Source organism: Catharus ustulatus, chromosome 3 (genome assembly GCF_009819885.2).
Source record: "Catharus ustulatus isolate bCatUst1 chromosome 3, bCatUst1.pri.v2, whole genome shotgun sequence".
NCBI classification, from domain to species: domain Eukaryota; kingdom Metazoa; phylum Chordata; class Aves; order Passeriformes; family Turdidae; genus Catharus; species Catharus ustulatus.
Genome location: NC_046223.1, coordinates 12,304,141 through 12,374,944, shown reverse-complemented (window position 1 = coordinate 12,374,944; position 70,804 = coordinate 12,304,141). Strand labels below are relative to the sequence as shown.

General features: G+C 44.4%; 2 protein-coding genes across 4 annotated transcripts; one reads left to right on the top strand and one right to left on the bottom strand.

Annotated features, from left to right (window-relative positions):
* The first annotated feature begins 28,864 nt into the window (after positions 1–28,864).
* MRPS5 (mitochondrial ribosomal protein S5) lies at positions 28,865–62,095 on the top strand. Its single transcript, XM_033056012.1, has 11 exons — positions 28,865–28,946; positions 30,393–30,530; positions 46,325–46,450; positions 46,755–46,988; positions 49,413–49,447; positions 56,513–56,603; positions 57,318–57,364; positions 58,024–58,081; positions 58,864–58,926; positions 60,020–60,156; positions 61,534–62,095. The coding sequence occupies exons 1-11, from the start codon at positions 28,880–28,882 to the stop codon at positions 61,756–61,758; spliced, it is 1,221 nt and encodes a 406-aa protein (XP_032911903.1). The 5' UTR covers positions 28,865–28,879; the 3' UTR covers positions 61,759–62,095.
* A 3,811-nt stretch (positions 62,096–65,906) lies between these two features.
* MAL (mal, T cell differentiation protein) lies at positions 65,907–69,945 on the bottom strand. Of its 3 annotated transcripts, XM_033056419.1 has the most exons (4): positions 69,859–69,945; positions 66,471–66,641; positions 66,208–66,330; positions 65,907–65,981 (listed from the first exon to the last, which is right to left on the bottom strand). In XM_033056419.1, exons 1-4 carry the CDS (start codon positions 69,943–69,945, stop codon positions 65,907–65,909), a joined length of 456 nt encoding a protein of 151 aa, XP_032912310.1. The 3 variants fall into 3 exon arrangements, with proteins under 3 accessions (XP_032912310.1, XP_032912311.1, XP_032912312.1); XM_033056420.1 differs by lacking the exon at positions 66,208–66,330; XM_033056421.1 differs by lacking the exons at positions 66,208–66,330; positions 66,471–66,641.
* Between the last annotated feature and the right edge of the window lie 859 nt (positions 69,946–70,804).

Genomic DNA, 70,804 nt, shown 5'->3' with positions numbered 1-70,804 from the left:
TTCCTCCTTGGCTTTCCTAGAAGAATGGGGCTTGTGACCCTGGCATCATAGGATCATGGAAGGGTTTGAGTCAGAGGGGAACTTTTAAATGCCATTCAGTCCAACCCCTGCAATGTGCAGGAATGTCTTCAACTCCACGTTGCAGTGAGTGTTCCCAGGAGCTTGCTGCAGGAAATGCTCCAGCTTTGTCCTGCAATGCTTGAAATCACATTGAGAAAGGTTTTTCTCTCTCTTAATTTTTTTCAGAAATTAATTTGCCTAGAACCAAGGGAAATAGTAGCATCTAATATGGTGAGCCCCCAGGACATGGAGGGGCCTTGGGAAGTGGGCTCATATTGGGTTTAAATTTCAACACTTCCTTGTGATCCTCTTTAAATGTCAGCACTGCATTTCAGCCCTGCTCTCTTCTGCTTCCCACCTTGCAGTGCAGCCCTGCTGATGGCACAGTGTCCTGTCCTGGCATGTGCTGTGTGACCTGGGCCACCCCAAGGCACCCTGAGGACAGTTTGCCCATACTTGCCACCCCTCTCACACTGCCCCAGGAGCCTTGTCATGCTGGGAGAGTTCCATGAACCTTCTCTCTAGAGAAGGAAAAAGTTGTTTGGGACCACAATCAAAAATGCAGAGCTAAAACAGAGGAAGGAATCAGAGTTCCACATCTGTTCTGCTGTGAATACTAAATCAGTTTTAATGTACAGCATCAGTCACAGCCAAGCCCTGCTACATAGAACGTCTGCATACAGCCACAATTCTTCAATCTTAATGAAGTCTTGCACAGAAAAGCTGCTCCCCTTCTGCCCAGCCAAGAGCAGGGAGGTGGAGATGAACTTTAGATGGCAAGCCCCAGTAAACTGGATTTTTGTACAGTCATGCTGCATCAGGCAGGTACATGGCTGTAGCTAAGGGGCTTGCAGCAATCCCTGCAGATTTAGAAAGCCTGGAGAAAAGTCCATGGATCCCAACACAGATAGTACTTCTCCCCCTGAGTATATCCCTGAATAATATTCTTTCTTCAATATTATTACAGTTGTGCCAAAGATGCATAGTTAGGGGCTAAAATCCACTTTGTGCTTAGTGCTATCCAGATATAGCAGAGATGGACCTTGCCTCAAAGAGACTGGGTCATTTGAGGTACTTCTGTAGCAGGATACTGCCCAAGTAGAACCAGTTCAGAAAGGCTGTCATTCATGTTAAAACAAAATATTCAGGGTTTCCTAGAGGGCACTCATATTCTGGGGCTGAACGACTCAGGCACAGAATCCATAAAGAGGAAGCCAATGTTTTCCTACTTCTCCACTGCTCTTGCTTGTGACACCTGCTGCATCTCCATCCCTCTGTCAGGGATCTTCCAGGAGCAGTGCTGGGGAGTTAGTGCAGTGGGAAACTCTTTTCCACCAAGATGAAAGGGGCTGATGGGTCTTTATCACAATGAAATGGGGTTTTCAGCCTTCTTTATCATGGATAATGGTTGCACAGGAAAGTTCTGTGGCAGGAAAGAACCTTTTTTGATCAGCCAGCTAAACTTCTTGGAAATGGCACTCGGACACAAGGACTTCTCTGTGACTTTTTTTTTTTTTAAGGTCATCTCAGAATGGCACTGCTTTTATGAGAACATCTTTTTCCTCAATTGTAACATCTCTTTTCATCAGCCCTGAAGTACTAAGGCAGCTGGACTAAATGCTCATTGTAGATCCCTTCCCACTGAAATCTTCTCTTCTCTTTTCTCTTCTCTTCTCTTCTCTTCTCTTCTCTTCTCTTCTCTTCTCTTCTCTTCTCTTCTCTTCTCTTCTCTTCTCTTCTCTTCTCTTCTCTTCTCTTCTCTTCTCTTCTCTTCTCTTCTCTTTTCTCTTTACAGTGATAAGACTTTTCAGACAGGAGAAATATGTCTGCTGCAAACACCCAGCCATGGCTCCTAGTTAGCACTTCACAGGCATCTGCAAGAATGGTAATTTTTCTGTTGTGAAGAAACTGGTTAATATGACCTTTTCTGAGGAAAAAGTGAGCATTAAATAATCGTGATGAGGAATGTTTGCAGCATGGTCAGGTCTGAAATGAGCAGAGCAGTGTGGGAGTCATGGCAAGTGAGTCTCTTCCATCAGTTTGAAACAGAGAAAAGAAGAGGGAATAGGCAGCCTTGGATTCTCTCCGAGTTAAAGGAGTTATTGGTTCAGGTAGTGTGATGGCCTAAATTAAAGCGATTATTCACCCCTCGTAGTTGTTTTGAAGTATCATTGGGGACTTTGATGCTTTTTTAAAAACCAGATTACCAGCTGTGCATCTCAGGGAGCTGGGTGAGCTGGAAGATGAATGCTGCTGAGAGAGTCATGCACCAGCTGGAATGAACTCAGTGCAGAGAGAAGAAATAAAATCTCCAGCCATGAATACTGCACAGCAAACAGCATCACATCCCTTCAGGCACTCTCACACCTTCAATGGGCACATTTTGTAAAGCTCACTCAGGTGGAAAAAATTAATATATTTTTTGTTCTCCACCCAAAGTCACAGTGGCAAACTGAATTATCAGGCAGCAGGTGAAAAATCATCTTGATTCTTTTTCTGTCTTTGCTTTTGAAACCACCTGTTTCAAAACAATTGAAATTGTTTCCACTGGCCTGTGAGGAGCTTTAATGCTCCATCTGCCCTGAAGGAATGTGGCCTCTCTTCCTGTCAAAAGGAGCTGAGTGCATCTTCCCAAATGTAGCCCTTAACCACACTGCCATGGGGTAAAACAGAACTAGGAAATCGCTAGGGAAAAATTTTTAAAAAGATTGCTGTTTGAATACTGGTGAATCACTAAGGTTAATTATAATGCCTTTGTGCAGTGTTTTGGAAGGTACCAGAACACAACAAGCTATGACACTAAGCTGTTTACACAGCAATACCATGTAATTGTTCAGAAAAGACAAAGTGCCAGACTGTTCCACAAGAAGCTGCCCTTTTATTTAGCAATTGCTTTCAAAAGCAGTATTTTCTCTACTACTAAGATCAACAGCTAATTTCTCCTGGCCCTCTTTGTCAGGATTGACGGGGCCAAGAAATATTTCTGACAATCTTGTCTCACCAAGCATCTCACAAAGTCACTTCTTTTCTCCAGTAGTGATTTATTTAGAGGGTGATCAGTTAAAAAATAAAACAAAATTTTTAAAAAGAGACAAAAAATAGTAAAAAGCAGCCATAACCCCACTCCATACACCACCACCACCATCCCTCCCAAAAAAAAATTCAGGGGAAAGAAGGACTATCCAATTATTAACTATGATCCAAGACTGACCTTAGGTAAAGTGGACTGAGAGAGGAAAAAACACCAACCTGTTCCGTACCAGCAGGGCTTGCTATTAAGATAGTGTGGAAATCAGGTTTCATAGTCTGACTTTACAGTTTTATTTGCAGCCAACTTCAGACTAAAAGCTCAGATGCTGGACTGGAGGACATGAGGTTTGAGGCTGTGATTTTAGGCTGCTTTTAACGGAGTGTGGATGCTGAACTTGGGAGCAATGCAGCTGGACCATGCCTGTCTGTCAGGATCCTTTCTTCCCAGATACTGGCACTGCTCCTTGCTTGTGCTTCATCTTGCCCCAAAGGCAGGCAGCAGACAGCAGCTGCCACAGCAATCCTGGTCCCCTTCACCTGGGGAACAGCTCAGACTGGGCTAAGTGTGGCCACCCAGACAGGCTGCCCTTCCCCAGCAGAGAAGGAGGAATGTCACTGAAGTAGCCAGGAACTGGCAGTGCTGTTTTTATACCTGACCTTCCAACCAAGAAGGGCAAGTTGGGAGCAACATATTTCCATTAATTCTGGCAGCACTGAATATATTGAAGGAATTGCACAGTATTCATGCCTTCTGTCAGCTGGGAAAGGGGTTGAATTCATGCAACAAATTATTCAGAAGAAATTGTTTGCCAGACTCTCATTACGAGCTCTACAGAACAGAGGAGCTGATACATCAGATACAATTAACTTCATGTTATAAAACCCTTTTGGGATGTAGACACTAGACCCTGCCAGCCCTACTGTACTGTCAGGGCCTGGTAGCTCATGATTTTTACAGGAACCTGTATCTATTCCCTCTGTGTGTGTCTGCAGGGAGCAAAACCCTTTAAAACCTGGGAGGTATTGTCCACTCTGTGTCTGAGGAACAGAGCAACACCCCAGACCATTGCCAGCAGAATCCAAATGTGGCATTTGAGAATGACTAAGCATTCCTCAAAGCAGTCAGATATCAAGCTCCCAAGCATTACCACTGAAAAGGATTTTCAATTGTGTTGCAGCCAGCAGGATTTTGCCGAAGGCAAAGCTAGACCAGCATCTGTCTGCTTTTTGAATCAGATCCCCAACTACAAGGTCTTTGCTCAGTGCAGTTAATAAATCTCCTCAGGACAAGACACCTGCATTCTGCTCACCACAACACAGGTCTGTGGCCAGAGCAGCAGTCCAGCCTGTGGGGTGAGGAAAGTGCAATTGGTTCACAAAAATGGGAAAGCAGCAAAGCAGATTCAGCTGACACCAAAATGTCCTATAGAGTCTATGCTGTTTCACCAGATTGCTCACAGCAGCTCAGAAAATATTACTCTTGCCTTTTGTAATGCACTATGTTGGACTTTTAATGCTAATTTACATTCTTGTCAACTTCTATTTTTTAGTCATTTTCCAGCTAAACTTCATTGGCCAATGTGAAATGTATTTTTAACTTGCAGGGGCCTCAGTAAAAACAAAAATAGCAATGGAAATTGTTTCATTTTCTTAACAGCCAGGGAAATAAACATCAATTAGTTGCACCACTCTGCACAGAAGCAATGGGAGAATAAAGAGAAACGAGTCCTGCTGCTGAGTGGAAAGCATTTCTTGAAGCAATTTGAAGGTGAAGTTCATCCTAAGTGCTCAGAGGCCAACACTGTGTGTTCCTAAGGAAAATATATATTGGGCTTTTTCAATATCTATTGCTATCATTTATACAGAAAGAAGTTTTTTGTGCTTTTAGGGTAAATGCTGATTTTAGAGTCATTCCATTTAATTAACCGAACCCGAAATGATGTTTGCATTAACAAGTAGCAAAAGAGAGACTCAAATTACTGCCATCATTCCCTGAACTCTCACACAAAGGGCACTTAATAACATATCACTTCCTGAGACAGAAAAGAGTATTAAAGGCAAGAAAACTGAGAGACATCCTGCTGAGATAAGCATCATTCCTCCCAGACTCCCTTTCTTCTTTCTAGTTCGGCAGCTCTGATGGTGACCATTACAATAACCCACAGACGTGGTTTAGTTGCCCAGCCTGTTAACAGCAGGGATCAGATTTGCTTCACACCTACACACATGGCAAAGAGGGGCAAATGCTCTGTAAAACACTATTTCAAACTGCTGATAATACACAGCCATCATTTTGTGCTGCCAGTGCAAGAAATAGCTGAGATTTTGGCTGTAATGTACCTGCTCCCAACAGACTTAGGAAAAGGAAGGCTCCAAAAGGTATCACTGTGTTCTCTCAAATGTCAGAAGTGCCCAACATAAGCAGCCCACATCCAAATTAGAAGTGTAGGGCCAAGCTAAAATAAGGAGCAGGTCAGGGTGCATCCCCAAGCTCTAATGATTTTGAAACAACATTAAGAAGCGTCTAGTCATGCAGCTTTTACACATGCAAACTTGTGATCACAGAAGCAAAAAGACCACACAATTGTCAAATTTGAATTACTCACACCAAGTGAAAGCAAGGCAGGGAACAGTCTCCCTATATTGGGCAGGATGAATAAGCAACTGGGGTTTTAATTTTTCTCTGGGACCAAAGTTCTCTTGCAAAGGAGCTCCTGTGGTTGTGCATGTGGGCTGGTGCATGTTTGGGCAGACATTGAAAAGAAGGCAGAGGTGGAAGCACTGAAATCCACATCAAGAATTTTGGAGCAGGGTCAAAGTGAATGAAAAGGAAAAAGAGAAAAGCTCTGTGATTGCTGAAGAAGTTGAGAGCAGAGAATGTCAAGAATTAAGCTTTCCTCCTAAATCTCACTGAGATGCCCTTTTCCCTGAGGAAAGTCACTGTGATAATTTTGAACAGAGATGAGAGGGCAGGGCCATGGAAACTCAGTGACATGCAAGGAGATGCTTGGTGCTGGCAGCTGTTTCCTGGGCCTCCTCCTCTCATGATGGCTCAGCTAAATTTAAATTGAGTACAAGTCTGTACCAGGGTCAGGCAAATGTGCAAGGGAACAGATCCCACCATCCTCTCAGAGGTGCCTGGTGTCAGGCACACATTTGCTTTAACATCTGCAGAAGTCTTAACTGGCACTGCTAATTGAATCTGAAGGGTTTTGGTTTTTTTTAAATTCAACTAAGATTAGCACAGAGATTTGCAGGAGAAAGCTGTTGCTTAGCCTTAACAAGTGGGAGGTGCTGTGAGAGCTGGAGTGCAGGTGAAACAGTGACTGGTGAGTTAGTGGGTGTCCCAGGAACCTCACGGGTTCCCTTGCAGGATTTGAGGTCCAGAATTTGGCTCCTCAGATGTTTGTAATTCACTGTGTGGAGTCTCTATCCACATCTGCTTCAACCTGTCCATCAGGTTTGTGCCCTGCTACAATTAAAGTTGAAGTTTTAAACCATCATTCAAACAGGCTTTGCAGCCATGCCCAACCTGTCCTAGGGGAAATAACCACGGGAGATGGGATGTGTAGGGATTTTTGCTCAGGATGAATTGTGGCTCAATAAAATGCATAATAGGAAAAAACATTAAAGGAAAATGTTTGCCACTGTAAAAATCAAGTACCCATGATTTAGCAGGTAACAGATTTAATGCTGTCTGTGTGAACTTTATTGTACTCTCCCCCACCCCACAAGAGTGGTTGCAATGCCATAAACTGCTTTTTTTTCCTACAGTGCTTATGTCTCTCTTATGGAGGAAATTTGACTTTCTAACTGCATAATCTTTAGCTATAATATATTGTTAATGTGAATTCCTTCTAAGCAGCCTGGCTGGCAAATGCTGAGGATTTGAAAGTGACTGTGTAATGTCATTTGGGATGCTTGAACTGCAAAGGTTTGTGTGCTGCTTAATTTCCTCTGCATGTAGCAGAACACAGTAAGAAGTATTTGCAGTACAGAGTACAGAGTGTTATTAAGAGAGAGAGAGGGGACTCATTCTAGACTGGGGTCTGTTTAAATCAGTGCCCTCAGGAAGGGAATCTGCAAGGGGAAGCCAAAGCATGGCACTGCATCAGGATATTCCATGCACTTCATCCAGGGCCCTCTGCAGGATGGGTGAGGAGGGTCTGGCAGCTGGCAGAGGGGCAGTGCCAGTGCAGGCAGCTGCTTCCCTCTCCTGCTCCAAACCCTAAGAGCACCTGTGCTCCCAAGCCACCAGCACTGGGAGAGGTGGGGGATGTCCAGGTCAATATATTGAAGCACTGAGTACAGAGGAAATAGAAACTGTTTGAGGGTTACTAAAGCTGAAGCTAAAGAATGGCAGCAGAGGCAGCCACAGTTACGAATCTCTCTTTGGACTGGACCAAAGCTCTTAAATCCAAAGTAGTCCCTCCACATGGGGTGCACTATAAATATCCACTAATTGCCTTTAACATGAAAGAACGGGAACTTGTGGTGATCCACCTGCAAAAGCAAAGAATCCTGTTTGGCTCTGTGGAAAAAGCAGCTGGGAAATGCAGAGGAAGGGAAGCTGGTGCTGCTGCCAGTCCCTGCTGTGTGCCTTCCACCCAGCACTGTGAAGTTCCAGGCTGGACTGCCTCGTCAGGAGTAGGGCAGGTCCAAGGAGGGCAAATCCTTCAGGTCCTGCTTCTAACTGGAGCTGTTTGATGCTAAACTGAAAAGAAAAAAAATTGTGTTAAAAGGAAGACCAAATGACCCCACCACCCTTCTGCCAGAGGAGGCAGAGCTATGGAATATTTTTAGATTTTTGAAATTTAATGGTTTGCACTTCATGATTTCCTGTGGAGAAGACAGTGGAATGGGGAAAAAAATCTTCCTTAGGCTTTCATTCCCCTGTGTCATAGCAAGGCTCTTCCCATCCTTTGCATCACAGAATGCAGAATAATGTAGGTTGGCTTGGAGGAGTTCAAGTTTGACTCCCTGCTCTGAGCAGGTCCAATTACATGGGTTTGCTCAGGGCCATGTTCAGCTGAGGTTTGAGTATCTGCAGGGATGGCAATCCCACAGTCACTCTGGTCCCTGTTCCAGCATGTGTTGTGAAAAATCCATTGCCCTATTAAGTGGAGAGTCACAGAAATAAAGATTTTCGACCATGGCATTTTCCCATAAAATACTGAATCCATATTTTCTCCCATGATGTCAGAATATTAAAAACAAAATCAAGGAATAATAGCAGATGCAATAAAATATTCCAAAATTAAGTACAAAACATTTTCACGGTGTGTTTTTTGTCAGAACCATGCAGTTCTCACCAGGTTTTTCCCAGCTTTGACAGAAAGGCGTGTTCTTAGAGTTTGTTGCCTGGTCTAAATCTTTCCAGTCAGCTCTAACTAGGACTTTGGATAAAGTTACTGTGTGATGGGGTCCTGGCATACATCCCAGAGTCATCCTCCTGGACTGGGCTCTGGAATTAGAGCTGGTGATGACATCTTTGATTCTTTAACCCCTGTACTGGCTCCTCTGCCACTGGAAAGTCTCTGACCCAAACAGGCTGCTCTGGGAACCCCAGAACTGGGAGATTGCTCCATGCCCTGTGGTTTTCTTTGTTTTGGCGTGCACACTTTTATGTGCAGTGCTTTTATGTGCAATGCTCAATATGTTCGTCTGGCATTGCTCTCTTCTTGCATTGTTACACACTTTGATTTTAGTGACTGGATGAAGTTTTCTGTTTTGCTTCCATTGTTTCCAGGTCTTTCAAAGGGTCTGGGTATTCATTAAAAGATGGGTAAACTACTTCAAAGGCTTCTTAAAGACCTAAGCACAGGTTTTAAGCACTTATCTCACATCAGCACTGGTGGAAGGCTTGGGGGGGAAGGAAGATGCCTCCCCTGGACACTTTGCATGGAAACGTTTTTTTGACCACAGAAAGAGCAAATCATGATGTCAAGGACTCTGACCTTCCTTTGGTCGCTGATGTAAGCCAGCCCAAAGGTTCTCCAGTGCAGGGCATAAGTATAAAAACCATATAAATACCACCATAAAAGCAGCACCATACACATTGTACATCTCACTACTCATCTCCCTCTAATTTGGCAAGATTTAATGCAGCAAGATATCATCTGGAGGAACTCACAGGAAGGGCAGCCTGAGAACTGCTTTTAGAGGTAGGATAAATCTACCAGCCCTCTGCATTCAAAACTTCTGAGCCTTGCCCCTGAAAGCTGGGTTATTTAAAACCTTACAGAGATAGAGTCCTTCTGTTCTGCCTCCTGGCACTCATTTCACAGTTTCAAGCCTTTTCACTCCATTTCATAAAAGAAGAGGGGAAAGGAGGAGAAGGAGAAAGTGAAGGAGAAGTGAGAAGAATAGCACAAGCTGAGATCCTGGTCCTGCACAGAATCAATTTATTTCTGCATGTGAATATGTGTACATGCTTGTGTGTATATATGCACATCTATAAACAAATACAGATACATATTTGTACATAAATATAGGTACATAAATACATATTTATATAGACAAATAAATATAGGTAAGTATAAATAAAAACACACACAGATAAATATATATATATATATACACACATATGACTTATTTCCAAGAACAACTGTCCTTTTTAAATGCTAGTCTGTTTCCACAGAGCAGCTCCTGTGCAATTCCAGCACCTGACTTTCTGAGCACAGATGTCTGCTTTATAGATGAAGGAGCTGGCTCAACCACAGGTTTTGTCCTGAAGCTGAAAATAAACCTACTTTTTCCAAGTTGCCTCCCAGGGCATTTTTCTGCTACTCAGCTCTGCCTCCTGGTGTGCTCTTGCTCTGACTTGAATGAACACAATGATACCAAAATTCCTGTAGGTGGGAAATAGCCATGCTGAGGGCTATCAGCCCTAGGGCTCTTGTTTAGATAGAGACACAGCAGCAAATAGATCAAGTTTTCCCATCTTTTCTCCTTCCTGGCATTGGCTTTTGGTCAGGACACAGCATCCCAGACCATTCCTGTGTACAAGTGTAGTAGAAATATGATGCACACCTTTTACCCACGTGGATTTTTTTACCAACAATAAAAATAATGCACCACTCAGTGGCTTTACCACTTATTATTGCAGTTGTTGGGGGTTTTTTTCTAATAGATGAAAAATAAGTGATCTGTTCAGGTGAGTTGGTCTTTAATAGCTTTCAGCATTTGTTGGACACAAGGAGGGAAAGAGCTCACAACTGCCAGATTCAGCTGTTCATGCCACAGGTAACAGGGAAGCTGCAGGTCATCTCCTATTAAACATTTATGTGGCTACACAAATGAGAAGAGCACAAAGTAGCAGAAGTCCAGAGTATCTCTAGGAATACAGGTCATGCAGTAGCTATCCTGTATTATTAACATAATTTACACCTGAGGTTGAGCTGGTGAGGAAACCTGTGAGTGTAAGGTGTGGCTAAGAAGGGGCTTCTGTCCCAGCTCAGGAGGTGCAAGAGTGGCTTCAGAGAGGCTCCTAGAGGGTCTGCCAGGGAAGTTTCCTTAACATGAGAATGGCTCCATGGAGCCTCTGGCCCCTGACCCACAGCTGGGCTGGTGCCAACCCCAGATCATGCCTTTGCCTGTGTCTTGGCAGCCTCCATGGCTGGCAGTCCCCATCTCTGTGGAGATCTGGAGCTTGGCTACGCCACCCTCCCAGGAAGATGCCAAACTAATCATCCCAAATGTAAGAGCTGGCACCTTGGGCAGCTCCTGTTGTCAGAAGAGGCATTTCTCCCCAGGGGCTAAATGGGCAGAGACAGTGGAGAGCACACAGGACCCTGGCAAAAATCAGTTTGAGGCTGTGTAAAAAGGGAGGAAAAAGCTGATTTTAAACCAGACACATTTCTGTTGTTCTGTTTTTCTCCCATTCTTCAACACTCACAAGCATCTAGACATGGCTGTCCAGGGTTCCTTGTGGTGACACAGAAGATTAGAAACAACAGATTCCAAGTGTCCTGATAGCACCCATGACTCTGTGACTGTTACTTTTACAACCCAACCCAGACCTTAGTTGGCTTCAGCAGCCGAGGGAGAAGTCACAGCACTGGTGTTCGAGCACCAATGTGCACCCAGAGATCCTCAGCACTTGCTGCCAGCTCCCAGGAATGATCTGTGCTCCATTCTGGATGGCACAGCTGCTCTCTTGACTTGCTGCATATCTGCCATTCCTTGACTTGTGCCCTGCTGCTTCTTCTGAAACTTGACATATGTGCTCTTCTGCAAGAAGCTGTTCAGTTCCCTTTGCAAACCCCCTCAGGCTTGGAAGATTTTATTTACTTGGGCAAGACAGCTCTCCTCCTATTAAAAAATAAAAAAAAACAAACCCAAGAGAGTCAGTTAAATTAATGCATGAATCCAACTGACCTGAAGAAATTTGTATGAATGATGATTCTACAGACTGTCACCAGCCAGCTCCTCTCTTTGTTGGTGTCTGTTGCACACCTGGAGGCAAATTTCTGAGTCATAGGCAGAGCAAACAAGACTTCTGCACTGGGCATGAGGGATGAGAACAATTTATTGTTCCTTTGTGGAGCTGATGTGCTCTTTGTCACTTCAGGGTTGCCATGGACATCCAGCTCCTGGGTTTGTACAGGTCGCTGGCTCAGGGGACAATCCAGGCTTCTCTTGGTTTTTCTCTGCACTGTCGCCTGCTGTAGGAACAGTGCTGGGAGAAAGCAGAAGATGAAGAACTCCCAGATGAGATGAAGAACTCCCAGCATCACTCCCAAGGTGTCTGTTGAGAACTTTGAAGCCCTGCACTGTGCAGGGAGCTGCTGGCTCACACAGCACTAGGGGATGCACAGCCCCTCTGCCTGTCCTTGGCTCTTCTTCTCTCCATAGACCTGATTAGGGACATATTCTCATTCCTAATCTCCTTTCAGGTCCAAACATTAGATCTGCCCTGACAAAGATTTGATTGGCCTCAGTTTTTTGCTGATTTTTTTTCCTCCAATCTATCTCTCCTTTTTTTAAGAAAAGACAAGCAAAATCAGGTTCTTAGGAAGGAAAACTGTGCCCAGAAGGCAAAATGCTTCAATAAGAGAAAAAAGGGACAGAAAAATACTGTTCCTTTCAGCCTGGCAGCAGCCAGGAAGAGCTGGAAGTCTCTTGGGAGGTCTTGTTACTGAAGATCAAAGAGGCTCACAGAAGAATTGCCTGGTTTGGAAAAAATCTCCAGAAAGCTCTTAGCTCCATCCACAAGCCACTTCCCATCCAGCAACTTAGCCAGTTAAATATCTTGTGAGCCTCCTTCAAAGCAGTGATCTAAAAACTGCAGAGTGTAAAGTGGGATTTTATGGCCCCATGTATATTCACAAATATGTTTATGCCCTGAGCAGTTTGTAATTCCGAGGGCTCTTGCAAGGCAGGGACAAAAGCATCCAGGGAAACCACGGAGTAGGCCGGGAGCATCCAGAGATTTACTCACACATGAGCAATACCAACCTGAGCCAAGAGTCATCAAGCAGAACGACCCCATAACAAGGATGTTCATCAAGAGAAGGAGCAAATAGACCTGGTCACTATTGCAGAGCGAGTTAAGGCAAGATTTGCCCAGCACAGAGGTGCTTATTTCTTTTTCAGCATAATTCTGCAATAAAAAGCTCTCTTTCCCCTAGGCATTAGTGGCAGATGACAAGCCATAAGCGTAATTGCACAGCTAAGATATCGCTCTTGCTGCAGCTAATGGTTTCTTTCCTCAATATAAATGATACAGGCAAGAATGTTTGCACTTGGTCCTTCAAGTACTCTGAAAATCGGAAAAGACTGAAGCATTTCCTGAGCTCAAAATAGAGTAATGTATTCACAAATTATATTCAGAGCATTGGTACTTTATTCTGAATGAGGCAACAAATAGAAGGCAGACCAAGTACCCACCATCCTGATCAAGTGCTCAGCAGAAAGTGCTTCTGACTGTATTTGTAATGCATGGCAGTCACTACATCGCTACAGTCAAAATATTTGACTTTGTTTATAGATGTCAAAAACATTGCTGAAATTTATCTTTCCCAAGTGACTGTGCTTCTTCCAAGCAAAGATAAACAAATGCTTCTTGCAGTGTTCTCAGATCCCGAAGTGCTTCGGGTTGTCTCAACTCATCACAATACTGAAAGTCACTTTGAGGCAGCAGAAGAGTCCTGGGGAAAGTTCTCAGAAAAATACTGTCAGCATGCCATGCTGCCCTTCTCCACCTGACAGCCAGACCCATAAATGAGCTGCAGCTCACTGCAGCTTGTACCTGGGTAGGAGCTGTGACTCTTGGCTTGGAGAGCTGCTAAATGACCCAAGGCACAGACAGGGGACAGCTGTGCTGCCTCAGGGAAGGAGTGCCTCGCACTGGGATGTTCCACAGGCTGCTGCCCCCTTGCACCTGAGTTGTTGGAACCCTGCAGCCTGGGAGTTTTGTACTTTCTGTGCTTTCTGACAATGACCCTCAAAAGAGCTTTTGACTTGAGGCCTTGGAGAAGGCTTCCAAATTTGAGTGATGGAGTTAGAATCGCAGGTGTGTAGTTATAACAGAAGTGTGCAATTTCACATGGTCAAGAGGTGAAGAATTTGGGGTTTTAGAATATAGTAATAGGTATGGGAGAAGATGGAAGTTCTTGAGAGTTGTCTCTTTCTTCCTTCTGTTCCTTCTTCTTCATGATTTCAGGCAGGAGATTTTGGATTGGATAGAAAATCCCGCAGTGTGGATCACAGGTATTTGGTTATTGGGTCAAAAGTATAAATAATATAGATGTTAGCTCTTAATTGGATACTTAGCCTTTAAAAGACCTTCTAACTAGCTAGATTCACCTCAGTTTTCTCACTTTTAGCTTGATAGCTAGAAGTGCTGAAAAACTCCCTTTACTTTAGATAAGATTTAATAAACAACCAAGTCCAAAAAAGAAATCCATCGATGTCATTCAATCCTGACTCTGAGTGAAGGCAGAAGAAAAAAGATAGCCACTGTCAGTGAGTAATCAAATGGTTCTTTGCTACTTGTGGCAGGGCAGCTGTGGGCTGGGGAGCTGGGGCTGAGCTGGGGCATCCATTCCTCATGGAGGGGATGCAGTCCTGCTGCAGAGTCCCAGGGAAGGCGTGAGGTGGTTCCAGGTCTGGGACCTGCGCTGTGTGAGCTGTGACAGAAAGTGAAAAGGAAGAGTTGACTTTATTTAACCTACCCTGGAAATTGCCTTCTCTGTCACCAGAGCTGGGCTTTCAGCCTGCCCAGGCGGCTGCACACTGGTGATAAGCATAAATATTTAACATTTCATATTAATGAAGCAGACTCCCGTTTGCCCTAAAGATAATAGCTGGCGAGCTGTCACTCAGAACATTCTAGGTGCAAACAGCTGCATTTTCCCCTGCAGCAATTTTCCTCACTGAGAATAGTGATATTATTAAAGTTTGCCCAGAAAGCCTTTCAGCAGCTCATTAAACACAGCTGTGTATTCTGTGTAGCATTAAAGCAATTCACTTAGTAATTAACTAAATGTATGATAAGACATTTTAACTAATATTGCTTTCCTCATGAGAGTGGTTTTCATTCATCTCAATCCAGTGTCCTCCCAGCTGATAGCATGGCAGGGGGAGATAGACTTCCAGACAGGATGGGGGCATGTTGCCTGTGAAGCCACTGCATGGCCCTGACAGACTTTTCCATCTGAGCATCTCAGGTGTTCCTGCAAATCAAGCATCTGCTCCAGACTTGCCACTGTTCTGTCTCCTGTCTCCACCCTACTCCTCCCAAACAGCAATCTTGGGATTTCTCCACATTTTGCTCTCCCTTTTTGCACTTCTGTCTCTCTCCTCCTGTGTCCACAGGTACCAAGTAGTCTCTCACTCTGTGCTGCTGCTGCTTCTCTCTTCATCCAGGGCCATTGGCAGCCCAGTGGGTTGACCCTTGTTCCACAGTGGCTCTTCCAGGTACCTTATCCGCAGAGCATCAAAGCCATAATTTCACTTATGTTGTTCAAAAATGGTGGTATGACTTTGCTTTTCCTAACAATTAATATAACATATGGCATCCACTGAAAAAATGAAGCACTTTACTACACCATAATGCCCAACACTCCCAAAGATACATGGACACACACCCCAACCTGAAGACAGAACTCAATATAATAATATGAATATAGTTTTCAGCAGCTTCCCTGTATGTTGCTTTGTAACCAGAGAATGGAAGTTAATTGGCATAAATCTTACTTTGGAATATTTTGGCCTTGTCCTGGAGTCATTCACAAAGTTTTGTTTTGTTCACTTCCACCAGTGCATGATGTTTGTAAGGGACATGGAAAACACCTGAACCAATCCACCTTTCCTTACAAATAGCTTGCCATAGACTGGAACCTCTTTACTTTGTCAGTACAATGCAGCCTGCAAAGCTCAGTGTTAGACAGAAAACAGAGTAGGATCAGACACTTGCCTCATCGGAGCATTTAGTGTAAATTTGCTGCCAGGCTTCCCTCTCTGCATTGGGGAATGGTGTTTTGCATGTTAAGTGATGAGCTGTGATGGGATCCCACAAGAGGTCCCCATTGTCACTGCTTAATGTGCTGCTGAGCAGGAATCTGGGAGAAAATTCTGATCATTATCTGCTCAGGCACTCCAGCACCAGGCTGGCAGAGAAGTACCAGAGAGATCACACTCTGAGCCAAAGTCTGACACCCACAAATGGACGGGCATTCACAAGATTTTCACCAGCAGCCTTCTTCTGCTGCACAGCTTATGTAATTGTGATGTTGTCAACAGGGAGCTGTTAAACTGGACATATTATTAAACATATTTTTTCTTTTTCTTGCACAGTCCCCAAGGTATTATTTTTCCCTCTTGCCTAATGGTGCTGTGTAACTATGGAAACCTCCAAACTCTCTTCACTCAGGGGGCAGGATGAAGCAGGGGCAGAGAAAATGTAGATGTTATTTCTTTGGCAGATTTTTTTCAGCCCCTAGATCCCACAAAAACAAGACCCTCATTCCCTTAGGGGAAGGTATTTCTCTTGTTCTGTGAAATCTAATGATAATTTGAACACAGACAAATTTTCCATCTCAGTCTTTATGTTCTGGATTTTTCCACTTATCTGGCTGAGCTCAGGGTTCAAGTGCCTGGATGCTGACGACTCATCATCCACGCAGGAAGGAGACAGAGGGAAGAGAATCAGGAAAGCCATGGAGAATTCTAGAGACTCCTACAGCCTTACTGGTGGACTCAAAGCAGAGAAGTGAAAGCAATTAGCTGCACCACCTAATTAGTGGCTTGTCTTCTTTCTTCCTTCACTCAGAGTCAGGATTGAATGCTCATGAGATGGATTTCTTTTTCGGACTTGGTTGTTTATTAAATCTTATCTAAAGTACAGAGAGTCCTTCAGCACTTCTAGCTATCAAGCTAAAAGTGAGAAAACTGAGGTGTATCTAGCTAGTTACAAGGTCTTTTACAGGCTAAGTATCCAATTAAGAGCTAACATCTATATTATTTGTACTTTTTCTATCCAACCAAAAACTACTACCTGAAATTATGAAGAAGAAGGAACAAGAAGGAAGACACAACTCCCAAGAACCTCCATCTTGTCCCATACCTATTACTATATTCAAAAAATCCCAAATTCCAAACCCTTCACCATGTGACACCACACACCTCTATTCTAACTACACACCTGTGATTCTAATTCTATCACTCTATCACAAAATTTGGAAGCCTTCTCCAAGGCCTCAAGTCAAAAGCAGTGCTCTTTTGAGGGTCAGTGTGTCAGAAAGTACAAAACTTCCAGGCTTCTGGGTTCCAACAGAGGAACAGGAATCCATTTCCTACCCATCCTCTTAGCCAATCCATCCCATGCATTCTTGTTTTCATCCCAAGGTCAGAGCTGTTGGTCTTGCCCTGCCCTGGGAGAGGGACAGTAGTGGGGACTGTGAGGTCTCTGCCTGCTCCTGGGGTGAAGGGGGTGGTGGGAGAAGGTGACAGAATGAGCAGAACTTCTGCCCCATGGCAGGGGGAATCTGCCCCTGAATGACTGATCAGCAGTGCACGGAGAAAAGCCTCCCTTGGTTCAGAAGTCAAATACTGCAGGTGTTGGTGAGACCAGAAGTAAAACATCCTGAGAGTACCCCATGGTGTGGGACATGTTAACACTTTGCACCCTGGTGAGTGTCAGCAGATACAGCAAGAACAACAGAGACACAAAGAGGAGATGGGGAACATGGATGAGACTCATGATGGAGATTTTATTTTGCTGAGGGTGAGAGGCTTGCACGGCAATGCAGGCTCTCTGGGAGCAAGGTCTGTGCAGCTCCTGTGCCAGACATGAGTCAGCTCAGCTGCACACCCTGAGTGGGTGAAGTGACACCAAAAAAACCCCAAGGCAGGCTCAGGGAGGGTGTTACTTCCTGCTTACCCTGAAGCATTTACATCCCTCAGCAGCTGATCCAAGTCAGTCTCATGTAGCTGCTGAGACATCCACAGCTTTAAAAAAAAGAAACCCTGAAGCAAAATGGGGAACCTCTGGAGGCTGACAGGGAATTTTTACTGAGTATTTGCTGGTTTGGGGCAGGAACCTGTTCCCCTTTGATAAGGCAGGGATCACTCCAAGAGCTTCCCAAGCTATATGAGGACAGGTCTAAGCAGACGCGTTGGAACCCAGAAGCCTGGGAGTTTTAAACTTTCTGCATTCTGATATTCTTTCTGTGCATTCTGACATTGACACCCCAAGGGAACACTGCTTTTGACTTGAGGCCTTGGAGAAGGCTTCCAAATTTGAGTGATGAAGTTAAAATCACTGGTGTGTAGTTAAAATAGAAGTGTGTAACTTCACATGGCGAAGGGTTTGGAATCTGGGGGTTTTAGAATATAGTAATAGGTATGGGACAAGATGGAAGTTCTTGGGCATTGTCTCTTTCTGTCTTCTTCCTTCTTCTTCATGATTTCAAGTAGCAGTTTTTAGTTAGTACTACACTGCGGGTCACAGGTGTTTTGTTATTGGCTCAGAAGTATAAATAATATAGGTGTTAGCTTTTTATTAGACTGTTTAGCTTTACAAGACCTTGTAACTAGCTAGATCTCCCTCCATTTTGCTTGCTTTTAGCTAGAAGTGTTGCAAAACTCTCTGTACTATAAATAAGATTTAATAAACAACTGAGCCCAAACACAAAAAATCCATCTCTTTTGTGCTTTAATCCTAACTCTGAGTGAAAGCAAATAAAAAAGAAGCCACTAATAAACTTGCAAGAGCAAACAAGCAGTGCAACTAGCCACTGTCACAGATGTATGCCCCATCTCTTCCTTGGACATCCTCCAATAAAGACTGCTCAAACTCAAGCAAAGGGGCTGCTGTTACAATTGGACTTGTTTATAATCCTGTGATTCTATGTTGTTTTCAAAACATGATCATGAGATGCAATATCTGAAATCTTCACGAAACCAAGGACATGCCCTTACCTTTTGCTGGCTTTTGGCTGCAGTTTCTTCCTGTGCCAACAGTCTCCTTTTCATCATCTAGTTCAAAGGATTTTAGGAGGGGGCCAGGATGATCTGTTGTCCTTACAATGCTTGCATGGCCCACCCCTGCCAGTTCATGCATTTCTCATGTTGTTCTGGACTTTCATCAGCATTACAAATGCTCTGCAGTTCTTCATGAGAGGCCTTTGGTTCAGGAACTTCTTGTGAACCTGTTACAGGTCAATGTGTGCCTTTCTCACAATGCCTGGAGCAGGTTCTTGCCAGCAGCTTGGATAACTCACTTTTCTACTCCTCATTGCTCCTGGCTGCTCTGATGATTAAACCAGTCTTTAAAATGCATTCTTTTCAGGATTTAAACACAGGGATGGTATACCTTCTCAGCACTGTTCTTTTTTTTTTCCATTATTTCACTCTGGTGATGCAGCAGAAGGTACACTGGGTTTGAAGCCAGCAATAGATCTAAGGAACCTTGGAGTCTTCCAGGTTTTAAGTTTCCAGCATTAACCTATTTTTGTGTGTTATTTTCTGTGGGTGGAGCAATGGATGTCTATGACTGCCTCATTCAGAGGAATAAAAAGACGATTCTTGAAGCAATTTTCAATATACCTATTTTATTGATGGCCATTAGGGTTGGGACACTTGGTTCTTTCTAAGACCTTTGAAACCTCCGTAATCAATCCTGATTTTCACCTCCTGGTAATATTTGCCAGGGAAAAAGCTCAGGGACAAAGAGGATTTAACCTCTCCCACCCTGATAGGGAACAGCTATTTGTCCATGTGCCTTTCATGGGCATGGGCATGGGCAGGCAAGGCAAGGCAAGGCAAGGCAAGGCAAGGCAGCCATTGCTCTTAGCTTCCTAAAAGCAGAAGACTCTCAGTTCATTTCCCTTGATAGAGAATTGCTCTTTTCTGAAGTCAGGTGTTCAGCTTCACACTCTTGCAAGGATATATAGAAAAAACAATATTTTCTCAGTGGCCATTCAAAAAGAGAGAATAAAGCTCCTAGTTTCTTCTGTGACCATGCAATGACAAGAACATTTTATCCTTGGTGGTGGTTTCTTCTGGGGATCTTTTAAACTTGGCCTGAAGATAAAGACTGAACAGATTTCTCTGCATGGATTTGCTATTGCTTGGAAATAGGATCTTTGGGGATACAATGAGCCTTCACCAAGAAAGACCTCTGTTCTTGCTAAATGACTTTGTCACACCATGGGTCATCTGGCCTCAAGACCAAATTCTCTTACCAGAGTTTATTCTCCACTTCAGGCACTGAGCTCCCAAAATTTTAGCTTTGGTTAATGGTCTTGAACTACTCCATGGCACTTAGAGGATTCTTTTCTTGTAAAATAGAGGGGTTTGCACACCCTGAGTGGTTTCAAAGGCCTGCACAGACTGCAGGCCATGGACTGGATATATTGCACTTTATTCAGTTATTAGTAACTGAGTTGTTCTCTCTGAGGCTGAAGTTGGCAAACCAGACAGCTTTTTCCTAAGGCAGGAGGAGGAAGGGGAAGCAGTGGGGCCAGTGTAACCTATGGGATTAATGGGACTATGCCATTTCCCACCAGTGAAAGGTCTGGCCCACTAGCATGCCAGTGGCATGCCAGTGGAATGCTATGCTAGTAGCATTCCAAAGGGTGTGTTCTGGAACAGAGCACCCCAAACATGCTGCTGAAAATAATCCCTTTCAACTGCTTACAAGTGCTCATGCAACTTTCTATGCAGTACTTCAAAAATTATTCACTGCATGTAATTTAAATTTCATTGCTTTACTTGGGGGACCAGGGAGAAGCTACTTTAGATAGTTATTTTATTTCTGGCTGTAAACACTGGCAAAACCCAGTAACTGAAGTTGGAGTTCCAGTGAAATTTCTCAGCATGGAAATTAAACCTCCTTCTTAGGAGACCATCATTCTTTGGGCTTCCAAAAATTCCTGTTTCAATTTTTTTCCCAAAGCCCAGTACAAATGAAAGGTTTCTGCCTTGTTCTTTGCCTCTCTTATGGACTCAGAAATGATGTGTTCCTGTGGGCATCCTTCCAGGTGTGCCCTTGGGAGTTGATACTGCTATTCATGCAGCTGCCTGGACATCATTGCTCACTACAGGGCCAGACATCAGCCTGACCTTCAGGGCCTCATCAGTGGACTGTTCATAGTTCAGCATCTGTCCAAGGAATGCTCAGGAGCAGGACAACACTTGACTTCAGGAAAATCGAGTGTCTCACATTGCTTTGGTTTCCTTTCCTTCAGCATTTTATCTCAGGCTTCTGCTGAGATCTTCATTTGTTGATGAAATATTTCAACAACTTCTTTAGAAGGATGCCAAGCAAGCAGAAAATCAAAGTATGCATTATGCATGTGAAGATACTAGTTCTCAATTTTTGTACAATTGCTTAGATCAAATCTTGACAGGATGTGGCTGTGAAGTTGTTCCACTGATTTCCAGTCAGTCTGTAATTGCCTGGAGATCTCAGCCTATGAAAACTCATCACAGCATCAGCCAGGATCCCTACAGGGGTAGCCTCATGGTGTGGGTAAACCACTACAGGAGATAAAAAGTGGAAAACAGATAAGTAGGGAGCAATAAAAAGAAGGAGGAACATCTCAAAGGATTGTGTTAGAAATGATGCTGCTTTCTGTCCCTGCTGTGAATCTTCCCCTGCCTGTTTCAGGTGCCTCATGGAAGCCTGCTCTCACCAGCCTCTCCTCCCAGAGCCACCTGCCAGGCTTTTTGACAGCCCTCACAGAATCCTTTGAGTTGATAAGCACCTTCTAAAGGTCGTCTAGTCCAATCCCCCTGCAATTAGCAGGCAAATCTTCAGCTAGACCATTTTGCTGAGAGCCCCATCCAACCCGACTTTGAATGTTTTCAGGGTTGGGGCACCTCTCTGGGCAACCTGTTCCAGCCTTTTATCATTCTCATTATAAAAAACTATATCTTATGCCTGGCCTAAATCTACCCTCTTCTGGTTTTAAACCATTATCCCCCATTCTATTGCAAGAGGCTCTACTAAAAAGTTTGCCCCTGTCTTTCTTCTAAGGCTCTTTTAAGTGCTGAAAGGCCACAATAAAGTGTCCCTGGAGCCCCTTCCCTGCTCCAGGCTGAGCAACCCCAGCTCTCTCAGCCTTTCCTCATAGGTAGAGTAGCTTTTCACATCCTCTTTGACAATGTGCTCATGCTTACCTACCACACTCAAGAGAGAAGGGGCTGAGATTCCCCCTCAGTATGCTGGGATGTCTGAGGCAGAGAGTTCAGACCTCTCTGACAGCTATTCTGCCTTTGTTTGTTCTGTATTTCAGACCCTGACACAAAGCAGCTCAGCTGCCCTGGCCCAGCTCACCTCCACCAGCTCACAGGATTGGCAGATAGGGAGTTTCTTCTTATTTTTTTAATTTTTTTGAGTGTTGCATTAATTTTAAATTTCTTTAATCTCTGACTTGTCAGGGAGGGAGAAAAAAAATCTCATCACCTCTTTTCTACAGATGTAGTTTAAAGAGGAGATGACAGTATGCTTTAATTTTTTTAAAGTCCTCTCAAGCAAAATGAACATTCATTTTGTGCCTGAAAGCATCTATTTTCTGAGCCATAACTTCTCATCTCTGTTATTCACAATGTACCCTTTGGCTTCTTGACATTCTCCAGAGATGTCCCAGTCCCTGGCAACATGTCACTCTTATTAGGACTGATTTCTACAGACCTTGAGTTACTTCTGGGAAAACACTGGGTTCCTCCTCAGAAGACTAGGCAGGCTGGTTCTCAATGTTGCTGGGGGAGAAGCAGTCCCCCAGTACCAGCTCTGAGCACTCCAGCCTCTTAATTTTGTGCTACTACTGCAGGCAACCAACATAAGATTTGACTTTTTGCTTGGTGCTTCACTACATTCGCTATCTCATTAATCAGCCTTTGATCCATAAATCGAGCTGTTCGTTGCTCAGACAAGTTGCAGATGGGAAGCAAGTGAATGTAAGGTGCTGGGCTGGCAGGGAGCAGAACAGTCCTGGACAGCAGTCCAAAGGTTGGTGAAGTTTGTGGCAGGAACATCCTTGCCACCAGCAAGAGGCACCAGAGAGGCAAACCCAAGTAAGTGCAGGAGTTTGTAAGCTACCTTTTCCTGCCAACTCTGAGTCACCTGAGGACTGACTGCTACAGCTTATTTAACAACCTAAGAATATGCAAGAGAATGTTGTCCTGAGGGTCCTGTAGTCATTGCAGAAATTGAGATACTGCAGGTCAATAAATAACCTGTTATCCTGGCAGATACCACATACAGGAAAGTCCCTTATGGAGTGACTCCATGACAAACACTGCTCTTTCTTCTCTCAGTACAATATTTTTAGAGAAAGAAAACAAAAACCCCACATAGTCAAAGGAAAAATTCCAGCTTAAACCCTGTAGGTTTAGTGCTGGCAGTGAATGCCTTGGTCCTTTCTGCCTTCCTTTGTGGTTACTGGTATCTCTCAGGGTGGCCAGTAAAGTTTCCTGTTCTGTGTTTTTTTGTCTACACTCATGCTTCAACCAGAGGCAGGGATCTGAGCCTGCCAGCAACAGCTTGCAGTTCTATTTCCTGCTGCCATGTGACAGTGGCCCTGGCAAGAAGCCTTTGGAAGAGCAGGTTTGCAGATAGGGGTGTCCAGCTTAACTGCAGCAGCTGTTCCTGTAGGATTCCTCACTGCACATTCTATTTCACATCAGATCTTGGGGAAGTCAAGTCTAGAATACCTGTACTGAAGCCTGGTGTGACAGATCCCCTCTAATTTCCTGTTCTTGGGATCTGCTCATGCCAGCACAATAGTGACAAGTCTCAATACTGAGACCCTGGATTGGTCAGGTGTGCTGCCACTGCCAGAGCAGGTGTCTGTCTTCTAGCTATGCTGCCAGTGCAGAGCTCAGACAGAGCTTTTGGATGCATCCACTGTACACCTGAGTGCCAGCAGCTGCTTTTTGGGGACAGCAGCCTTCTCCTTAGCAAATAATATGTGTGAGACAGGTGGAGTATGGATTGTTCCTGGCAGCAATGGGATGGAGAACACACAAATAATGTGAAGTTGCTTTTTTTACTACTCCTGTGTGTCTGGCTGCTGCTGTGCAGAAACCAACTACAATGGATGCATTTGGTGCCAGGTAACAATAATATTTAGATCTCAGAGGAAATGTGCAGTGCAGCAGGAGTCAGATGAATGTTATCCTGGATGAGAGGTATCTCTGAGCAGCCTCTGGGCCTGCCAGATCCTGCTTTGTTTATTGGTCTGTATAACTGATTGACTATTTTTCTGACTGCACAGCCTTCAAATCAGGTTAACTGTGATGAGTGACTTATTTTCCTGTGTGACTCCCAGCACAAGCAGCAGTTGCAAGGCCCAAGCTGACCAGCTGTGTATCAAAAGTGAAGGAGTAACCAGGCAGAGCAACCAGCAAGTGCTTTGATAAGACCATTTTTGGTATCATTTTATATTGGGAAGAGGCAGGAAGGGTTTCACTTGACGCCACATCACACAGTGCTGTTTGCTGCAGCATCACCCCAGCTGCTACAACTCTGTCGTGCATATCCCTGATAACGGAAACACCATGGATTCACATGTCACCACCACCTCCATAAAGCTGATGCTTATGCCCAAATAATAAGAAAACTCAAGTACCCAGAACTCCTGAAGAAAACAAGGGATCAGACAAATGTGAGACAAATGGACTGAAAAAAGATGGGGAGAGACAGAGAGGAGGAGAAGGCATTCTGACCAGGGCAGGAATGTTTCTGACCACAAATCAATGAGCAGGTGTATTATTACACACCCTCTGAAGATTTCAAATTACTGAAAGCAGCCTTCTTTCAGCAGTTCTACAGCACCTCTAAATTAGCAAAGATTTGTACTGCCTTTGCTACTCTCCTTGGCATCTGATCTTTGCTCCCAGACACACATTCTTGTAGCAACTCTTGTTGGCTGGGGTTAAACCACGACACAAACAGGCTGAAACTGTAGGGGTAGCATTTGCAGAGGGAATTTTGATTTTGCTGCCACAAAAAATAGGAGTAACCACCTGGGAGATGGTGTGTCAGTCACTGCTGCCTGGCTGAGGAGAAACAGGTTTCTGGCAGAAACCCTAAAACCACTTTGGTACTAAAGGCATCTGCACTCCGGCAAGGTACACCCTCATGGATCCTGTTGATGGCCTTGGTCTGGCATCTTTCACGACACCTCATTGAAACAAGATTCATTTATCAGCCCCCAAGGTGTACAGAAGCAAACTCCAGGTTTCCATGGAGAATCTATTCTGCTTTCTCCCTGCGTATCTGAAGTTACTACCAAGGAGGAGCCAAAGCACTGTGATGCATTTGTTTGATATTGCCTTTAACAATGGGAAAATGTGCACTGGGGAGTTTAAAACATGAGAGACTTACAAGCAATGAGCCAGGCAAAAAAAACCAAACAAACAGTGTTTTATGTTACCAGTTGTTTAAAATGATCAGTCTTGCAGATACAAATTAACTAGATTGAGACTTTGCTATTATTCAGATATGGTGAAATCCTAATCAAAATCACATCTCCTCTAGAATTTTTGTGTGCTGGCATTAGAGTGCACAATTCTGCTTTTATTGGAGCAGGAAGCTTGCCCTTGGTCCATTATCAGCCTGCATCGTGCCACTCCCAGTGGCAGCAGCACAGTTCACAAATCAATGACTAATCCTGATCCAAATCAGTTATCAGATATGATGGAATTTTCTTCTGTGCCCTGAGACAGCAAAGAAATAGCTGTTAACATCACTTTGCTGAAAGTATTCCAGTGCAGGACAGAACTGGAATGTGTCTCACAGAAGCACACTGGGATACTAAATGCAGTTTTTGCTCCAAGATGGTTTAGACCCTTTTAGAAAATCTTTCCTTAAAATGTAGCTCCATTTTTTAGAGGGGGTGGGAAGAAAATAAGTGCAGTAACTCTCAAGAAGGAGGAAATTCATCCTCTTTGAGTTTAATCTTTAAGCTGAACTTCAGGAACTTATTACTTTTTCTCCATCTTTTTTTAATCTGTGCAGCATTCTGAGAGGCTGGATAGTGCATAAAGCAATTCCCACTGGCACAAGACAAGAAAACTCAGCCTTGCTCACACTGCTGGCAGTGAGCAGCTGTCCCAGTGTAACAAGGTACAGTGACTAAACAGTCATTTCACTTCACTGCCTGGGTAACAAATACGTACAAGGCAAATTCCTTCTCTTTGGTAAATGATGCGCAGAAAGTGGCATTTCCATTACATCACCCAGTGCATAAACATAAAAGAGGGTTTAATTCTCTACATGATACAATTACTTCCAAAAGGAAGAAGTGGAAATAAATACCTCAGTGAACATATCTGCAGGAATTTATGAGGGACTAATTGGTTTTATCCTCAGTGACACTGTCAAGGTCATGTCCTGACACATGCAATAACACTGTGAGAATGGGAGTATTTAAAGTGCCAGAAGATAAGATAAAAATCCTGTTTAAAAGATTATGTCTTGCATCAATTTTCTGCCAGCAGCCAGTCTGCTAGAACACTACAGGAAATGCTTCTTTACAGCTTCTGGGTGTATTTTTGTTCCATGAGGTACAAAGCAATCATTGCATTGCATGTTGAACGTATGACAAATACTGAAGACACTGCTCACTGAAGCTTCTGCTCACTGATGCCAATGAAACAATTTGTTATTACTGTGGTCTTCAATACTGAAACCAGTGCACCAGGAAGGAGATTGGCAATTCAGTATACAAACATACCTGTATTGTAGAAGATGGTGTTTAGACCAACAACTCCACTGCCGTAGCTGCACAGAAAGGAGAAAATAAGAAGGGGAAAGAAAAAGTAAAAGGTGCTGTGAAGCCTCTCCAGAAAAATTTTCCCTGTCCTAGACACTGTTCTGAGAGAGCAAGAATTCACTCCCTTTCATTCTGCCTTCTCATCCTTGGTAGGGTAAAGGCCCACAGCCACAGTGGCAGGCACTGTGCAGAGACAGAGCCCACCCCAAGGGGACAAGGCGTGTGCAGCTGAACTGACAGGCCACCTTCTTTCCCTTGCTGTGAGGGACTTTAGGGCCCTGAGCAGCTCCTGAAGCATGTTTGGACTCTCACAAGTCTATGGGACTGGATGAGATCCATCCTAGGGCACTGAGGGAGCTGCTGGAAGGGCTCACCAAGGCACTCTCCATCATTCACCATCAGTCCTGGCTGACCACAGAGGTCCCAGGTGACTGGAGGTTGGTCACTGTGACACCCATCCACAGGAAGGGTTGGAAGGAGGATCTGGGGAACTCCAGGACTGTCAGCCTGAGCTCAGGGCCTGGGAAGGTTATGGAACAGATCTTGAGTGTGATCACAGGGCACAACCAGGGGATCAGGGACAGCCAGGATGGGTTTGGGAAAGAGAGGTCCTGCCTGACCAACTTGATCTCCTTTTATGGCCAAATGACCTAGCTAGTGGGTAGGAAGAAGGGAAAAGCTGTGAATGTGTCTACCTGGACTTCAGCAAAGCCTTTGACACCATCTTCCACAGAATTCTCTGGGAAAAGCTGGAAGTCCATGGCTTGGACAGGTGCTCTCTTTGCTGGGGTAAGAACTGCCTGGATGGCTGGGCCAGGGTGTGGTGGGGAATGGTGCTGCATCCAGAATGTGTCCAGTTACCAGTGGTGTCCCCAGGGCTGTGTTGGGTCCAGTCCTGTTTAATATCTTCTATCAATGATGAGGACGAGGGGATTGAGAGTGGCCTCAGTAAATTCGCAGATGACACCTAGTTTGGTGGGAGTGCTGGAGGGCTGGAGGGCAGGAAGGCTCTGCAGAGGGACCTGGACAGGCTGGATCCATGGGCTTAGGCCAGCTGTAAGAGGTTCAACAAGGCCAAGTGCCAGGTCCTGCACTTTGGCCTCAACCCCCGCAGCACCGCAGGCTGGGGCAGAGTGGCTGGAGAGGGTCCCTGCAGAAAAGGAGCTGGAGGTGTTGGATGACAGCAGACTGAACATGAGCCAGGTGGGCTCAGAGGGCCAGGAAGGCCAATGGCAGCTGGCCTGTATCTGGAATAGTGTGGCCAGCAGGACCAGGGAAGTGATTCTTTCCTTTACTTGGCAGTGGTGAGGCCACATCTTGAATGTCCAGTTCTGGGCCCCTCAATTCAGGAAGGACACTGAGGGGCTGGAGTGAGTCCAGAGGACAGTGGAGATGCTGGAGGGTCTGGAGCACAAGTGCTGTGAGGAGCAGCTGAGGGAACTGGGGAGGTTTAACCTGGAGAAAGGAGGCTCAGAGATGACCTCACCGCTCTTTACAGCTCCCTGACAAAAGGGTGAGTCCAAGAGAGGTCAGGCTTTTCCCCCAGGCCGCCAGTGCTGGTTACTTGTGGGTAGAATTACCTCCTTAAGGTTCAGGGCTGCACATGCTATAGTGATCTCAGAACCAGGGGGAGCTTAACTAGGCTTGCGAAGAATGTACTATTGATGGTGGACACAAAGAATGCAGAATTTACGGGCCTCAAGGACATTTAGCAGAACTCCCAAGATAATAAAAATTCAGTGGCTGTGCTGAATCAGCTCTGCCTGGGTAAAAGGTAATTCCAGAGGGACAGATCACAACCACCAGCTGATCACCATCTCAGACCAAGAGAAAGCCTGAGCATGCAGAACTAACCAGCATGAGAAGCAAGAGAGTCATTAAACAATGCAGGTGAGAATACTAATTAGCAAGAGAAGTGTGTAACTTGTAGCGAGTGTAGCACTAATTCCTTGATTTTTGCAGTATCACCGAGCACCTAGGGTTGTGTAACTCTGAAATAACTAATCGACGTCCCTCTCGAGCGCGTACTTATTGGCTTGTCCACCGATTTCTGTGGACAACAGTAGTACAGTAATGAGAGCAAAACCCTAAACGCTTCCCTAATGCCAGTATTTATTCAAAGTATCGGGAAAACAACTTTAAAGGTGCAGTTCGAACTATGAGAAACCAATGGTGCTGGGAAAGAAGTACCTTTAAAGAGTCTCTTCTGAAAAAGAGACTTCAATGTTCACAGAACACAAACCCAGACCGGGCCCGCACACGCGGACGGGCCCCGCCCCGGCGGGCGCTGGGGACCTGCCAGGGGCTTTCCTTTGCGGCTGTTCACCGCCTGCCTGCCTGTGGGATTGTTAACCGTGCAGGAAGCAGCCAGGGCAGAGGAAGAGTGTCAGCAAAACCTTCACTACAGCGGCACCAAAGGCTTCGGCTGAGTGGCAGCCGCTGGCTTTTGCTTCTCCGCCCTGGTTTATCCCCAGCCGTGCCGTCGCTCACCGCGCCTTGCGATCAGGCAGCGCGCGGGGCACCTCAGTACGGAGACCGAGAGGGGGCGCGGGCCCGTCATGGCGGCGGCGGTGGTGGCGGCCGGCCGGGCGTGTGCCCGCGGTGCGCTCCGAGCGGCCTGGCGAGGTGATGGGGCAGCGCGGGGTGCGGGGGGAGCTTCCGCGGGGAGGGCAGCGGCCACCGGCCCGGGAAAGCACCGCGGGAGGCGGGGGGATTCCCCGCAGGGTGAGGGGAGCGCGCTGACGGTGCGCACCCGGACATCCATCCGTGTGCACAGCCAGACATCCATGTGCACCTCCAGACATTCAGGGACACATCCAGACATCCGTGTGCACAGCCAAACATTCAGGGGTACATCCCGACATCCATGTGCACAGTCAGATATCCATGTGCACATCCATACATCCATGTGCACAGCCTTACACCCATGTGCACAGCCAGACATTCAGGGGCACAGCCATACATCCATGTGCACAGCCATACATCCATCCATGTGCGCAGCCAGACATCCGTCTGCACATCCATACATCCATGTGCACAGTCAGACATTCACATGTACGTGCACAGCAGCGCGGGCGATGCGTTTGCGGTGTCCCTGCTGCCTTCCCATGGATTTGAGGTGTGACCTGGTGGGAGCAGCCCCTGGTGTCTCCCCTGATCGAGGGTTTTACGAGTTGATGCAGGATCAGGGAAGTTTAGGTGGTTCGGATCTTTCTCATCCTTACAGGATTCTGGTCAGGGCAGCTGTGCCTTTGGAAACCTGGATCAGTCACCCATCCAAGGAACTTGGGCACTAACATCTGCCTTAATGTGATGGAGTGACATGGGTTGCTTTGTAATTCAGATTACTATTTTCTTCCCCTTCTTTCTACTTTTCTCCTCTTAGCTCGTCATGGACATTTTTAGTCTATAGGAATCCAAGCTTGTTTTCTCTATTTTTTCTTTAATTTTTCTTTCCAATTTTTAATCCTCTTCAGTTGCTTTTCAAAACTCAGATGTATTATTTTTTTCCCAGTAGGAGTTAAAATATACTTAGAAGCAAGGGAAAACCTCTTTATCTTCCACAGTCCTCTAAAAACTTTCTTGCCTTTCTTTTCTTAAACAAAATGTAAGCAGTTAATGAATTTCAGGTTTATATTCATCCTCAGGGCAATCTATAATGAAGTGGTGGCAAACTGTGATTAGAGCCTGAACATTAAGGGGGGCTTTGAAAACAGGCTGGTGGAGTTTCCTTAGTGGAGGGAAACATTTTCACAGTCTAATCACGGGAATATCCTTAAAAAAATCCAAGCATTTCTTGCAGGTAAACCAGGAAAAATAAAAGGCTGCAACTACTTTTTCATAATTTATTGAAATCGCTCTATCAGCAATATGCTCGAAGCCTTCCTTGCCTTCTTCTCTTCATTACATTTTCTGTTGCAACATTTTCCCTCCCACATTCTGCTTTGCACTTCAAGACAAAAGGTTCAGTCTGATTCCCTTTGAAAATCACTAGCTTTTCTTCCCATGTGTATATTTGCAGAAAATACAGTTTTAAGGAAGGAAATGACATCTGTCTGTCTTTGTTCCCAGGGTTTGCTTCTGTGCCAGTGAAAGGGGGTTGCAGTTCCTACTCCAGCCTGGCATGGGCTTTCCAGACACGGTGCTCCCTCTCTGCTCCCTGGACTGCGACCGTGGAGCAGCGCAGGAAAAGCAGTTTCTTCAATACCTGTAAGTCTTGAGTTGAATAAAAATTATTAACTGTAACAAACAGGAGAGGGAAAGAAAACAGTGCTTTGGGGAGATACAGTAATGAAAATCTGTGTATATTGACTTTTTTGTATCTCCTGAGATTACAGTGGCAGTTATGGTGTTGACAGAAGCGTGTATACAAAATCAGTTTATCATCTTTCAATGGCAAATAAGGGTTTGCTTAATGTCACAGTGAATCCATCTAATATATGTCATTGGGTGGGAGGAGGAGACAGCTTCCCTCTGTCTCCTAGGCTTTTATTGAGAGTATAAATTGTGTGTTTATCTTCTAAATTATTTTTGAGCCACAGGCAAGACGTGCTGTTCAAGCTGTGCTGCCTCAAAAGTGAAATTATTGAAGTGCAAGAATGTGCTACACAAAAACACAATCTCGGTAAAAATCCTGCAGGATTTTCTGGTGTGGTGCAGTGTTTTCCTCCAGTCCTGAAAGTAATTTCACCCATGGTTACCATAACTGAGGAATGATGGCTGTTTAAACACACTCAGGATTGTGAACTGAGATAAGTGAAGGTTTTTTTCACCTGCTTTGTGGTTCCTTATCCTATCCCATAGGGGAAGAGAAGAAATGGTAAGGACACAATCTCTGGCAGAGGTAACTACAGCCATTAGTGAGCCAGAATTTGAGTGTTTTTAATCCATAGAGTTTGAGAGCTCTGCAGAATCAGGCTTTCAGGACTGGTGGTCTTTTCCTGTTCTCAGTATCTGGGTGACAGAATACTACATTTGTGTTCTTTACATCTGCTAAAGGAAAGGGATTAAACAATCAGGCTGGTTGGCTTCTCATTTTATCTAGTAAATGTTGATCATTGACTGATTCCAAGTAATTGAGAGGTAGATGAGATTCCAAGTAATGAGGGTAGAGAGGTCTCCAAAGACTTGGGAAGGGCTGCAGTGTGAACTGCAGGCTCTGCATGGAAAAGGCTTTCTAAGGATGCCACCTGTAGGAAAATCTGGTTTAGACAAGCAGCAAGAAGATAAGAATATGTAAGAAGCCTCCCTCTGTTGTTATTTTGTTTATCTTAAATTAAACGTGTAGCTCCACGAGTGATTGCAGTGTTGATTAGAATTTGTAGGTTAGATTATTTCCTTAATTAGGCTTGTATTCATATTCAAAAGCTCTAGATGAGCTTTGTTTTACCAGGAGCTTTTCAAGGTGTCTGGTTATGTGACTGAATTAAAAATATTTTCTGGGATGGCATCCTTGTCGTTTAGTAAAATTTTATATATTTAGGCAAACTACCTAAAACTATTGGCTTATTTAGTAAGATGTAACAACCTGGAAAAGATGAAAATGAACCTCCTTTATGTACTAAGCTGAGACAGTAGCCATGAGATTCAGAAGACTCAGGGGTTTGTATTTCAAACTACAATTATTTAAGAACACTTTTCTTGCAGAAGTAAAAAGCAAAATCTTCAGAATTCAAATGAAGTGTATACAAACACTATAAATCTCAAATCCTTAGCAGGGCAGTTGCTTCAGAAGTGGCAACATTTAAAATGCAGATATGACCATTTTATGTGAAAGAGCTGTGAAGTGAAATGTCAGCCAAATGACAGGGCTTTGTGACTGAGAAGGGTGACTGGATTTTTCTCTCTTGTTAGTGAATGCTTAATTATCTTGGGTAATGTTACAATGCTCATACTTCAACATAGCTACTGTTTTTAATAGTTTGACTGGTTTAAATAGAAGGAATTAATTTAAATAGGAGAAATTACAATTATCCTAGGCATTTATCTCTGATCCTTACCCAGATAGTTCTTTCCTGCAACTCTGACACAAAAACGTACACAGGGATTTATTCTTGTCCTATGACATATTTCAGTGAGTTTTTAATGAAATAATGTAAAATCATCTTATTCCAGGTTTATTCTTTCCCCTTTGCTCCCTCCTGACCATGGGAAGCAGTTCAGTTTTCATTTACTGGTTTGGCTGTCTCCCAGCCTTAGGAATTATCTTTGACCCCAGGCATCCAGACCAGCATGATTTTCTCAGCATCCATTATGTATCCAAGTGCATGTGAGATAAAGAGCTTTTATTTGGTAGTGGGACTATATTAAAATTATGCAGTCCTGCTCACAGTTAATTCCATTAGCTACCCTTGGCAGCCAGTCATGGCATCACAGAATGGTTTGGGTAGGAAGGACCTTAAAGAGCATCGTGTTCCAAAGCCATTTCTGTGGCCAGGGACACCTTTCACTGTTCTTGAGGCTGCTTCTTTATAACATTTTGTATCATGTTTTTGTAGTCTTATGTGAGTTTTCTTTGGGCTAAATTGTTCATTTTGACATTATGTTTAACTTGATGATCAGAATAAAAAATACTTACTTTTTCAAGTTACAAAGAATTTTTCTTGAAGTATGAACATTCCAAGTAAATAATTACAGAGCTGCCTTTTGTCATTATCAGTGGTGCCATAAGAAACAGTTTTGATGTTTCAATATTAAGGATATAAAGAGTTACATCTGTATAACTGTTTCTCAATTTTTTTTTCCTTTTACAAGAGAGTTGTCTGTATGTTGAAAAACAGTTGCTTAATTTTCTTTTAGTCAAAAGAAAGGGGACTGAATGCCTTACAGTTAGTTACTTGTACCTGGAGGGGCATTCTCTTGGGTTTTGATTTAATTGGGATTTTTTTACGGTATTTATTTTGATAATTTTATGGTATTACTTTTCAAAGGCATTTAGCCTCTGATTTTCATTTTGTTTTGAGGAACTGTACCAAGCCAAAGGTGTTCAGTTTGCAGACCTCACCGAAATTTCTCCTCTCCATATCCATCTGGTGCCACTGAGGCATGATAGAAAAATAAAAAATGAAAGCATTAATAATCAAAGCAACCTTCAAAAAATAGTACCATATACTAGCTACATTTAAGGTCCTTGGTTTTTCATAAAATGTTATTAAAAAGAAAATACAGTTTCTCAGATGCTGGGATCATAGCTGGATTTATTCAGGGTTTGAATTGAGACTGACAATCAACCTGACAATCCCACATGTACAGCTTCTGCTGACGTTGTGACAAATTGCCATTTTTAGAAAGTGTGAAATTCTAATCTGAGTGCACTGTGGAAGTGTGGTTAAGGTTTGCAGTTATGTGGAGTTATTCCCTGTGTCAGTGTAGCAGTGTCAATGCATCTTTTGGAATGTTTTTCAGGTCTAGGGTTTTGTTGTACTATCAGGATGCAAGATTTGTTTCTGGATTTTGAGGAAAATGCTTAAAATTCTCCCATTCTATCTTGGAGCAAAAAACAATTAGACTATAGATGTCTTTTTCTGCCAAGAAATTTGCAGACCCACCTAAACAAAAATTTTATGCAATCCACATAATTGTGGATTTTGCATTTTTTAACAATGTTATTAAATTACTACAAATAAGTAGCCCCAAGAGCTTCAGACTTGTATTAACCAAACCAAACAGAGGGCAGAAACTCTGGTAGTAGATGAGGGTTTTTTCCCTGTTTCACTTTTGTGGATATCCATCTAGCAGTGAGAAGAAGAACTGAGCTTAAGTTTTCAGTTGAAACATTTCAAGTATGTGCAGTTCTTATTTTTAGTCTGTGAACTTCTATGTAAAACCATTTTTATATCTGTCCTGTGGTACTGAATTCTTAGATGGCCTCATGTGGATTTTTGTGGTGTTGCTGTGGTCCTTGTCTCAGTGAGACATTTTCAGTGCCCAGCCTCTGGCAGTGCAGCAGTTGGATGCCACCTGGTACCCCAGTGAATGCTGTGTGACTCAGTAGTGGCTGTCTAGACTGGATGCTTTAGTCTTCAGGACTTGCCAGGTTTGGATAAAGGCTCTGCAGGGCTCACAGATAATACCCTCAGAAGATGACATCTGCAGAGGGTGGAGGCAGAATTGCAAACAGGAGCATGTATTTTGCTTAAGCAGCCTTTTTTTTTTTAATGGCCTCACTAGGGCGGTGGAGATTTTTGTCTTTTCATTATCTTTCAGCAGAGCTCAGTATCAGATATGCGTCATAGGTTGCCATTTTAAAGGATTGAGAGGTCTCCTTTGGGAAAGCGTCTCTTTCTTTGAAGAAAACAATGTTTTGAGTGTGGTGACTTGATACACTTGAGAATAATATGGCACTGTATCTCATTTCTTATAGATCTGATGGATCCATGCTTTTGTGTTCTTGGCCAGGGTTAGACAGGAAATCAAGAAACTGATGTCATATGATGGCAGCCAGTTGTATTTCAGAGGTGAAGTGGCAAGAGCAGTTCTCATTTGGGGTGAACACACTGATTTTGATGAGTGCTGTGGAATCTCACATGTTAAAAGTAATCCCTGTGGTATTAGTATGCCATTGTTCCATTTTTCTCTCATTAATAAATCTCTTTGTATTATCATCTGCAGAATATTCCCTTTTGAATCATGGAGGAGAGGATTCAACCAAGAGGAGTTAAACATTTTCCATAAGTAACTTTACAAAGCCTGAGTAGGTCTTGGAATTAAAGACTTCCACTTTTAAAACTAAGAGGAGAATATATTAGAAACATAATTTCTCAGGGATAACAGATGGTATGAACTGAGTTGACAGTTTTTGAACAGTGTACGAGTTCAGCTGAAGATGATTAAGGTGTATAAAGTCAAACTCCATCTTTGTTTTGGATGGTTCACTGCTGTTGTTTTGAAGTAGGTTTTTAAGGTAATTGTGAGAATGACTCCAGCCACTCATAACAATTGAGCTTGAAGTTGAATGTTAATGCATGCAATTGGAAATGACATCTAAATTCTTTGACTCATGTTCAGCCACCGCAATGAGTTGTAGGTTGTGCTCTTAAGGCAGCTGCTCTGTGTTTGTTTTTTCCTAACACCTTTGCCTAAATGATTTGTAGTTAAGGATATTGTTCTTAGGCATATTTTGTAACATGGTGGAGAGAGAATATGATATCATGAGGCCTAAATTTAAAAATACAGTGAAGCACTCCTTTTCCTAATCTAAGCTTCTTGAATTGCCATTCTTTGCCAAATCCTGGTTAGAGTAGTTCATGTAGCCTGCTCTGTGCCAGCCTCTGTCCTAGGAATCTTTTAAGTACACATGGAAAGGGAGCTGGAAGCAGAAAGTTATTTTTTGGGATGGTATTTGTGAAACAACAGAGAGAGGTATATTCCTGCAGGAAATGGGAGACCAAGGTTGAAGTCCTTCAAATCAGGAAGTATGTGGGTCTCCAGGTTCCAGATAAGTGTGTTGAACTTCTGGATTAAGTAAAAAGGGTAAGTTAATGAAGTTAAAGGCCTGCATCCAAGAAGAAATGTCTCATTGTAGTAATTAAGCAGCTCTGTATAGCCTGTAATTTATCATTAAATTTGTGGTAGAATATGTAGCAGCACGTTCACTGCTCATTCATGTTTCACATGCATGAAGCATTTTTTCCTAAATTCTGTTTTTGTTTGGAGGTGGTGGCAGATCCATTGGTGTCTGGAGAAGGAATGGGGTTGAAATACCCTACCTTGTAAGATTTCATCTGCTAATAGTGGTGTGTATTCCAGGCTGAAACCTGAAAGAGAATGTAAGTGATTGAAAAGACCTTACTGAGTTCCTTAAGGTAGTACAGCTGCACAAATGTGATCGTGGTGTTGGTGGACAGAAACACAAAAGAGGCATGTTTATTTTAGCAAGTTCTTTAGTCTTGTTATTATGTCAATATTAATGTCTTTGTATCTCTGCTGCTGTGCTGCCACAGGCTATATGTCACCAAAACCTTAGGAAAAAATTACTTGTATTTGAAAGAAGTGAGCCTACTGTCCCGGTTTAAAGGGACAGTATTACCAGGAAAAGGAAATTCAGGAACTCGCAGGCACAAAAAAGGTATAGGTTGGGAATAACAGTTCTTTACTGATATATTTATAAGACAAACAAAAACAGCATCAGCTATATGAAAGAAAAAAAACAGTGACAGAACAGAACGGAATTCAGTCCCAGTCCCTTTTTTCAGTCACCGATGGCTCTCCAATGGAGCAGGGCAGGCGGCTTCTCAGTCGCGGCTGCTGCAGGGGCAGGGGAGGGGGCCAGGTGGCCTCACCGCCCCAGGTGGAAGAAAAGGGTGAGGAAGGAACTCTGCTCACCGTGGGCATCCCAGTTCCCAGTTGTTCAGAGGAAGCAGGAAGCTTTAGCAGTCCAAATCCAAGAAGCCTGATCCCAACAGGAGAAAAAGAACCTCTCTCCTCGAGTTTGGCCGGTGAGCTGTACGAGTTCTCCTATCCCCAGTGTCCTCTTACTTGCCGAAAACAAAAGCAGGACTCCACCTTTCCCTAATGGGGCCATCAGGTTGCTTCAGCTAGTCCTTTGTCTCCAGCTCTTAACGGCTAATAGGAGAGCCATCCCGGCTAGTTTAACATAACAATGGGAAAAATTTCTAAAGCTCGACAACCCACAACACTATCCACCCCAAATTTTTTCCATGCTAACATACTACATTAAATTAGAACCTTTAAATTACATACATACATGCAGTTACAGACACAGTATCATAGGTAGTTCACCCTAGAACAAGGTCTCCTTGGGGTATGCATTGGGTTTCTCCATCCTTTTGCATCACCCACCAGGTACAACCTGGTCCTTGAGCAAAAACCACCCCACGGACAGGATTGTCTTTGCTGGAGGCAGAGTTCACCCAAACAGTTTTCCCTAGCATACCTCTCATGTGTACCACTGGAACCTTATCCCCATCTGGTGTTCCCAAGAGCTCAGATTGGGCAGGGCCTGTTCGGTTAGTGGAACCTCGGGTATTCACTAACCATGTGGCCTTTGGTAGATTACTTTCCCAGTTCTTGAAAGTCCCCCCACCAAGTGCCTTCAAGGTGTTTTTAAGCAGGCCATTGCACCGTTTGACCTTCCCAGCTGCTGGTGCATGGTAGGGGATATGGTACACCCACTCAATGCCGTGTTCCCTAGCCCAGCTGTTTATGAGGCTGTTCTTGAAATGAGTCCCGTTCTCTGACTCAATTCTCTCAGGGGTACCATGCCTCCAAAGGACCTGTTTCTCAAGGCCCAGGATGGTGTTCCGAGCAGTGGCATGAGGCACAGGGTAGGTCTCCAACCATCCGGTGGTGGCTTCCACCATGGTCAGCACGTAGCGCTTGCCTTGACGGGTCTGAGGCAGTGTGATGTAGTCAATCTGCCAGGCCTCCCCGTACTTATATTTGGACCAACGCCCACCATACCAGAGGGGCTTCACTCGCTTGGCCTGTTTGATGGCAGCGCACGTCTCACAGTCATGGATGACTTGAGAGATACTGTCCATGGTTAGATCCACCCCTCGGTCTCGTGCCCACTTATACGTGGCATCTCTGCCCTGATGACCTGAGGCGTCATGGGCCCATCGAGCCAGGAACAATTCTCCCTTGTGTTGCCAATCCAGGTCTATTTGTGACACCTCTATCTTTGAGGCCTGATCAACCTGCTCGTTGTGTTGGTGTTCCTCATTAGCCCGACTCTTTGGGACATGGGCATCCACATGATGAACTTTCACAGGTAGCTTCTCTACCCAGGTGGCAATGTCTTTCCACTCGTCGGCAGCCCAGATTGGTTTTCCCCTACGTTGCCAGTTGGCCTTTTTCCACCTTTCCAGCCAACCCCACAGAGCATTGGCTACCATCCACGAGTCAGTATAAAGGTAGAGCTTTGGCCACTTCTCGCCTTCAGCAATGTCCAGGGCCAGCTGAACAGCTTTGAGTTCAGCAAATTGACTTGATCTACCTTCTCCTTTAGTAGCTTGTGCAACCTGTCATGTGGGGCTCCATACGGCTGCTTTCCACTTCCGGTTCATCCCCACGACGCGGCAGGAGCCGTCGGTGAAAAGAGCGTAGCGTGTTTCATCTGCTGGCAGTTGGTTATACGGTGGGGCTTCCTCAGGGCGGCTCACTTGTACTTGCTCCTCATCATCGGCGAGACCAAAATTTTCACCTTCTGGCCAGTTCGTAATTATCTCCAAAATCCCAGGGCGATTTGGGTTTCCGATGCGGGCGCGTTGCGTGATGAGGGCAATCCACTTGCTCCATGTGGCGTCGGTGGCGTGGTGGGTAGAGGGAACCTTTCCTTTGAACATCCACCCCAGCACTGGTAGTCGGGGTGCCAGGAGGAGTTGTGCTTCCGTCCCAATCACCTCTGAGGCAGCTTGGACTCCTTCATAGGCAGCCAAGATCTCCTTCTCTGTGGGAGTGTAGTTGGCTTCAGACCCTCTGTAGCTCCGGCTCCAGAATCCCAGAGGTCAGCCTTGAGTCTCCCCAGGCACCTTCTGCCAAAGGCTCCAGGACAAGCCATGGTTCCCGGCTGCAGAATAAAGCACATTCTTTACCTCTGGTCCCGTCCTGATTGGGCCAAGGGCCACTGCATGAGCGATCTCCTGCTTGATCTGGGCAAAGGCTTGCTGTTGCTCAGCACCCCAGTGGAAATCGTTCTTCTTACGGGTGACCAGGTAGAGAGGGCTCACAATCTGGCTGTACTCAGGAATGTGCATTCTCCAAAAGCCTATGGCACCTAGGAAAGCTTGTGTTTCCTTCTTGCTGGTTGGTGGAGACATTGCAGTGATCTTATTGATGACCTCAGTGGGGATCTGGCACCGTCCATCTTGCCACTTTACTCCCAGGAACTGGATCTCTCGGGCAGGTCCTTTGACTTTGCTCTTTTTAATGGCAAAGCCGGCTCTCAGCAGAATCCGTATGATCTTTTCTCCTTTCTCAAATACCTCCACTGCCGTGTTCCCCCACACAATGATGTCATCTATGTATTGCAGGTGTTCTGGAGCCTCACCCTTTTCCAGTGCAGCCTGGATCAGTCCATGACAAATGGTGGGGCTGTGTTTCCACCCCTGGGGCAGACGATTCCACGTGTACTGCACGCCCCTCCATGTAAAGGCAAACTGAGGCCTGCACTCTGCTGCCAGGGGAATGGAGAAAAATGCGTTGGCAATGTCAATGGTGGCATACCACCTTGCTGCCTTGGACTCCAGCTCATACTGGAGCTCCAGCATGTCCGGCACAGCAGCGCTCAGTGGTGGAGTCACTTCGTTCAACGCACGATAGTCCACAGTCAATCTCCATTCTCCATCAGACTTGCACACGGGCCAGATGGGGCTGTTGAAGGGTGAGTGGGTTTTGCTGACCACCCCTTGGCTCTCCAGCTCACGGATCATCTTGTGGATGTGGATCACAGCATCTCGATTCATCCGGTACTGCCGGCGGTGCACTGTTGAGGTGGCAATTGGCACTTGTTGCTCTTCCACCTTCAGGAGTCCCACTGCAGATGGGTTTTCTGACAGTCCAGGCAAGGTGTTCAACTGCTTAATGCCCTCTGCCACTACAGCAGCTGTTCCAAAAGCCCATCTGTATCCCTTTGGGTCTTTGTAGTAGCCACTCCTGAGAAAAGCTATGCCTAGAATGGGTGGTGCCTCTGGGCCAGTTACAATCAGATGTTTCTGCCACCCCTCTCCTGTCAGGCTCACTTCAGCTTCCAGCAAAGACAATTCCTGTGATCCCCCCGTCACCCCAACAATGGAAACACGCTCTTCCCCCACATGTTCTGATGGTATTAGAGTGCATTGTGCACCAGTATCAACTAATACCCTGTATTCTTGTGGTTCTGATGTGCCAGGCCATCGGACCCACACCATCCAATAGACTCTGTTATCCCGTGCCTCTCCCTGGCTAGAGGCAGGGCCCCTCTAGCCCTGGCTATTATTCCTTTCCTGAACATACATAGTGGAGGTTCCTTCAAGTGGGTCTGACAGATCATCCTCCCTTCTGTAATGCCCAGCACCTTGGTCATGGGAGGTTGAGGCTACCTTCACTTTAGTGTAGCTCCCTCGGTTAGCATTTCCCTCCCTGAGTTGACGCACCCGTGCTGCCAAGACAGAAGTGGGTTTCCCATCCCATTTTCCCATGTCTTCCCCATGGTCACACAGGAAAAACCATAGGTCAGCTCGTGGGGTGTACCCTCTTCCACTAGCTGAGGGGCGTGGGGTTGTAACCTTGGGGTATGAGGCTCGCACTGGTGCTGCCTTGATCTTCCTGATCTCCTCCCTCATCTCACTTATGTCACCTCTCATCCCCCTCACCTCCTTCATCTCCTCCCTCATCCCCCTCATCTCCTGGACCACGGAAGAAACCTGGGCCTGCACTACGCCATTCATCATACTGTGAAAATCCCTAAGCTTGTTAGCAACAGAGCTCACTGTTTCTCGGTGCTCATCAGCATTAATCATTGCAATGAAGGTGGTGTATTGAGATGGCTCTCGGTTTGCCAGGTTCCACAGCACGTGACCTATGCACCTGACCTTGTCAGGGTCATTGTCATGCTGTCCATCCCTCCCAAAGAGTACCTCCAGTACCGCCACCTCTCTCAGCTGTTGAATCCCTTCCTCAACGGTTTTCCAATGCATTCTATTATGGTACTCCTGCATTCTTTCTTTGTTGACAAACCTCTCTCTTACACTCATTAAAAGCCGCTCCCAGAGGGGAAGTGGGCCTGGCTCCCTTACGAATATTTGGTCCACACCTGAGTCCTGGGACAAGGATCCCAAATTCCTTGCCTCTGTACCATCCAAGTGCACACCTGTACCCATAAGGTCCCAGACCCGAAGTAACCAAGTTGTCAAAGCCTCCCGGCCCCGTCGTGCAATATCTTTCCGCAGATTGCGGAGATTTTCATAAGACAGGGACTCAGTGATGATTTCAACCTCTGGCTCCCCTGCTGGTTGTGAGGGCCCTCCTCTCTGGTCCTCTTTGTCTAGGTGCCTTGTTTTCATTTTAGACTTCCTAGTTTCTACAGGGGCGACTGCTGCTGGCTGTGAGTGCCCTTGCAATTCAGCTGGACCCTGGGCAGATGTAACACCTATGGGTTCCACTACAGCATCACTGGATTCTCCCCCTTTATGGCAGGGCTTCTCACCAGCTGGGGAGAGGTACTCCTTCATCATCTGGCCCATCTCACTCATCTGCTTCACTAGAAGCCCCACCCACTCCGGGTGGTTTCTTTCTGAGATGGGCTGTGGAGCAGGGTCAGGCTCTGGGGCAGCATCCCTAGTCTCTGGGGTAGGGTCAGGCTCTGGGGCAGCATCCCTATTTCCTGGAGTAGGTATCAGAGTTGTTATCCAGCTCAATCCCCCGTTATCTCTTAATGTTAAATAGGACAAGCCTAACAGTAACACCAGCCACTGTACGATATCATTAGCATTCAGAGGAAATCTGAACCCTTCAAAAACAGGTGGGGTAGACCCAAAAATTTGGGTGAGGGGTTGGGAGAAAATTTCCCCTGGTGTTATTCCCTCACAGTAGGTGCCATTATTAAAGTAATCCCAAAAACATGCATTTAGTGTGTGGTATCCCTGAATCCATGTACCCGCCGTCCAAAGGAAGTTAAAAATCCATGAATTCCTCACCTTATCAACCCATAAAGCAAGTTCGATAACAGTCACAGTAGCCTTAGTTACAGGGCCCATGCTTATGTAAGGGTTTGCAAATGGGAGATATACATGTATGAACACGTGCAGCCCAAACCAGATTAAACTGGACCACATGTTGCTAGCACACAAAAAGAAAACAATCTCAGGCAACTGAAGAACTGTTATTCCTTAACCTCGTGCCCCACGTTGGGCGCCAAGATCTGTCCCGATTTAAAGGGACAGTATTACCAGGAAAAGGAAATTCAGGAACTCGCAGGCACAAAAAAGGTATAGGTTGGGAATAACAGTTCTTTACTGATATATTTATAAGACAAACAAAAACAGCATCAGCTATATGAAAGAAAAAAAACAGTGACAGAACAGAACGGAATTCAGTCCCAGTCCCTTTTTTCAGTCACCGATGGCTCTCCAATGGAGCAGGGCAGGCGGCTTCTCAGTCGCGGCTGCTGCAGGGGCAGGGGGGCCAGGTGGCCTCACCGCCCCAGGTGGAAGAAAAGGGTGAGGAAGGAACTCTGCTCACCGTGGGCGTCCCAGTTCCCAGTTGTTCAGAGGAAGCAGGAAGCTTTAGCAGTCCAAATCCAAGAAGCCTGATCCCAACAGGAGAAAAGGAACCTCTCTCCTCGAGTTCGGCCGGCGAGCTGTAAGAGTTCTCCTACCCCCAGTGTCCTCTTACTTGCCAAAAACAAAAGCAGGACTCCACCTTTCCCTAATGGGGCCATCAGGTTGCTTCAGCTAGTCCTTTGTCTCCAGCTCTTAACGGCTAATAGGAGAGCCATCCCGGCTAGTTTAACATAACAATGGGAAAAATTTCTAAAGCTCGCCAACCCACACCACCTACTTAGCTGTTTAACAAAATTGATTCTTTTTTCTCCTTTTACTCCCTTCAGTTTTCCAACTTACTGCTCTTTGTCTTTCTTTATATGCTCAGCAAGCTGTGAACTCCTCTTGCAGGAGACAAAGAAATCTTATTTTAATCTCAGTTTGTGAGTATCTAGGATACTGGTTTCTGATGGGGCTTACAACAAGTTTTTCAATACTTGTGGTTTATTGAAGTGTGGTCTAATATTCATCTGATAAATACCTGTCTCATTCCTGATATTCAGAGATAACATAAAAAGACACAAACCCAAATCCTTTCCAGAATATGACAAATACCTTTTGTGTAGATTAAGCAAAACACAGTGATGTCACACAGGCTTACTGTTGATAGTTGTTAGTGATAGCTTGCAAAAAGCATGCTTTCATCTCAGTTTAGTAGTGAATCTTTTTCTAGTCTATAAAATAAAATCTTATAGATGACACTTTTTCCCCCCACTCAGTAGCTCTGTGCTTTTGGGTAACTGACTAAAAATGTGCAGTAGCTTTTATGACTCGTTCTATTTTAGCTCATGAGGAATGCATGCAACACCCTGTTTTACAAAGGCAAAATAAAATAAGCCCATAAATCTCAAAGACAGTGCATATCTGCTGTAGTGTCTTCATTCCAGAACATCTCTACAAGTGTGAAAGCAATGTAGTGGTCCTCCTTTCCATCTGGAGTTACTTCCTCCAATTCAAAACCTTTCTCCTGCCTATGTACGTGCTCGCTAATCACCTTAGTGCTTTGCTGTGAAGTCAGATTGACCTTTCTTACTCACAGATTTTTATTTTCTCCAGTGGTGTGTTGTCTGTCTGTCATAAGCAATGCCCCACCATTGTAATCTTCCTGATGACAGCCTATCCCTTTCATATCCCATTCTTGTCACTTCATCTTAAAATCAGCGTGATACCTCCATCCTATAAAGAGCTCAGCTCTGCAGCCTGCAGGCTTCTGATGTGTTTCATTAAATGCAGCTGCTTTCCAAACACATGATGGCATTATTATAGACTGATGAGATGAGCTGCACTTTGGGACCAAATGTGATGTTTTCATCTGGTTCTAATTTTGTCAGTATTTGTGCAGTGCTTGAGGCCAAAGCTTGACTTGGCCTGACCTGTTCTTCATGGATCTGTTGGCATTTAATGTTCTCCTTTGGTGCAAGACAATGTCCTTACTCTGTGACCTTTGCTACTTTCCTCTATTGGAATTAAAAGGATCTGATTGTTTATATATATTTGGGGTGCAGCTCAAAGTGCAGGATGTTTTTTTTGGTGTGTATTACCAGCTCTTTTTGTCTTAACTGCTTGTTGCTGCTCCTCTGCAACCTCCTTTGTAGCTGTTGTGAACCTTTGTGAGGTCACCCAAACTGCAGATTGAGGGACTGTTCCAGCTTAAAAATAGCCTTGCAAAGAGAAATGCACGTACCTTTACTGTGATTCCATGTTTCCAGGCTAGCAGGATTATCATCTTTTTAGAAGAATTGCTAGAAAACACACAGTGTTTTCTGAATAAGCTAAGAAGCTTAGCAGGATTGATGATCAGCCTTCCATCTAATAGAAAAACTCCATAGTTCTCTTAGCATGAATTTACTGAAAAACACATTACCTACTGACTTTGCTTTTCTTTTTCCCTGAAAAAAATTGCAATAAGGAAGTAATGCAGTTTTATGTAAGTTTTTCTTGGTTTTGGTGGGGTTTTTTGTTGTGATTTTTTTTCCCCACACACATTTAGCTCACAGCTACATGCATTGGTGTGTTGTAATCAGCTGGAAGGTTTCTAGGGGCTGACAGTTCAGACACCGGTTTAAAGCCATTTGATACAGCTGCTGTTTGTGGGATTTTTTAAAAAGCTTCTAAACCTTTGGACATTGGGATTCACTTGAATGTCTAAAAAAGAGCATAATTTCAGACAGTAACTTCTTTTTTACAGGGACTAAAGCCTACCCAGGAGCAAATTCAATTCTTGCTTCACAGCATATAAGACAAAGCTGGGCAGAAGCTCTGCAGAGAAGGACCTGGGGGTGCTGTGGACAACAAGCTGTTCCTGGGCCAGCAGTGCCCTGGGGGACAAGGCCAGTGGGATCCTGGGCTGCATTAGGAGCTGCATTGCCAGCAGGTCATGGAGGTGATCCTGCCCCTCTGCTCAGCCCTGGTGAGGCCAGTCTGGAGTGCTGTGTCCAGTTCTGGGATCCTCAGGGCAAGAGAGACAAGGAGCTCCTGGAGTGGGTCCAGCAGAGGGTGACAGAGATGATGAAGGGACTGGAGCACCTCATTCTGAGGAAAGGCTGAGGGAGCTGGGCCTGCTCATCCTGGAGCAGAGACACTGAGAGGGAACCTCACCAATGTCTGTCAGTGTCTGCAGGGAGGGGTCAGAGCATGGACCAGGCCATGGCACAAGGGAACACGGGCAGGAACTGAGGCTCAGGAAGTTCCACCTGAACACGAGGAAGAACCTTTTCCCTGTGCAATGCCTGAACACTGGGACAGATTGCCCAGAGAGGCTGTGGAGTCTCCCTCACTGAGGACATTCAAGAACCGTTTGGACACCACCCTGTGCCATGTGCTCTGCCATGACCCTGCCTGTGCAGGGAGGTTGGACCAGGTGATCCACTGTGGTCCCTTCCAGCCTGACCCATCCTGGGATTCTGTGAAATATTATCTATAGTGTCTTTTCACACAATCAGTTTCTTTTTGATGGAGCTTTTTCCTTTGGTTTCTCTTTGTCTAAGCTGCTCTGGTGTCTTGTATTGCCATCAATTGAGTAAGAGTTTGCAGTTAACTACTGAATATGTTTCCTAAGTCTTGCTCTCCTGTGCAGGGTGAAGCACCAAGGCAATACATGGTCCTGGTTGCAGCCACTGCCTGAGGAGGTCTGTCAGACCAGAGGTGTGTGATGATGCTGTTCAAGTGTTCTGCATTCCTTCCTCCTTACATTCCTTTCCACTTACACAGGCAGTGAGGGGGACATTGAATTTTCAGAACTTGAAAACAGCATCAGATTTCTGTTTTGCCTAACTCCTTGAGTTTTGTGGCTTTGAAAGCAGGCTAGACCTTGGATATTTTTAGGGGTGATTCAAGTTGACTGTCACTGATCGATGTGCTTGGATAAGTACTTCAAGGTATTGCTGCTCTAAGTAACTAATGAATGATTTTCTTTTCATGGCCTGGAAATTAATACCTTACTGGTTATTTGTTAGGAATATTTGTCTTTAAATCAATTTTGAAAAACCTTGTAAAGCATGCACTTGGCTGTGTGCCTGTCTCAGTGCAGTAATCAGGAGTAGAGGCACATCTTTGCACCAAATACACAAGTATGCACAGAGTAGGAAATTACTTTCTTGGCAAGCCAGTAATGCTACAGTTTAAATTCCAGCAAAGCAAAGATCAAGCAGGTTTCAAGTTTGGGGTTATTTTCTGTTCAGCTTCAGTTTCCAGTGTAAGCTGTACTTGAATATAACTCAAGGAAGTTCTTTTTTTTTATTTCAGTGACAGCTGATCAGCTGTGGAAAGGAGCTTTGGCAGAGACTGGCGTGGGAGTAAAGAAAGGAAGAGGAAAGAAGAGGAAGAAAAAGCTAAGGAAGAATCTCAATAGAGGCCAGGAGATTGGTGAAGGTAAATTCACAAATACAAAGCTGAAGACATGTCTTGATGGTTTTGTGTGTAATGTTTTTTGATTTTATAAGCAGACAAATTTCTTTTCCTTTCTGTGATGTCAGAACTTCTTGAGATATTTTTGTCTTTAAATAAAAAAACTTGATATGATTATTTAATGTTGGTTTTGCTTTTTCAGATAGAGATTCTGCATCATAGAATGCATTTGAAATATGTGAGAGTTTTCCGTTTTGTTGCATTTTTCCTGAGTGCAGAGTTGCAATCCTAATTTGGAGCAAAGCATAATTTTTCTGTTATTTTTCAGGACGTTCTGGTTTCCTCTGGCCTGGTCTTAATGCTCCTGTGTTGCAAACTGGGAAAGTGCAGGAACTTGCCCAACGAAAAAAAGAGGAACGAGAGAGAATTCAGACTGAAATTATTCAGCAGAGAGATACATGGGAGAAGAAAAAGAAAATAAAAATTAAGAGAGAGGGAGGATGGAGTGGAAAGTGCTTGGGAGGTGTCATTCTGGATCCTCCTGACCCTGGTCCTAATGGAGGTAAGAAAAACAATTATTTCCTTCCTCTCCCTTAGCTTTTCTGAGGGGGGACTTGGAGAAAGTGAGATCCAGACTTTTTCTGTGATTGAAAATTGGTTTTGTGCTTTGTTCCACACCCACACACAAGCAAGCTGAATCAAAGAGCGCTGCTACTGCTAACACCAGTGAAATTTGTTAAAACACTGCTTCATTTCCTGTTAGACTGTTCCATTACAGAATATATGGTTTTATGTGATATTACTTAGAACTGTGTTATGTCACAGACTGTTACTGGAGTCTTGAAGGATGGAAATGCTTTTCTATGTCCAGCAGCAATTGTCTTGAGTATGAAATATAGTCATTTTTTTTAATAGCTTCTTAAAAGATTCTGTGGGATAAATCAATCTTTCTAAAATTCTAGTTCAAATAATGAAATAGGGTTAAAGATTATGTAGTTTGAATGTAGCTTTTAGAAGAAGCTGCAATAAATAACTATCATAATAACTATAATAACCATAAAAGTTTTTTTTTATTATCTAAGTAGTTCAGTATAGTGAAACTAGAGCTCTTATGTGTACAGCAGAGAGGTGACTTTGACAGTGCTGTTATTCAGACTACTAAAGATTCTATAGTAGCTTTAGCATTTAGAAGCCTAATCTTTTTCAACTAATTAAACATGAATAAGGCTTGTCAACCCCTGTTTGGCTGAGTTTTTATTGTGAAATTCTGCTTAGTGACATCTTTCTGTACACTTTTATAGCAAGAGGAGCTAAGAACAACAGGTGGTATAATCTAGCATTGTTTGCATTTCATTTTGTTACCCTAAGAGCAAATATTCCATGAAAAGCAAAAATGTGTAGTGTGATAATGGACTTGGCCAACCATCACTGAATCTGTCAGTGTGAAAATAGGAGATTTGAGAGGTTAATTGTTCCAAATTCCCCATAGGTCAGTGGTGGAACATGGAGTAAGTCAAGAAAGTGCCATGGTTCTAGTTCCATGCTGTGAACACAAGACTGTGTTGAGTTTACCCCACTAAAAAAAGTGACAGCTGTTGTAAACAGTGTTTATGCATTTGTGAACTTCACCTTCTGGTGTTTTCCTTGATTTTGCTTTTGGCTGGTACTGCTGGTGTGGATTGCTTGCATTAAAGTTGGCTGTTTGGAGCCTGCTCTAGTCAGATCGAGTTCTGCCAAAAAGAGGAAGGGGCACTGCAATCAAAACAGGAGAGTGAAGCTGTCAGCTTGTATTATAATGGGTTTGAGAAAAAGCAGCTTCTGATTAGCATGTGCTGATTTCCTTTTAATCTGCTAAACATGTGGGGCCCCCACAGTTCTTTCAGCACCTTTTTATTCTGAGGATTCATGATCTTGCAGGGGAATTGGGACACTCGCTATGTGCAAAGGAATGTCAAGGTGATAGGAAGAACAGACCTGAAACTGCCAAATCCAGTGAATACTTTTGGCCTCAGACTGTGGCGTGACTGAATTCCCTGGTGTCACTTATTGTGCTAGATAGGAGTAGAGAAAGAACAGTAATTCCCACTTATAAATCAAGTTTTCTCCCAAGTTTACAGTGTTTCTTTAGCAACTGAAGAGCTTCAGGGGGAGCAGAAAGTCCCTACTGGGATTCATATCCTTACTGTGAGCTAGAAATCTGCTTTGTATAGACTGACAGATCTCTAAACTGTGCCAAGATGGTCATGTTTATAAACACCTTAAATGTTTATATATCAAATGTTAAATGTGTAAATGATAAACCAATGTTTGGTGAAGGACTGAGGCCCCAGTTCTACCCCATCACATGCTTTTAAGCTTTCCTCCAGTATCTTACTATGGACTACACCAAATAAAGGTTTTCTATGTTATACTGAAGTGCTTTTGTTCATGGGGTAAATTGGAAAAGCAAGAGGTTGTAAGGACTATGGTTATTTGAAGTGGTTATGTATTGTTTTGTTTCATGTTCCCCTTCCCCTTTCTGGAATTTCACAGAAGTGTGGATTAAAAAGTACTTGCAGTTTCACAGTGTCAAAGAATAGGCTGAGTTGGAAGAGACTTTTTACAGGTCATCTAGTCCAAAACCCAAATTTCTTTGAATGCCTGTTAATTGTATGGCAAAAGCTTCAGAATCTTCTGAAAAATATTGGATAATACTTTAGTCATAGTGGAAGTGACCCATCTGGCAATTTTAGTGATTTACAGCTTTTGCTCTGTATATATTAAATTTGAGATTTATTTGCAGTTTTAGAGATATTTAGGGAAGAAGGCAGTTTACACTACTGGTTCAAATTATTCTCATCTTACCTTTTCTCTTTCTTGCTAAGACTGCTTTGTAAATTAAAGCTCCATAGGAGTTGTGTCCTTCTTAATTTGTACCACCTACAGGGATGTGTGCTGATAGGCAAGTAACATAAGGAAATCTAAGACCCTGTTTTTCTCCCAACAGAAACTTATGAAGATTTTGAAACAAGAGTCATCGAGGTAAGCATTGCAAATCTTTCCAGGGACTTTGATGAGTTATCACTACTTTATATTGACCTTGCAATTATTTAACAAGTCTTTGCTAAGTCAGTGTTATAGCAGTAGGAATTAGATTGGTTTTCTGTTTCAGCTGCATGACATGTACAAGCACAGCCTATAAGAAAGTGAATTACTTTGTCTCTTCTATCCTGAGAGAAGGGCTATGAGAAAAATTTTCTTAACAAAATGGCCTGGTTCACAGCTGCTCCTTGTCTGCAAGTTAAAAGAATCAGCAGGCAAGTCAGAAGCTGAGCTACCTGACAGCTCTACTGCAGAAAAGCATCTGAGGTTTCTCTCCTGTCCTGATAAATGGGTTTCCTTGTCCTTGATTATCTTTCTGCATTTTGCTGAGATGACCATCAGTTGGAATTCTATCCAGTGGCTTGAGTGTTTTCTAGATAAATCCAAATCTTTGCTTCTGGCAGTGGGTTTTAGTATCTCCTGAGACATGGAAAACAATGATGCTGTATTGTAATCTCAGTCTGGGTAATTAAAAGTCATGAGTTGGTTTCTATTTTTTTTTTTTTTTTTCAATCTTGCAAAGGGGAAAGATGTAAACTGTTTAGATGTCTGCTGTGAAGAGGATAAAAAACAATGGATATAAATAAAAAGCAAGGTAAATTTAGACACAAAGAATGACTTGCAAATGGGAATTTGAATACTGGAATGGATTGGAAGTATATGGAATGTCTGTCATTGGAGCTTTTTAAAAACAAGTTAGATAATCTGTCAGAAGGGATGGGGACACAAAATCTGTGACCTGGTAGCCCATTTTCTTATCTCAGTGGGTTTTTGGAGTGGACCGGGCCACACTATGGGCTTTGACTGATACAGCAAAGACCATTTGGAGCTCTTGGCCTTTAGATGAGTCTGTGTTTGAAGGCCATTTGTGAAAATTGAATTACACAGGAACTGCTCATAAAGGAAGTGATTTTTGTTCCCAAGCCCTGCAGCTGGCAGTGCCTTCTGTTACCTGGAGGGGCTCATGGCAGAGCAGAGAATGCTGGTGTGTGCCATGTCACAGCTGACTCTCACTTTGGAGGCTCCAGCAGGGGAGTTTGCCCTGCTGTACTGGCAGAATTATTTACAAACAGCAAAGCTGAGTTGCTCTGCAGTGATTCCATGTGCTGCAGAAAACTGTCTGAATGCTTTATTATATTTGAGTAATAAAAAAGCTTTTAGAAGCAGGCTGGGGCTCTGCTGTTACATGAGATTGCCACAGATGTGAAATGAGAAAGTGGAATGCTTTTGCAGAAAAATAGCAGCAGCAAAAATTCTCTGTTCAAAATCAGCAGTGAGCTCAAGATAATTGAGTCTTACAATTTTCTGATAGCAAGTAGAAGTTTTGAAATAAATAGATGATTTTAGCATTCCTGGCTTAAATAGGTGAGAGACATGCTGCTATTTCTGGATGTGTTTTCCATTATCTTTACCTTCACAACCATATAGGAGAGTAAATTAATGCTTTCTGGGAAGTTGTGCTTCACAGCAAGAAACTCAGAGCCATTTTTAAAGAACTGCCTTATGAACAAAGATATAATAGACCCTTTCTGTTGTGATTATGGTACTGAAAAGGCTGTGCTGTTTTGCTAACAAAAAAAGAGAGAAATTGCTTATTAAAGCGTTTTCTTATAATGTAGAAACAGAAAAGATGTAATTTGATTTCCCCTGACTGAAATATTGAGTAGAGACAAGCTCAGATTTTCATGTCAACTAGAACTGAAGTTGTCATAGAGAACTTGAGTTAACTGTTTCTTACTTTCCCTGCCAGCCTAAGGCACATTTCCTGTTCTGCTGATATGTTAGAGATAAGAACAATCTCTTTAAATAGAACTGATGGTAGTGATAACTGGTGCCTAACATAATATAATCACAGTGGTAATTAAAATCTACAGGTGTAGCTGACATGTGCCATTATTATTTTCACTGCAAGGATTCATTTCATGTGTCATCCACCCTCAGATGAACTTCCCTTTTGTTTTTCTCCAAAATGAACATGGTAACGTAGCAAAAAAAGTAGCATCCTGTGCTGTAATAGTAATTGCTTTGTAGTGCAATTAAAATTAGAAAGTGATTGTGCTCAGTAGGGCCTGAGGGCACAGAAAATGAGGTTAGTGGCCCTTTGAGTCTCTCATTAAGGAGAACTTTCTAAAGGAGTAGATAAAATTACAAAGTTTTTAAAAGATAAAGTTTTGCCCTTTACAAAAGACAGATCTCAGAGGGGTTTTGTCCAGCACTGGAATTAACTCCTGCCAGTTGTGAAAATTGTGTTTGGTGATCACTTACTGGTTTGGCTCATGCTTTTTTGTTTCTATTGTCTGTTTCTGCTGAAGGCAACTTGAAGCATTTTGTGCAAACACAGCTACATTTTATCAGGGTCAGTGCAACCTTCCCAGTGTCAAAATAGCTCTGGTTTTGAGCCAGATGGTTCAGGTATGGTACTATCATTTTTAAATAAACAAAAAACAAACAAAAAAACCAGACAAACTACAAAAAAATACTCAGAGATTTGTGTTAGGGTGTTGAACTACAGAACGCATTAGGTGTAGCTTTAGGTGTTCTTGTCTCAGTCCATTTGGATCACTCAGATTGGCAGAGCATCAAAACCTGTAAATTGAACTTCACTTCATGAGCTTGCTAGGCAGGAAAGCAACTAACCACTTAATCCCCTTTGTACTGACTATCTAGCACAAGAATTCATTCATTAGTTCTTCACTTAATTTATGAGGTCTCTAACTCAAAAGTTCTCTGATTCATGACTAATAACTGAGGAAAGCAGTTGCCAAACCAAAGTCAGAGTGTTCCTCCTTCCTCCTCTGCTGTAGTGCAGGTGTGGCACTGGGAGGCACCTCTGTCACTGATGTCATCCAGCTTGGAAATGTGATTTGTGCCATTGCCATGAGACTGTGAAGAGCTGCCAGACACACAGGATTAAAGGATGGTGGCTGCTGGGAACAGAAAGCTCTGGGTGGCAGTGGCTGCATAATGGCTTTTATTTCCTTCCTGGATATCTTGTTTGCCTTGTTGCTCTCATTTTGACATGAGGGAGTTGCTTCCCAGCCTACATCAGGCCTCTTCTTGGCTCAACTTGGTAGATTTGCTGCTTGTGATGAAAAGAATATTCTATAATGCACACCCAAAACTCTTTGTTTCTTTTTATAAGTCATTGGAAATTGTTTTTGCAGAAGGTGCTAAAAAAAAGGCTTATGAAAAAGAAATGCTGCATGAATTACAGTCTCTGAGATCATTGTTTGACAACCTTGACTGAAAAATTATATGGTATAAAGTATACTCTCTGAGTAATGATTTACCTCTAATGAGAAGTTGCCTCAGAAGTACTTTTGGGGTATTTGTAGGCTATAGATTTTGCTTCTAGACTACAAGGAAGTCTTCTGTTCTCTAGACAATACTGTCAGTGTCTTTAGACTGGCAGTGAAAATTTCAGACAGTTTTTAAGGTAGCACCTGTCACAGGAAAAAATGAGAGGTCAGAGCTGTGCACTATTCCTGATACTCTTGGAGTGCACAAAGGTTTTGGTCTGCTACCCTCAACTGGTTCTGTTTAATAAATACTTGATGATTTCTATCTCTTCCCTGTCAGCCTCTATAGAAGAAATAATTGGCATTTGGAGCACCCAGAAGCTTTTGAGTGACTTGTAATCGGGCATAATTATGGCTCATCCTTTGAAAAGGAAATAAAGCCAGTTCAGCTGCAGAGTGACTTTGAGGATGCATTATTGATCTGTACTCAGGTGGGAGCTGTAGTATGAAGCCACACTAAGAGAGGAGAGAAAGGAACAGGATGAGGTTATTAGTGATGCTTGTGTTTGTGCGAGTGCTGTTCACTTCTGGTTGTGTTGGCTTGCAGGGCTCAGCCTGGGATTGCATTCCCATCTTTCTGTGAGGGTTCTTGGATGGAGAGAGCCTCTCCTCCTCTGAGGGTGCAAGGTTAAGGACCATTTCAATGTAAATGTTGCAGCTGGGAGATGTTCTGCCCTTGTGGTACAAAACCCTTGGTGCACAGAATGCTGATAGGGACATGATGTAGCTAACATGAGTTTGGGTTTTGCTAACCATTTGCTACTCAATTCTTTTAGGTAACTGGATTCCCAAACCTTTTAGCTGTGCCCCTGACCCTCTCTAGGCTCCTTTGCATGGAGGTGCTTTTCTTTCACCACTGCACCTTGCTCTCATTTTATCATTTTACCCTTGTACCATGTACAAGGAGAAGTCTTGGTACCAGAGGCTCTTACCCCATGAGGGGATCAGCCTGTGCAGACACTTCTCTGCATAACAGCAGCAAAAGAGTGGCAGTGTCAACAGTGTGGCCTAGGGGTGACAGCTTCCTAGAAATCATGACTAGAATAGGATTTCTAGAAAGAAGGGATTCCCAAGAGCAATCAAGCTGGCCAGGCATTCATTCTTCTTTTACAGGAGCAAAACCTCACAGGAAGTGTTGGATTTTGACCCTTTTTCTAACCAAGTACAACAGCTGAAAGCATAATAATGTTTAGCAGCCTGTCTTTGAGTGTAACTTGCTTCCACGTTGTCGTTTCTCCTCTTAATAAATCTTTGAGGTGGTTTCATTTTGGTTTTGAGGTGCTACTCTTCCCTCAGTTCTAGAAAGAGAGCTGAGTTTGCAGTATTTCATGCTGCATGATGGATACAAGGAGACAGCTGATTTGAGGTTTACATTGTGATTTAGGTTGAGCATGTGCTTGCATTTGCTTTCAAAATATAAAAATTTGCTTTCAGTTTGACTGGCAGTCTGATAATAGGGGTGGTTGTGTCTTGGTTTCAGTCACTTTTCAGAGGCTGTGCTGTTTTAAGAGTGGCACAGAAGCTCCTTGCATGTGTCTTTATTGCCACATTCTGGAAAGGGAGTGAAATAATCCACAAGTAGTTTTCTACAAACATCACATCCTTTCTTTTTGATGTGATGACTCTATTTTTGTACAGGTGCCTACTGAGATTGGCAACAGAAGATAAAAGGGTGTGCAAAGCAAAAATAGCATTCTCTTGATGCTCCTGGAGAGATGACTGTGCTTCACTCTTTTTTCTTCCGTTATTATTTTGCATTTTCTCTAAATAGCCCATTTGCACAGGCACTTTAATCTTATGGGAGTGGTTTTTTTAGCTTGTTCTTGTCAGCAGTGAGTTTGAAGAAAGAAAAATAGCTTGGAATAAGCAATTGGCAAGGCTGATATTTCTTCAAAGTGCTCTCTAGGATGTGTGGGCACCTTGAATTAAACAGCATCTTTATTTTAATGAAAGCAAGGTAAAATTTTTGAAACCCTAACCATAATCCATACCTATTGAAGGCACTGAAATTTTGGGGGTATTGTTGGTTTGGGGTTGGGGTTTCTTTTTCATTTCTTCTTGTAAATTTTAGTAAGAATGTTTAAACCATGACCAAGTATTTTCTAATAATCTACTTTCAGATATATAACACTACAACTAGGGTAGCTTACTGAAGAATTACATACAGGGAAAAGGATTTCTATACATGCCATGTATTATCTTTTATATTTTATATATAATTCATGTATTACATACAGAATATAAACTGAATGTCTATATTTAAATAATGATTTAGTTCAATATATAAACAGAACCAAGGGAGCTAGAACAGATGGACAAAGAATCTCAGACTGTTGTCCCAAAACTGGCTTCTCTCACCCAGTGTGCAAGAACCCAATCCACACAGTCAAGTTATTTGATTTATTTATAGTTCTGCTCCAGAAGGGATGCTGTACGTAAAGCTAGCACACTGAAAGCCAAAAACACAGGCATATTTATACAGTTTGACTATTTACAGTTCTGCATAATGAATCTACATCACTGCTTGGCTAAGCTGCTCCTTGGTTAGCTTTTTCTCACCTGGATTTAAGGGTACAGCACATTCTAAATCCACGTTTGATGTTTGGGGTCTCCACTCACAGGCAGGCAGCCTCAGCTTCAGAGGTGTGGTTTTCACATCAAAATGAGCAAAGTTCACCAAAGGGCAAAACCTGAAGTATTTCTAAACCCCAGCAGTCCCAAGCTGGTTTGGGCTGGCATGTAACCAGTCTCTTCCCCTTATCTCATTATTTTAGTGACCTTTTGCCACATTCTGCATTCTCTAGGCAAAGTTGTCCTCCCTTTTCCCTTTCCCTCCCACCTGTACATCTGTCTCTTGTCCACTTTGGGATATATTAGACCATGTAAGGTGGAGAGCTGTAAAGCACTGACTTGCTTCTAGAATCATGGAATTGTCTGACTGGGAAGGGGCCCATCAGGATCATCGAGTCCAGCTCCTGGCCTTGCATAGGACACCCCAAGGGTCACAGCATGTGCCTGAGAGTGTTGTCCTAAAGCTTCTTGAACTCTGTCAGGCTTGGTGCTGTGACCACTGCCCAGGGGAGCCTGTTGCAGTGCCCAACCACCCTGTGGGTGAAAAGCCTTTTCCTGATATCCAACCTAAACCTCCCATGACACAGCTTCAGGCTATTTCCCTCTTTTTCCCCTGTCTTAAATGGAATCTCCTTTTCAGCAGCTGTCATCTCTAATGAGACTGCCTTCTGCAGCATGCAAGTAGATTTCAATCCTAAATTTTAATTCATGTAAAGCAGCAACAGACCTTGAGTAATTCCTGAGATTACTTCTGAAATAGGTTAAAATATGAGGAGGGCACTTCAATATTGGTGTCACCTTCTCAATGTTAGTATTACTTTCCATTTTTTCCCCACATTTTTTCATCATGCTTGCAACATATAAAGCAGGCAGCATTGGAGCAACTTCTTCTCTGAGCGTGGATTTTTAACAACCTTTGTGTATTTAATGCCTTGAAGCCAGTGTCCCACTGCAGATGCTAACCATTGACAAAGATAGTATAGATATTTTAGGTGCATACTATAGACCTGTAATACCTTTTTTGGCAAACTTGACTCTTTAAAAAAATAAAGAAGAAAAACCAACAAAACCCAACCCATCTGGAATATGTGCAATAACAAGGAGCTTTGTGTTGGTTTTCTTTTTTTTACTTCAGGTCAGAAATGTATTTTGTATGAAGGCAAAGGAGGGGAGAAAAAAATCAGTGCGTGCCTTAGTGGCTGTTGGCAATGGTAAAGGGGCTGCAGGTATGTATGTATTTATTGTATATGTATTTATTGTATGCATGCATTTATTGTATGTACAAAGTAACATCTGATGATGGCATATCTTTTGGGAGCTTTAATAAGACACCAGTATTCATGGTCAGCCAGAGTTTTGATGAACTTTGCTTATGGGAAAAATTCAAGGCCTCGTGTGTTCCTCCAACTGAATTTTGCTTGCACTTGGGAGTGGAGGGAAATACATAAAGAGAGGAAGGTGTGGTTCTCTTGCAGAAAGATGTGTTACTCTGAAAAAACTCTTCCTACCTCTTCTTTGGAAAGTTTCTTCATGGAACATGTTATCACTGTAATCCAGATGTTCTAAATGATGGAACTGAAGTTGTCCCAGGCTTTTTTTCTTCATTCCTTTTTTTATTTTTAAACAGAGTGGACTATTTCTTTCGTCTGAAGCAGTCACCACTACTCAATTGTTTGAAGCAAAATTTGGTCAAACACACAAAACCAGCTTAAGCTTTTTTTTTTTTCTTTACAAAAAGCAGTTGGCACCCAGATGTTAGGTGTTCATAACTCTTAAACTGTCTCTGTGGTTTTCTCTTTCTGAGTATGATCTGTACAGTAGAGTGGAAATTTAAATGCTACACATGGCTGTGGAGTCCTTTGCTTTTTTCCACTTCTCTTTCTGAAGACCATCTGCATCATCTGTTTCTCAGCAATGAATTGCCTCTCTCTGTCTTGCAGGTTTTGCAGTAGGGAAGGCAGGTGACAGGACGAATGCTTTAAGGAAAGTATGTTGATTGAATATTTTTTGCTTGATGACAATTACAAATAATTCGTACCTACACTTAGGGGTTTTTTTCCTAATAATCAGTATGATTTGTAGTCTTTGCAAAGAAGTAAGTCTATGTATTTGCTTTGCCTATCTTGATACAGATAATCATAGAATGATTTGGTTAGGAAAGCCCTTTGAGATCATCCAGCTGTTGATCTAACACTGCCAAGTCCCTCACCAGCCCATGTCCCTCTGCAGTGCCCTGTCTGCACATCTTTCAAACACCTCCGGGGTGGAGACAGAACCACTTCACTGGCAGCCTGTTCCAGTGCTTGGTGACCCTTCCAGGGGAGAAACTGTTCCCATCTAAACCTCCACTGGCACAACTTGAGGCATTTCCTCCCATCCTATCATTGCTACTTGGGAAAAGAGACTGACCCCCACCTCACTTCAGTCTCCTTTCAGGTATCTGTAGGGACCAGTAAGGTCTCCCCTGAGCCTCCTCTTCTCCAGAGTAAACATTTTCATTTACACAGAGTTTAGATGTGGTAAATCTGGTTTCCTATGTTGTTTTTCTCTTTCTTTTTTTATATCTAATTAATTGAATAATGGTAAATTGTCAATGCTTAGCGGAAGAATTCAAGGAGAAAAATGTTTTCTGCTTTTATTTCCTAGGCAAAGAATAAAGCAATAAGCTCCTTACACTTTATAGATCTGTATCAGAACCACACAAGTAAGTATTATTCTTTCAATGTAAGCACTGAATATGCCAGCAGGAATTGGTTGCAACTACTTGCAAAGCATAAAAAATTTTTAAATAGATGCATTGTATTATATAATTCTTGACAACCTGGTCTAGTTAAAGGTTTCCCTGCTCATTGTGGAAGGGTTGGACCAGCTGACTTTTAAAAGGCCCCTTCCAACCCAAACAATTCTGTGATTCTGTGCTTAAAATTTGGATACTTAATGCATTTCAGGCTCTTAACAGCAAGATTAGATATTTTCTGACACAGTTTGAGTTAAGGGAGTCAGATACTGTCATGGCATTTCCCTTCACTGTGAACTGGTGTGCTTTTCCCCTTTCTCTATGTCAGAGGAGATGATTCCCTGTGGTTCAATCCATGTGTGCTGACCCAGCAGCCAGGGAGAACCTGGGCTAGAGGATCAGCCTGATGTTTCCTGATAGTTTTTTGTTAGTAGTCTGTATGGAAAATCCAAAAATGTTGATGCCTATGGGGAAATCTTTTGTTAAAAAGCAGATGATTAAAAAATCATGTGAGCTCAGCTGAAAACTAAATTAGACTCATTAGAGACATAACTACCTATTTTTCAATAGTAACATAGTATTCACAGGTATTTCAGCATTCATAATCTATTCCAGAAATTTACCTAGACTGATCCTGCTCTTTAAAGAAGTCAGGGGAGTAACTTCACAGTTCAGAAAAAGAAAGGTACTAGCTAAAACTTTTCTAGAAGGAAGAATTTATCTGTAATGCCTTTTTTCCCCCTCTCCAGTTTACCACGACATTTCTGCGAAATTTAAAAGGACAAAAATCCGCATGAAGAAACAAAACAAAGGTAATCAAAGAAGTTTAAATTTTGAAGTTTTAGTAATTACTGACTGGCATTTATTTTATGATCTTATGTAGTGTCTAGTCTACCATGTTTTAAATGTTGGAAATGATCAGTCATTTTTCTTTAGAAATACCTACTGTTGCTGAGACAGCTTTGCTCTTGCAAATTGGGATTTGTCCCTTTTACACTAGTGGGAGCTCTCTCACTCTTCCTAGATGTAATTCCTTCAGTTCTAAATTACCCAGGTGTGGACCCTGGTCCTGTTCCAGCCACCTCTGGGTTATAAATTCTCCCACTGCAGATCTCCCTTTCTTTACAGCCTTGGTGGTTGTGAAGTCACTTTGATCTTACTGGAAGTGGCACCTGAAGTTTCCTGATAACTCATCACTTAGGGGGGGGTGGTTTTTTCTTTTCCTCGTCTCTTTGGGGTTTTTTCAGATCTGTGTCTCTGTATATTTTGTTCCTGGTTTCCCCTTTCTCCCTCAATTTCCTAATTGACGAGGTCTTCAGTCAGATAACCTCACTAGAGTAAGCATTCTAGCCCTTTTCTGCAGCTTTCCAGCCGTCTGGTCCCCAGGATGTATTTTTTTTGTGTCCTTTATTCAGCAGCAGCAAGAGTGTCCTGCAGTTTTTAAAGATCACTGGAGCTAAGCCATGTGAAATAAACCTCTCTGGAGTAAAAGACTCTTCAAAAAAATAACACTTCCATTAAAACCTGTCAAGTCCAAGAAGCCATTTGCAATTAATGCCAGTGTAGTACAGTTAGGCATTGGAGCTGATATAATCTCCATCTCTGTGATGGAGATGGATGCAGATGACACACAAACCTCTGTTGTGTTTGTGGATTTTTAAATATGTTTGTCTCTCCTTCACTCTGGGCCACTAAAATTATGACAAAGTGTAATTCATTCCAGTTGCTGGGCCAGGAAAAGGGAAGTGATGCCTCTGCACAGCCCCTGGAGCCATTTTTAACATCTAATGTGTTCTAACATGCTGGGTAACAAAAATAACAAAGAGGAGATCTCAGTGCTCTCTTCTGAGTAAGTTGTGTGCTTACAAATAATCACACAATGCTCATTTATGTTTTTTCCCCCAGGGTATGGTCTGCATTGCCACCGAGCCATTATCACCCTCTGCAGGCTAATTGGCATTAAGGACATGTATGCCAAGGTCACTGGATCCAAGAACTTGATTAACATCACCAGAGCTCTCTTTAGAGGCTTGACCCTACAGGTGGGTGCACTCCCAGTGCCCATGAGGTGTGGGGACAGAAGGGAGTGGGTGTTGTAATAGTTTGTGGGCAAACAGCTTATATTCCAGGCTTAAAATTAAGTAATCCTACAAAGAGCAAACAAAAACAGCAAAGGGGATAATTCCTCTTATAATTTTATGGTCAGGAACAGCTGTGTGTAACTCTGCCTGTTCCACAGCCAGGCGCCTGCAGGGGGCATCTGAATTCCTGGGCTTTCATTTGGTGTGGTTTTGGTGGCTATTGAAAAATCCTGGGCAGAGGGAATTTTGGGCCAGGTTTGGTTGCTGCTCCTTGTTTGTGTTCTGAATTCTCACTGTGCAAGGACTGAAGCTCCAGCTGCTTCTATTGCTGCTGTAATTGAAATCTCTGAGGTCAGACAGGGAGGTGCTGCTGTTCCCTCCACCTCTAAGTGCTCACAGTGGAGGTGTCTCTGTCTGAGCCAGCTGCCTGGAATTGATGGAAAACCTCCAGCATGCAACATTTCATCCTACTTCCTTTGAACACCAGCCTCAGGATGGGTCAGCCCTCTGGAAATTCCTGGTTATCTCATTTGTGTGCAGCTTTGGTGGCTGCCAAGGTTTAGCAGCTTCCATTCCTAATACAGCCCTGAAGAGCTGTAGCTGCCAAGTCTGTCACCATCATCAGTTCAGCCTCAGGAGGTGAGGGGGTGGTGATCCTCTTTGCCTGGTGAGAGTCACAGATCTCACAGCTTAGCCATACCTCAGGGCAGACTTGGGGAAGTCTGGCATTGTATTTTCAATCATTGTCTCTGAGAATCTGCCACAGAACCAACAGAAGAAAGGCCTGCTGTATAAATTACTGCTTAGAGGGTTATGCACTTGATGTGTTTTCTTCACTGCCCTGAGTAGGAAAAATTTCCTGGCACCTGTAAACATTCTCTGTAAAATCTGAGTGTTATCAAAACACCTTGAAGGCAAGGGAGAGCTGTACTTGAAAATGTTACATTCATATTTTTATGTTAGCTAATGCCACCTGTCTGGGCAGTAACAGGTACTTTCCTGTTTCAAAACAAACTTTATATCCAAATAAAGGCATAAAAATGTTCCTGCATGGTACAGGAACAACAGGCATGTTTATGAGCAGGATATGTCTGTCCAGAAGCAAGTTCCTCTGGAATGACACTGTAGGGCTGGTTAGTTTATCTGAGGTCTGTCTATCTGAATTTTTGCCCTGTAAGATAAGCCTGACAAGTCATTTCATTTACACAAAACTGTTCATTAGGAAATTACTTCTCAGGGTCTTTTTCCCCTGCCCCACAGCCCATGTAGATTTTGGCTTGCAGTAAAGCCCCACTGTGCATTGTTGTTTTGGCTGTCTTTTCCCTGTCCTGCTCCCAGGAGACTCACCAGCAGCTGGCAAACCAGAAGAGCCTCTACGTGGTGGAGTTCCGGGAGGAGCAGGGCCCTCTGCCCATCGTGGTGGCCCTGCCCGAGGGGACTGTCCGTGAGGAGCCTGAGCCAGAGGATGAGGTTCCAAACACAAAGCTGGAGTGGAGGGAGGTGAAGGAAGCCCAGGGGATGCTGAGATCTCCCTGGGCAAGCGTCAGACGGGCGGCGTGCTGACAGCTTCCGTCCCTCTGTGTCTCCAGCTGGGAAAGCCTGCCTCAAGACTGGGTGTCTGGGCTTGAGTTTCAGGGGAGGGCAGCAAGAGCTCTCTCATGCCATCCCATGTCACTGCTGCCATCCAGGAGCCCTGTTTGCTTTCCCACAATTCCCCTGAGCACTGTCTGAGTGGGAATGTTCAGATGGAAGCAGTCAGTGAACAGCTTCAAGCATGCATTTACTGCATTCCAGAAGATGGTTTGCAATCGAGGGCTCCCATGTTTCTTTCACAAGCTCTTGGGAAACTGTTGAAAATACAAGACTGTGAAAGCAATAAAGAATCATCAGAGTGGGTTTAGTTTGGGTTGGTTTTTTTGTGGGTTTTTTTTTGCCAAATGCTGGTGTCTGGGTGATGCTGAAGCAAGCAGCAGTAGTGTGAGAGTTTGTGTGTGTCTCACTGCTGAGGCTCAGGGTTAAATTCTGTGCCTCCAATCTGTGAGTGCCATTTTCCCAAATGCCAAAACAGGCTTGGGGCACCTCTTTTGCTAGTATGGGAGAAAATACCTTAGAAATCCTTCAAGACCAGCCTGGGAATCTACATTTGGAGTTCTGATGTTAAAGATGTTTAGGAGCAATGTGTTAACGCTGATTTCAGTGCAAATTTCTAAAGACAGCAGTTGTGTATATACAGACAGGGTGCATTTAATTGAATTTCATCTCACTCTTGCAATGAAAATTCTAATTCCAAGGCCATGCCTACTGAGCAGTGGGATGAAGGGTTTTCTTCTGTTTGCCAGCTCAGTCAAAGTACACTTTCAGTAGGGATTGCCAAGTGTTCAGGTTGCAAAGTTTCTTGTCACCAACACATCAAGCTGCCCTTGGGGAATGTGTGCTCACATTCAGCTGGCATCTCTGCTGTTGAGCTTAGGTCCCTACATAGAGTTAATCTTTTATGGCTTTACTGTTCCCCCAGGTTTGTTCATAGTACCACAGGGGCTTGTGTAGATGTTTTACCCAGCACACAGATTGCTTATCGCTCACAGACAGGGCTGGCTGTAAAATGAGAAACTCCTGCATTTTCCATGGAGCTGGGTGTAATTTTTTATTAAAAATCAAATTCTTCTCCTGCAATTCAGAAGAAGATGGAGGTTCTAACTCATTGCATTGCTGGAGGCAAGGTATCCAATATGCAAATATTTGGAGAATGGTTTATGTGGTGGTTAAACCATTTAGTTAAGCAAGAGCAACCGAGATTACAATCTGGGCATAGTTCATGAATATGTCTGCAATCTTGTTTTTAATAGGAACTGAGGCTTTTCCTGCCTTCAAGGGCATAGATTTAACTAGCATGTAATTGCCTGCTCTGCAGAGCAGGTGCCTGTAGACCTCCTTGTCCAGCTGAGGAAGCTGGAGAGGAGCAGAAATGGGAATTCCACTTACACAACCAGATGAAACCTGGTGGTGGCTGCAGGGGCACAATAGGCCCAGTGTTTCAACAGGGGACTTGTAAATGCTCTGAAAAAAGCCTGATTTGTGGCTTTTTAAAAGGGTTGCTCCATCCAGTTCTATCTATAAGGGAATCCCAGCAATGGAGGGATACCGGTCTGGGGGAATCTGGGGGAATTCCTGAGCAAATGGATGGATGGAGCAGCCCCACATTTTGGGCCAGGCTGGGAGCAGCTCTGAAGGCAGGGACTGCAGTGTCTGTGTTCAACAAACTGCAAAGGCCAGCCCTCCCACATCCTGGGGAGCCCTGCCAGTGTGCCACTGACCCCATGGAAGTATCCCCAGGGGAAAAGGTTTGCTAGCCTGCAGTGTCCATCATGCCCAATGTTTCCTGCAGAGTGGCAGCAAATTCTCGGGTCAGTGCTGCCCTCAGGGCTCTCTGTGGGGAAGAGATATGCTGCACGTGTGGTCTGTAGGTCCTGGGAGATTCTCTGAGCTCTGGGCAGCATCTTTCCCTTCAGGAAGCATTGGGGGTGTGCCATTTTCCAGACGGCTCCCTTGGGCTGCCCAGCTTCCATGTCAGTTTTCAGGGCTGTGTTGAGATGACAGGAAAGCTGGCCATGATGAATCTCTTTTGTGTCATTTTCTCTTTTTTCCACCATGCAGGGAAGGTGCACATTGCTGCCATCCAGCAGCCACCCCTCCCTGTGCTGCTGTCCCCTGCTGGTGCCAAGCAGGGACGCCCCCTGATCCTGGTCGGCTGCGTGGGGTCAAACTCGGGGTCACACCAGGAGGGTATCAGGGTTCCAGCTCCATTTTCAGGGAGTTCATTCCTGACCCTCTGGTGGGGGGTCCCTTCCATCTGCCCAGCCCTCCCCAGGGAAAGCTCAGCCCAGGTGGCACTGGGGCCACAAAGCCCCTCCATGCCCCTCCCACGGACATTCCATCCCGGCTGTTTTTCCCCTTGCTGGCTTCCAGCAAGGCTGGGCCGATGCAGTGGAGGAGGCACTCAGCAAACAGGGTGGGGACAGAAGGACATGGAGGGGGGCTGGTGCAGACTGGAGTGGGCTGGTGTGTGTCCAGGCAGGCAAGGGGAAAGCAAAGGGCAAAGCAAGGCAGAAGGAATGAGATTGGGGCTGTGCCAAGACGTGGGCTGGGAATGTGATGGCCACAAGGCACGGAGACAGGGATGAGTGCACAGGTGCTGGGCACACCTGGGTGCAGGAGGAACGGAGACAGCTCATCCCAAGGCCCAGGGCAGGGCTGCAGATTCCTGCCTTTGTAAACCCATCCAAGCAGAAAGGTATCTTTGTGTTCCAATGTCACATTCAGGAGCGTTAATAGGGCCTGGGCACCTCCACACACACCCATGATGATGGGATGATGAAACCAGTTTCAACAGGTGGATGTTGAACTTCAGAGCAATGCGCCATTGTCCAAAGTGGCTTTGGGTTCCCTCCCTGCTCCGAAAAGGGATTTCTCTTTCCACCTCTGTTGCAACCAGTTCCCTGTTGTCACAGTAACAGAAGCAAAACAAGTCAGACTGGTTTTCAGTGAGGAAAAAAACCCACAAATGTTTTCCTTAGTTTGCAATTAAAAAGCTTCAAACCAAACCCATAGTCACAGGTGAAAAGTTCACCTGGATATGAAGCAACAGAGGAACCTCCAAGTGAACTTTTATTTCCCTCTTGTCCTCTAGCCCTTGTTGTTATCCAGAAACTTCGGACTTTAAATTGAAGCATTTTTTGCCCCACAAGCTGGAAGAGATAATTTGGCACCACTGTTTTCTAGGCACCTCTAACATGTTGAAAATATCCCTTCCTGGGTCTAAACCCCATTTCAATTAATTCGTTGTCATGGTTTAACCCCTGCTGGCAACTGATCTCCACACAGCCCCCGTGGTGGCACTGCCCTGTGAGGATGAAGAGCTCCTGGGGCTGTGCCTCGGTGCAGCAAAGGGAAAAAGAGCAGCAAGGACTCACCCATTCTCAAAATCACAGCAAACCCATCTTTATTAGTGACACCATGGCAGTGCATGAGAGAATAGCCATTCACCAAAAGCAGGAGTTGATTGCTTTTTGAGGATTTGATTCTGATCACCCAGAGAATTCTCCTACAGCCTACTGGGCCCTTCCAGGCTGTGCTTTGTAGGGAGATCAAAGGCAGTTCCTTGGCATGCCTCAAAATTCAGCAGCACCCTTCAGGAGCTGCAATGATCCACATTGCTCCTGAGCCGAGTTAAATACTGTCCCCATTGCTCACTGCAGGTCAGAGAAGGCACTTTCAGAAACTGCATGAAAACACTAATTTGTTACAGTGGTTATAGGTAGGGAAATAAACTTAAATGGACACACAGCAATTAAAATGACAGTTTCACACTTGTGCTGCTTGGTGCTTGTTGTTCATTTTTCCCTGGATACCAGTAACAACCCTGGTTCAGTCCAAAAATATTTTAGCCCTTTGGACCCAACTATACTACTTTAAAGCTGGGTTGCCTTTTTTTTTTTTTTTTTTTTTTTTGGCCCAAGCATCAAACTGCACCCAGCCTGTAGATATTGAAAGGAAACAGATTGTGCCAGGACATTCCTTTCTCTGGCAGGCTCCTTGTCTTCATCACCAAGACCCCACGTAAAAAGCTGCTTGTTTACAGGCTATACATCAGAAAATGAAACCCAAACCCAGCCTGGAGACAGCAGTCATTGTTCCTGGGGTTGTTCAGGCTCTCAGGATGATTTCCATCGCAGCAGCGAGAACACCTTGTGGATCACATAAACCAGGGTGGCCACGAATGCAAATACCTGTGATGGAAAAACACCAGCTAGTCAATCTTTCTGTTGCACAGTGCCACTCCAGCACTGAGCACACGCCTCGTGATGTGCCACATGTTTGGGGACATCTGCACATGGTGACACAGTGACTGGTTTCTCTCCCCCCTCCCCAAATTGTTGGTGCAAATAAGGATTTGCACTTGAGGCCACTCCAGAGCCACCTGCTGCCTTCCTTGCCCTCCTGCCAGGCACTCACCACGGCAGCAATGTTCTCCCTGTATGCCTGTCCCGGAAAGAAGCCAAGACTGTAGGTCAGGTAGGCTTCCAGCACCGCGGCACTGAGGTAGAACAGCGCTGCTGTCTCCTGGCAGATGACATCCTGAGGAAGAAGGATCACACAGTCACCTCCAAGGGGGTCACACTGCCCATACAACCATCCCCAGCCTGCAGCTCGGAGTGCAGCAGCAGCACCCAGCTCTGCAGGCACAGGGGAGCCCTGGGTTTGTCCCAGGCACGTACCAAGGTGACCCAGCAGCTGCTGCCGCCTCCGTGAGCCCCGCAGAAGTAGAGACACAGGAGGGAGATGGACATGACGAAGCAGAACACGGAGACAAACATCACCCAGCCCTGCAGCATGGAGTCTGGGATCCTCGAGGATGCCACCAGGATCCACACAAGGCCCCCAAAGATCTGCAAGATCAAAGAGGGGGGCAGGGTGAGTGTGGGATAAAAGGAGTTGTCCAGAGCAGAGCCAAAAGCCATGCACACCTCTGGCACTGCACATGGCAACAGCCCATGATTTCTTTCCAGTCTCGTCTTGAAACTGGGCATTTAGCTGGGAGCATCTGCCACTGATTCTGACCCAAAAAAATTCCTCACTGTTGCCCTGCCTCCTGGTGCCACTGCCACTCACACCCTTCCTACACCAGTGTGTTCAGGAGGCTGGTCCAGGCCCTTCTGAGGACTGGCTTTAATGAACAGGGAGGCTGATTTAGGAGAAGTGTGTTTGCTTCACACCCAGCGTGTCAGATCCCTGCCAGGAGCAGTGTCAAACCCAGCCCACCTGCACAAAGAGCACAAACAGCCCCCTGCCCTCCCAAAGGGCACCTGCCAATACCACTCTGAAGGGAGACAGCAGGCTGAAGACAGGTTTGACTCTGGGTAGGGGAAATGAGCCTGAGTCTCCCAGCTCCTGCTTGGAGCTTGTATTACTGCTCCAGCTCTTTGGGATCCTTCATTGGCTGCACTAGAGCTGTGCATGGTCCCAGCTGCTGGTGTGGGAGAAGGTGGGGTATTCTCAACCAGCCTTGGGAGTTTGCCATGGCTTCTCTGGTGGTACACAGGGATACACATGTCTAGGCTCCATCCCTTTACCAGCAGACTCCTGCACAAGAGGATGGGAGCATGATGTTCAATGTTGCGGAATGTCTGGAGTGCAAGTGGTGCCTTTGCACAGAAATGCTCTCAGTAGGTTTTCTGTGCTACAAATCTGCGCAGTTGTTTCTTGGACCTGTGCAAAGTTTAATCTGTGCACCATGCTGTGATAAGGAGCTCCACGCTGAACCCACACTGTGTGCACCAGTGCTGACCTGTCCCTCACCGCCAGCCAGTTTGGGATTCAGGCAAATGTCCAGAGGTAGGAGAGCCTTGCTGACTCTGAGGTCATTCTGACCCTTGGCCAGTGAATGCCAGTCAGCAGCCAAGTGCCAGCTCCTACTCATTTCCATTTCCATGGCATTTCCATTTCCTTCCAGGCATTTTGCCAGTGAAAATTAAGTTTCTGGTTTATGATAACTCAGAAAATGTTACGTCATTTATGTCACCCCACAGTTGTTCGTGCCATTATGCAAATTGACACATTACATCAATTTGTGGTTGAGATGTGGCAAAGAGCTGAGAGAAAATGAATCTTCCAAAGTGCTGCTGTTCTGGTCCCTCTTGTAACAACCAAAGGCTGACACTTGAACACTAATCCAGTCCTTTTAATCACTCATATGCTGACAAAATTAGTGTGTTGCAGCTAAAAATCCTTAGGAGAAGTGTTATATGGCTGCTCCATTAAAATCAAGCACAAATTATGGTGAGATAAGAAGATGGGGAAAGAAGTACCACAGCTCACTTCTTATCATTCACCATCTCTCCTTCCTGCAAGCTGTAGTTATTCACTCAGAAAAGTCTGTTTGACGTGGTTTGATTACTGACTTTGGTTTTATGTTGAAGACTCATAAAAATGAAGGAAGGATTGAGAGGCTTTCAATAACTCACAGCAGGATGTGGACAGCAGTCTGAGAAAAAAATTATCCTTTAACTGGCTTTTACAAAACAAACACATCTGCTTTGAGCTTGTTTCAGATTTTCCACATAGGCCTGGGTATCCATATGTGCAGAAAGTTCTTAAAATTAAATAGATTACAATAATTAAACTGAGCCTCACAGCTTAAAAATGGTAGCTCTTAATCAGCCCATGGAAATGTGGCAATCATCTGAGCTGCAGGTAGGATCTTCTGAAAATTTCACAACCATCCTAGCATTCAAAATGCCAATTTTGTTTTGTTTTGTTACCATCTTGGCCCATGGTAGGCAACGTGAGATTCCACTAAAGAATGAGAAACTCTTCATCCCTCTGAATGCTGTGATTCAAGGCAGCCACCTCCTTTGTACACAGCAGAGGTCACACAGCTGCACAGCCCAGAGTCTTCTTGGAGATGGTGAAATCCAGTCATGCAGCATTCCTCCTTCCTGGGTGGTTCCTGGGCCTTCAGGATGCACATTTCCAGATCTTTCCCATACCAAAGGACAGGGAGCTCATTTCAGCAAGCTGCCCTGCCAAATTCCCTGGAGACAGGGATTGCAAACAAACAGTTCAAGGGGAACGAGCTCACTGAGGCCAGCAGCAGCTCGGCACCAGGGCTAATACAACTCAGTGGCTGGCAAGTGTTTGCCCAGCCAAAACCTCCACAGGGACTTAACATCCTCTTCCATGCAGCTGCAGAAAACCTGTACCAGGTCTGTAGAGCACGACTGGAGTGGCTGAGGCAAAGTCTTTCTCCACATCCTCTTTGCTCTATTGTTATCATCAGGAGAATGAAGGAAATGCTGCAAATCCCAGGACTGTGGACCAAGCTGGGTGACAGGAAAGGATTTGGTGCCACATGACAAAGCTGAAGTTTTTAGCATGAAATAATCAGAATGCCATCCTACTCAGACCGAGCTTTCAGTGCTGGACCAAAGCACTCAGAATTTGGAAAAAAGCCTCCCTCTCTTGTGAGGAGAACACAGTTCATGAGCAGGGCAGAGAAGAGGGGGTAAAGGTTCAAGTTGAGATTTTGCATTTTATGACCTATGCTCAGAGCAAATGCTTTTAACCATATGGGCCAAATCCATTAAGATTATTATCTCCTTCTGCTCAATGAAGTTACAATGAGGAAAGAAGTTACAAGGTGTTTGCTCACCCTTTGCTCACCCACATGCCCAGGTCCAGCATCTCCGCACCTGCGGCTGGGGAATGCTGTGATGGAGCCGCACAGTCTTGGCGGCTGAGTTCTTTGCTGCTGCAAATAATTCCCTCAGCTTTCCTTAATGCCTACTCCAAGAGAGCAGCTCATCCTGTGCCAGCACCATCCGCTAAAATCACCTTCCTGTTGATTACCCGGCTCAATTTGGCAGCCTACTCTGAACCCACCAGCAACCGCTGCCGGGATTTTAGGCAGGAAATTACAAAGGCACCACAAAAATCCCACTGCAGCCTAAAGGAGAGCTTTAGAGTCTCACACCCTGTGGTTTTCTCCGAGGATGAGCTGCCCCAGCCCCTTGTATCCCCACGTGTTTGGGGACAAGTACCACCCTCAGACACCTGAGTACCCCGCCAGCATCCACAGCCCTCCCCCAGGGAACAGCCAGCACTCACGATTTCAGGGATGAAGAGTACATCTGGGAATGTCGTCAGGACTGCCAGGCCACTGGGCAAAGTGCTGGTGGAAGTTGAGGAGGACATTGGAAGCCTCTGGCACGGTGATTATCAGTCACTCTGCTCCTCACTGCCGAACGCAGCCTCCTTACTTCTCCCTCTCCCTCCTTTTGTCCCCTTCCTGCCCAGGTTTCCTCCCTGCTTCCTGCTGTCAGATGAAGACAGTTGTGAGTGGCACAGGTGTGGCCAAGCCCTGTGACCTGCAGTCACATGGGAGCTGCTCGGGACATGCAGGGGCAGCCCCGGGGCGCTGGGAGCAGAGCTGGGCTGTCCCCAAACGGGCTGAGCGTGCCAGGCAGGTCCCTGGGCAGGGCCGAGTGGCACTGGGGTGACAGCCGAGGGCAGCAGGGGACACCTGTGCCCATCCACCTGGGCAAGTAATTCCCCTTCATATGGAATATTTACTCCTTTTTAACACGCTTGGGCACACACCAAAAAACACAGAACTCCAGAAGCTGAGGTCAGAAAGTGCAGAGAAAGGACTTTGAGAAAGGAAGACAGTGTTAAAACTGTCCCTTGGAGAAAGTGGTGAGGCAGTGTGGGAACCCAGGGCATCCCTCTGGATACCCTGGATGGCTTGAGACCCTGGCAGGGGGCTCAGAAGCCTTGGCACAGAGCCCAAGACCCCTGTGCCTTTGACTTCAACCCCTGGGAAAAATTACCACCTTTGCATGAAGAATTACAAGCCACAAAAAATAAGTAGAGTATAAGTTAGTTTATCAAAAGGTGAAAAAGTAGAATTTTTAGATTTTTTAGAATAGGGATCTAGGGTCAAGATGGAGGAACCTGGGCGTGTTCTGTCCTTCTTTCTCCTTCTTCCTAGCATCCATCTTTTGGGTGCTGTTGGCATTTTTAGATTGGTTTAGAGTAGAACTAGACTGTACAA

What these genes read in the sequence shown, in the direction of transcription:
- MRPS5 (XM_033056012.1), top strand. Translation starts at nt 28,880, where the DNA reads ATGGCGGCGGCGGTGGTGGCGGCCGGCCGGGCGTGTGCCCGCGGTGCG. An exon ending in TGACCCTGGTCCTAATGGAG is followed by an intron (nt 46,989 to 49,412) that starts GTAAGAAAAACA and finishes TTCTCCCAACAG; the next exon opens with AAACTTATGAAGATTTTGAA. An exon ending in TCTGTATCAGAACCACACAA is followed by an intron (nt 58,082 to 58,863) that starts GTAAGTATTATT and finishes CCCCCTCTCCAG; the next exon opens with TTTACCACGACATTTCTGCG.
- MAL (XM_033056419.1), bottom strand. Translation starts at nt 69,945, where the DNA reads ATGTCCTCCTCAACTTCCACCAGCACTTTGCCCAGTGGCCTGGCAGTC. An exon ending in TACTCTTCATCCCTGAAATC is followed by an intron (nt 66,642 to 69,858) that starts GTGAGTGCTGGC and finishes TTGATCTTGCAG; the next exon opens with ATCTTTGGGGGCCTTGTGTG. An exon ending in GCAGCTGCTGGGTCACCTTG is followed by an intron (nt 66,331 to 66,470) that starts GTACGTGCCTGG and finishes CTTCTTCCTCAG; the next exon opens with GATGTCATCTGCCAGGAGAC.